Source organism: Leuresthes tenuis, unplaced genomic scaffold (assembly GCF_036924035.1).
Source record: "Leuresthes tenuis unplaced genomic scaffold, fLeuTen1.0.hap1 SCAF_23, whole genome shotgun sequence".
In the NCBI taxonomy this organism is placed as follows: domain Eukaryota; kingdom Metazoa; phylum Chordata; class Actinopteri; order Atheriniformes; family Atherinopsidae; genus Leuresthes; species Leuresthes tenuis.
The window spans coordinates 21464581-21536669 of NW_027325377.1; the positions used below are offsets into that span (position 1 = coordinate 21464581).

At 39.0% G+C, this 72089-nt stretch overlaps 1 protein-coding gene across 1 annotated transcript; it reads right to left on the reverse strand.

The window, feature by feature from the left end:
• Positions 1–14878: 14878 nt before the first annotated feature.
• Positions 14879–32818, reverse strand: gpr37b (G protein-coupled receptor 37b). The gene is made up of 2 exons (XM_072377851.1): positions 31144–32818; positions 14879–19668 (listed from the first exon to the last, which is right to left on the reverse strand). The coding sequence occupies exons 1-2, from the start codon at positions 32191–32193 to the stop codon at positions 18850–18852; spliced, it is 1869 nt and encodes a 622-aa protein (XP_072233952.1). The 5' UTR covers positions 32194–32818; the 3' UTR covers positions 14879–18849.
• Between the last annotated feature and the right edge of the window lie 39271 nt (positions 32819–72089).

The window sequence follows — 72089 nt, forward strand, 5'->3', positions numbered from 1 at the left end:
TCTGGGTTTTTATACACAGAGCCCCTCCCAATACAGACAAAGGGGTACAATGAGATTATACTCACATACCCCATGCAACTACAAATAGGAAGGTATCTCTCATGGAGTGAGAACATGAATCCATTTAGATGGTCACATTGTGGGGATTTTCCACTAATACTACATTTTACATTTGGACGGAAAACTATGTTTTAAGTGATTAGAAGAAAAGGCTGAGGGACAATCATTATAAAATGGGAAAGTTATGTCAATACAATTTTTCTAAGAGCCTAATCAGATCTCCCTTAAAAAGATATGCACCAAAAAAGTGCATATCTGTTCTGTTTAAAACTGCTGTCAGAAAACAGTGAGGGATTTGATTTTTTTATTCTTGTTTTGTTTCCTTACAATATGGAAACTAAAATGTATTTTCAGTGGATTTGTAGTATTCAAACAGCCATCATGCAAATATGTTGTTGAAGAGAATGTTTTCTGGATTTGTCTAATTTCAATGCCTTTTGAATTACAGTTAGTGCACCTGCATAAAAATAAACCATCCATGTAATGACTGGGGCCACAAGGAACTGTGGGACAGAATTATCTTCTTTCCCTTCAGTGTTTACTCTGGTTAGATGAATTCATAAGAAAACATTAAAGCTCCTGTTTGACAGGTAAAATAGGTGAACTTTGGGCTGGGACTCAGCCAATAGCTCAACAACACTTCAACAACACTTCCTCCTTTTTCTCCATTTTGTTCTTGTTCTGCATGCCAGATGTCTCCTAAACTGGTCTGGATTTGAGGTCCTAGTCCAGGTATGACTTGGGCTATGGAAATGACTTGGGCCCATGCAAACATGGGGGAAAGTCCCGCGGGACCCAACTTAAATCTCGCGGGAGCGGGCGGTATGAACTTTGCTGCGGGCGTATGATAATTATCGTATTTGTATGATAATTTTGCCCTGTGTACGATGTACGACCAATAATCCCAAAAAAGGCCACACATATGATTATTTGACCATTCTGTGAATGTGTGGTTGTAATCGGTTGTAACCAGCCTGTCGCAACTGTCTGTCGGATTTTTTTGTGAACCCTGAAGGCATTTTCATTTCCATGTGAGAAGTTTCAAGCCAATCGTGCTTTTCTATGTGAGCTACGAGTGACGTGCATGCGTTTGCCTCAGAAGTTCCTAACAGTAGGTGGGCCCCAGGCCTCATGATTTGGCACATTAGTTCCCACTCGTCATTGTTTACGGGGACATTTAGCCGAATGCAACTGCTGATGCAAAACCGTGAGTGCCTGTTAGACGCTATTCAACACTAGAGTGACTATAGCGCATCAATAGACATGTTATTTTAGTTATGACAGGTGTACGATAATTTCCCTCAAAATACGATAATTTTATGTCTTTGGTACGATAATACTACATTTCCCACCTGGCAACACTGTTGGGATGTAGCCTAGCGACAGGATGTTAATAAAAAAATAAAAAAATAAAAGATGTGGAAAGGAAGCTCAAAGAAGGTCTTTACAGCACAAAGACGAAGCAAGGCAAGTCTGACATTTTGAGAAGTTTCTCAATTGTACATGAATCTCTTTCTTAATAGCCTATAATATGGCGTGTTTTCTTCTGCGAGACAGGAGAAGACACAAAATCAATGCATTGCTATTATTGTGCGGGCATTAATTCTCTTTTTTTGTGGGTGCGGGCGGTAATGGTCAGATATTTAGCGGGAGCGGGATGAAGAAAACAGTCCCGCGCAGGGCTCTACTTCCATTTGAACCTCTAGGTTCTATATTGTACTTCCTGTTTTATTTTGGTAATTTCTTTCTTTGTGTGTCTTCTGCAGTTTTGCTTCCTCTCTGTGATTGCCTGCCTCGCCCTCATTGGATTCACCTGTGTTTTACTGCCGATGTGTATACATAGTTCTGTTTTTTTCGTTAGTTTGTCTCCTGAATTTTTGTTACCCAATTTGCTGCTTGTTAGGACTTTCCTGGTTCACCACTGGGCCTCTGTTTGATGTACTTTTTTTGGACTATTACTTCTGCATCTCCAGCCCCTTTCTGTTTGTTTTGTAAGTTGAATTTAAATGAACTCTTTGCATCGCCTGCAGTTTGGTCCTCCATCCTGTGCTAACAAGTAACACCTGTTGTTTGGCAGATATTGAGTGGACAGAGCTCTCTGAGCATTCTGAACAGCCAGTTTCAGACTACATAAACATGGTTTTATTTGACTCAGTCCATCAGTACAACGGACAATAATTCCCAGGTCATCTTGTTTTTGCATTATCCAGGTCATTTTGACCACTGTTATTACAGCTGTGTTAGAATCCATGTTTCAACAGACCTGGAACGTCAATATTTATTTGCTGGAGAGGATAATCCCATATCCCACTGTGTATGTAAGCTACAAATGCAATTAACAATGCTTAGAATCTTCTTGGGTATTAATACTGTCACACACTGAGTTCTCAGTAGTCTCTCAGTTTCTGAGGTGTGTTGAATTTTAAGAAAACAAAGCACAGATTAGCTGAAAGTATTTAGGTGAAAAACTTTAAAATACCTGCCTTAAAATCTTAGTGCATACAGTTTATCTGCTGCTTCAATGTGCCACATAAAGAGTATAAATGCATTTTCATTAATTCTCAGTACATTAATTTGTAAAAATGAGGATGAATTGTTATGACGTGACAGCACCAACACTTTATTACTGTGTTGGTTTAGCTGAAATAGAACAACAAAATGCAATGTTTGTATCTTTAGACATAAAAATATCTCTGTATGTAAACTGAAAGTCAGTTTCTTAATATAGTTGTACTGGCTGAGACAATCTGATGCCTTCCTTCTATGTATTTCAGTAATGGTTCTCTCTGAGGTTCAGGGATGCCTTAAGCAATAAATGCAGCCGTTTGACACAGTTTTAAGTTAATACTCAAGGGGTAAGATGACTGCGACGAGCGAAGTAATTTCTTTGAGCAATGAGTTCTTGTTTTCTGACAGTGTTTGTAATCCTAACACCCGGGTCTCTGATTGTGTAGGGGCCTGTGCATTGTGTTCCCAACATTTTCTCACGGGTGCTATCATGATAATATCTTTTTTTTTTTTTTTAGAGGCAGCAGATGGGAGCCAAACCTCATCCTGTTGGACAGCAGCAATCGGCACTCATTACCCAACACTGAGAAAAATGACAGTCTGCAGTTACAGAGCTGTCAGTATACCTTTTTATTAAGTTTGTAAAAAAGAGTGTTTCTGTAAACTGTAGCAGTGTGGATGTGCAGACTATTTTAACGCAGCATCTATCCCATTTTCTTTATCCAGTCCTCTATACCCTTTTTATCTGTCTTTACCATGCTTAATGCATTCTTTGATTTCCCCACAGTATTCTCTCTAATTGGGAGGCAAAGAAGAAGCCTTACAAATTCGGAGTGCAGCATTCTATGACCGTGCCAAGAGATAATGGGGACTGGATAGTGTAGAGGTAAGATTGCCACCTTTCATGAGGGTGCCCTGGGTTCAAATCCCCTGCATGAAAGGTCCTACCTCCAGTGGGGGTCCTTAGGCAAGACCCCCCTTACCCTACCAATGTAAGACACTTTGGATAAAAGTGGCTGCTAAATGCATAAACATAAAACATAATGAGGTAAACACTTATCTTTTCTAAATACACAGACGTGATTGGCTTTAGGATACATTTTGTTAAAGCTTTGTGGGCTAGGTTTGGCTTATTTAGCTGTAAACAGTCAACAAATGGCAACAACTGCATATTTTCACCTGACATTGCTTTCCAGAAAGATCTTAACAGATTAGATTAAATGGTTACCAGCTTATATGTAATTGGAATATCAAACAGTGACAGATGTTGCTTTATTAAGTGGTCATGTGGATCCAAAAGCCTATTTCACAGTATTATGAGCTGTCGTGGCAGGGAAATCGAGGGTAATTCATTAAATTAATCACGGTTCAACTCCATGTAGGTGTGTCAGTTTACAAATGCCACTGGAAAGACATGGAAGGGGAAATTAGGTGCATTATTCAATTTGTAACTCCCCTGTATGGCAGTGCCTCTCAGAAAGATCACTCAAACCACCTACCATTACCAGAACTTTGTCAGAACGGCTACAATAAATCTTCACTGTCACTTGCATCTAAGAGGATTTAATTTTTTCCCCCTTTTTTGTCTTGAGGGTTTTTATGTACAACCTTGAGAGCTTCTGACATAGGACCTGCGAATCCCGGGAGAGTTATTCCTCTGATCTCTTAATCTTGAAAAGGACAGCCTAATTGGAGTTAAACCAAGACAAAACTCTTATGATGCTTATATCCTTTCCTTTAATACGGATAGAATAAGAGTGAAAAAAAATATATTTCAAGGTAGTTTATTTCAGTCTAGCTTCAGGGGAAAAAATGCACTCAAGGTTTTACTGTCTGGAGTGAAGTGGTGGATGAAAACCTTTAAGTCTGAAGATCCATCGCTCTCTCCAGGTTTAGAATGAGTTGTTGCCACAAGTGAAGTTTTACTGAATGATATTCAAGAATGAGGGCAAGATGGAGCATGAGACTAGCAGGCATCAGCAATAATGAAGATACTGCAGCAGACGATTGAGGTGAGGAGAGATGAGTTGGAAGGCAAAGCTGTCGATTTAGCAGTCGATCTACATTCCAACTCTCACCATGGTTACATGGCCATGAGCTGCAGACACTGATGAGAATATTGATACAGTGCATAGAAGGGTCCAGAAAAGGCTATTGGTAGACTGTACTAAAACTCCTTTAGATGAGAGGGAGGGAGCTCAGATATCCAGAGCAACCTCAGAACTGCTGCTTCTTGTCAACTGGCTTTGTGTCATGTGCATCTTTGGTTTCTTCTAAAATCCTAATCTTTAGCTTTTTACTGAAAAGTTTTAATTGACATCATTAATAGTTTGACCCAACATACCCACATACTTTGAATGAATACTAAAGAAGTTAGTGAACCTTGAAATTAGGGGCGTCTGGCTCTTATGAAGAGCATTGAGCTTTCTTATGCACATTCTTGGTCCTTAAACTGCCGTTTCTCTAAAATGCAGTTTCTCAGAAGATGTGAATAAAAGTTTGTTCCATCCTGCACCAAGTGGCCTTTCAACTTATTGTACTGGTATGAGAATAGTTTTACAGTTTGACATATTGGAGTCACTTTACACTTTTCTAATCATTGGAAATTATTTGCCATAGGGTTCTTTTTTTTGTAATGTCATATCCATCATCATGAAAGAGCATTTTTTTGTTATTTAGCACATTTGTCATTTCCAACAAAGGCTTTCCTGTTGGAAACAATATCCTAAGAATCTGTCATATTTTGCCCAAGTATTTAAGTATCTCATTGTCTGGGCTGTCAGCCAAGTCATAATAGCCTGCTGAAGGGCTGCATGTTCAATTGCTTGCTGGTCTTCTGTCATTTGCAGCCAGAATTAGAAAATTGTGTTTTGTTGCAGAACTGAGGCCCATTTTAACAAGTTAAACTGGATTAGGCAAATGGTCATAATATAACGTATTGGAGGACTCTGTAAAATGATGTTCTTACTGGAGTTAATCTGCTATTGCATAAAGTATAAGACTAAAAATGACATGATAATTTGTCATCTACTCTATAGACATACATAGCTCTGATGTGCCTAACACATGGAGTCCTCAAGACTTCTCAAGGTTATCTGCGGTATTTCCCACACAGATGTTAGCAGCAGATGTTTCAGCTCTTTTCACCAACTTAGCTCACTGGGAGCAACAAGCCTTGCTGTTTTGGAAATGCTTTGACCAAATCAAAAAGTCATTGTGACTTGATCCTTATCAGAGTTTCAGTTTACATAAACAGATTTAAAAAACAAACAAAAAAAACAGTTTTGTCTGTGCTTGTTTGGATGCTTCTTATGTGGGAAGGAAAGTTGTTTGTGCATCTGGGAGAAGCTGACTGAGCTTTTCCAGAGTCAAAGTAATGCCTGAAAAAATACTCTAAAGTGTTATTTTGTTGTCCACCCTTTAGTATTAAAAGTGAGCAGAAAAAGGTTAAACGGTCTGTAAATATTGGCTAAAATGGTGTTAGCATTTAGCATACCCGCTAAATGCACGCCCAAAACGCAGCGCAGTGAGTCATTTGCAGCTACTTTTTCACTGTTTGTTCTGCACATTACAACAGGAGGGAGACTGGTTCATATCTGTTCTGCAGCCAGTTGTGACGACGACAAATGATTGTGAACACTCAGTGAATAATACTGTCACCACAGCACCACTGTGACTCCCTCAGCTCAATCCCAACATGTATTACAAGCAAGAGTTAGATTTTGACAAGATCTCATACACTTGATTAGCCTAATTTCCTTTCTACCAAGAAAGATCATGGGATTTGAATGGAATTTTCATTAATTTTGTTTGGAGTTTAGAACATCCAAAAAGAGACAGCGGAGAATACAGTATGTTGAGTGCTGTCCACATATTCAGTGATAAATGCTGGCGAGTTTACCTGGCAAGATGGACATGTATGTTTTGCCGTATTTATTCTTTGAAGAAATCCAAGTAGATTTTTATATAATGATTTTACTATCACCCTTTGGATCTTTCCTGCTGTTCAGACCTGCCCTGGAGGAGGAGAAAGGATCTTTGAAGTGAGGTAAATCCCCTTCAGCTGCTGTACTTTAACAAAGTAGCACTCAAAAAAGAGATGGAAAGAGACAGCAGGTTAGAAAATTCAGCTTTTTATTGCTCTGTTGATAGATGGTGTAAAAGTAGTATACATAGGCTGGGCTTGAGTCGTGAAGAATGTGTGTAAGAGAGCTTTTTGTATGTATGCCTTTTGGGTTTTGTGGTGACGGTCTATCACTTCGCTGCACATGCATGCACATACACTCATACACATGGGAAACAGTGACATGAACATCCTTCATTGAGCATGTCTCAAGCTCAGTCGAGCTGCAATTTCTCCCAGTGACCTAGAAATGAGTGACAAGACAGGCAAGAGCTCCTCTCCCTGAGGTTCATGGATTGTTGTCATGATGCAAAATGTATCTGTAAGAAACTGGACTCTGTTATGAGAGATAAGAATAATAAGAATATTGAGCAATGTCACATAAACACTGAAGCTTTTTTTTTTTTTTGTAAAAAGACTTGGAGCTCCAAGTGTCATGGAATCCACAACAAAGAGTTAACTCGAAAGGAATAAAAGTGTAGTTCCCTTCGATTTACCTAAGTTTAAATTATTCATAAATATGGAATAGTTTAAGATTTCTGTCTCTGGGAAAGGACTAATTTCAGAACAATATAGAAATATTAAAATGTTTTGTGCACCAGCCAACAAGTTAATGCATTTAATCTCCATCTAAGCTGGCGTACTCGCCCAGCATGTTGCGCATTTAGACTATTACAGTCCAAACAAGGTGTGTGAATTTAATTTAATTTTGTACACCTATCATCTTCCAGTACAACTCAGTCCTTTCATCGCCAGAAATACTCAGATGACACCTCGGTTTGTTTGGTGTATCAGGGATGGTTGAGTAAAGGGAACAGCAACATGCCAACACTATTTCTATCCTGGCAGAAGAGGTAGAGGTTGCAGAAAACTAAAGATACTTGGGTGTTCACCTGAACAACTGACTGAGCCAGATACGGAACACTGAAACTGCCTACAAGGAGGGACAGAGCAGGAAGCCGAGGTCTTTTCGTGTTTGCAGTAAGATGTTGGATTGTTACTATAGATATATATATAGTGACTGTGGACACAAGTGCAGTGATTCTGACCCATCTGCACAGCTCAAGCATCTGTATGTGTTATCTTTAGGTATTTCAGCTGGTGCCAATGAACCTGTTCATTGACAAAGTTCTTGTAATCAGAGTGCTTTAATAGAACAGTTACAATTGACATTCTTATAAAATCATTGAATATCTGAAATTATTTCAAAATTTGTCTCCCACATAAAAAAAACCCCCAAATAGTTAATGTATGTCTGTTGGAAGAGCATTTCACAGTTCAGGACCAGATTGAAACGTCTTTAATGGAACAATCAAGAATGAAAGCAGAAAAAGTGACCTAACATGCCGTCTCCCTCAGCCATGCCAACATGAATCCATCTGACATGTTGAATCACAGAAGCTGGAAATGGGTAGGAGATGAGGTTTCGACCCACCGAGTCCCATCTTGGCTGGTTCTGTCTTATACATAAACATGATCAACTGTGAATGTGTGTTTTTGAGTGCAATCATCTGTAAAAGAGTGTTGCTATAATTGCACACTACAGACAAATGGTTTTCAGGATATTTGAAATGTTTTGCATGAAACGTTTTCAATTTCCTCGCTTGACAATGTGAGATGTTATGTAGTCGTGGGAAAAGAGACAGTATAGAAAATCTGATGTGCAATTCTGTTCTGGCTCAAAACGTGATATAAGTTTAGAGCGATGCTGTATGTTGGAGTTTGATAGTCGGGTAGGTTGGCATGATTTCGACAGTTAAGAAAGTGTTTTATTGGGATGAGGAGAGGCCAATGAGTCTACACCAATACCAGGGCTGTACTCAGTTTGTACATGTTTGAGCTAAAGGAAAACACGCCCACAATAGCAATATAATCATACAATGTTTGGAAAGCCATGTTCACCACCTCCAGCACCTTAGCTAAACATGTTATTATGCTAATATTTGCCAGTTAGAGAAAGTACAGCTGGAAATGTTGACATTACTGCAAAGAAAAAGTCATTTTCGTCACTTCATGGTTGGCTTTTGACAAAAACATTACTTTGATATTATTGGAAAACGATCATTGTATTAGCTAAAATAAATAATTTTTACAGCGGGACCGTCACTGTAATGGATGGCATTTTAGAGGTGTGCATAGTTCTATGTAAACACAAGACGTTAGGACAAAACTTTGTCATTTCCTGGTTACCTTGAGGCTGTAACATGATTTGGTTAGGTTTGGAAAAGTATTTTTACATTACTATATGTACGTCACAGATGCCGTTTTTAGCCATCACACACGTATTGTAATGTAATTGTGGTTCATCTCTGCCTGCGTTCACCTAAGCCACAAAGACATGTTTTGAAGGGGACAGCTTCACTTTTTGCTTGATCAATGCATGCTGCCTAATTATGAAATATTACTATAGCTCATAATGGCTGGCACAGAAGACCTATGGTGTAATATTTAGGGGCAGTAGTCTCTTGAGAAATGATGCTTCCTTCAGTTGAATCTTCTGAGCTTTTGATTTTGACTTGGGATGTACACATTAAACTTTATTTCCACTAATGAGGATGTTGGTACCACAACAGGGGGTTAATATAAGAGGTTTATGTAAACATGACCCTGTATGAAGGCGCTCTTCGTCTGTAAACATCCTGGTATGGGAATGCCTCGTTAATCTTCAGGAGAAGCTGGATGAAGGATGAAAGACATCTTGGCTATCTTGCCATCAGAGTGAAGTTAACCCTCTGTACGTCTGCACACAGTTTGTTTACAGGTGTATTGGTACAGTTACTTCATCTTCCTTATGCTCCACATGGTTTAATCTTTCTAATCTTTAATGTAATTTTTGTTGCACCCGCTTGGCAAATTTGAATGCATGAGATTTAAAACGGTCATTCAACAGTATCTGTTACAATGAACCTGCAAGGACTCGTAGATTTTCAACCTTGAGTAGGCAACTTCACACAACTCGGCATCTCATGTTGGACTAAATCTCATGCTCCCCTCTGCTCAGGACGTGAAATATTCATATGGTCTTTTCCACTACGCTGAGCAGTAGTTGAGTTGTGTTGCTAAATCATGTATTTATTCAACACGAGAGGGTACATTTAATGTTTCTTTTCGACCAGTCAGATCAAACTACCGCCATTAAAATGTATGAGAGGGCAGGGTTGTGCTCAGAAGACCAGAATGCAATGGATGGGAAGGCTTGAGACATAGAAATTTAAGAGGGGGGTGAAAGGAGGATGAAAGAGATTAGAAAGAGCCATTGAGGATGGATATTTTTCAGTAGTTATATCTGTTTGGAAAATACACCCTCATTTAAAAAATGTTGAAATCTAATTGATTTAAAGTTCCAGTTCCCATTCTTTTTGTGTCCACTTGTCCAGACAGCGGACACACACATAGGTGCATGATTGACTATTCAGGGTGTAGATATTAACAGATCAGATTACCTAGGATTGCATTGAATGTCACATACACTGGTTTATGATGTATATATATAATGTGTGTGTAACATGTAATAATGAAAAGAAAGAGACCAAATTGAGCTGAGTAGTTCTTTTTGAAAATGTATCTTCCCCAACTTACATGCTATCCCATATGGATTAATTAGCATTTCAGCCCCACTTTCTTTGTGATTGGGATCTTTCCATCTGATCACCATTTGCTGCTAATAAAACTGCAAGTACTGCTGCTATTAAGTTGCTAATGTCAGCTCAAGCATTTCTACAAATTAATATAATCTATCTTCAGATTTCACCAAATGTCTTCCAAATGCGTGCAATACCTCAGAGTGCTTGTTTGTGCCATCAGTGCTGCACAATAAGTTTGTTTCTTTCTCTAAAAAGGTGTCGTAAATGTTTTGTGTAAATTTTTCTTTTCTTTTGGATAAGTGAAGCACACGGAAAAATGTAACCTTTACACATTAACACCACAATGTTCTGATGCATATCTTAGAAAATAGCAGCCTGCTTAAGCCCCCAGCAGACAAAGAGCAACATTACGCATTCATCTGAAGTAGTATCTATGATATCCCAAAGAATTTTCTTTGACTTCTCTTTGATTTTCCTCTCCTGAGGAATACAGCTTTTTTGTTATCAGCTAAATGTTCCATTATGTTTTTCTAGCTTGTACATTTTGAACTGCCAGTTTTTTGTTGCTTCATAATTGACTTGGATGTTTTATTAGAACAACGGTGTGCTGGGGGAGTTGGTGATGGTGACCCAGAATTGTGGGGCTGCGGGCCATAAAAGCAAAAATAATGCACTGTAAAACATTAAGATCCTCCACAATGAATTATTGTGCAGGTCCTCACTTCTACAATGTGTGACCATACTCATTCGTCCCACTTATATCATAAAAGTTGATGCTGGACTGAAAGAATATAAACATAGCTTTATACACTTGTTCTAAAACATCGTCTTTGAATAGCTGGTGTTTTTCAATGCAAGATACACCAATGAACTGGTGTAGGAGAAAGTTTTAAAAAGATGGTAACTTGACTCCCTGGTTACTATAACAACCATTCATGAAGCACAGCCAGAAAAACCTTAGCCTTGGAGCCAGATTGCTTGGCTGTAAGTTCCTGTTTTTAATTAATTCCAACTTACCCTTGGAAAACCAGAAAGGTGGAAGAATGTGTGAACAAACGGCAAAACCTACAGAGTTCCAAATACACAACATATTACGCAAGATGTTTCCAAGTAGGAAAATGGTACTGGTAACATTTTTCAGGTTAATAGTCTGAACTAAAAAGAATACATAGATAAACTGTTTTTATTTATTTAAACTAAACAAATGTGGTTCAAATAAAACTTTTTTTCAAATGGACACAAGAAAAAAAGAAATGATTTTCAACTTATTTGTATTTAGAAAATATAAAGAAATGTAGAGACTGTCAACAACACACTTTAAAAAAAAATGAGACAGTGGTAAAGACAGAAGTTTAGACTTTTAAAAGTTCTGGAAGAATCTACAATCGGATCAATTGAAGACAGATGTGGGTGCCAGGATTGGGTATAAAAGGAACAACACAGTCTTGCTCTGCATCCAGAAATGTAACTTGAAACTGTATCCTGTCACACAGCTAACTTCTCTGGAAACAAACCTCATCTCAGACGGACAGAAAGACGAGGGACTTGTGTTCTGTAGTCATCAGTTGACATTTTAGCTGCTTTGGGGAACACGGCCATCTGTTTCTACAAGTCAAAGATGAGACCTAAAAAAGTTGTTATCAGCGAAAGATGCAAAATCACAGCATCTGTGATCATACGGGGGTACATCAGTGCTCATGGCATAGATGATTTGCATATGTTTGAGTACCATTGATGCACGAGCGTACTGTATATTGTAATTTTTTAAAGACCTATAATATCATCAAAGCAACATTTGTTCCTGAGAGGTCTTTGGTGATTTCAGCAGAACAGTGCCAGACTTTATTCTTAACCGCTTACAACAGCACGGTTTCATAGATGGAGTGCGTGCATGTGCTTGACCGGATGGCCTGCTGTACAGATCTATGCTCCACTGAAAATTCATGGCTCTTCATGAGGAGGAGAATCGCACAACAAAGACCAGACTGTTTAGCAGCTGAAATTTTTAATTTATTTAGAAGAGACTCCAACAATTAGTTTCCTCAGAGTCAAAATTATTTGCATCACTACTGTTACATGCCCCGTTCAGTCGAACTATGGTTCAGTCAGGAGTTCAACCTGGCTGTTTAATTGGAGCACTGTCCTTGTCCTATTATATATGCATGGGAGTAGCATACTGCCTTCAGGCTGTTTGTACTTAAGAAATCTGCAGAAGCAATTCTAACTCGTACATCTTGGTATATCTTGATGAATATAGTCTTGTCAGATAATGTCTTACAAACCGAGAAGTAAACATCTGATCAAGTGACCCTTCACATTCGTAGTGTGTCCCTATCCATTTAAATTCTTTATTTCAAACCTTTAACTTCCATTAGTCATTTCAAATGTCACGTAAAGCTTTGTGGTGTTTGTTATGGCATTGTCTCTTTGTAATGGCAAAAAAAAGCAATCGTTGATGTGGAAATTTAGACCCCAAATTGGTTCTTCAGAGCTCAAAATTGACGGACACTGAAACGGACTGGAAACTAACTGTAGAGAAACTGCATTAAAGGTGCGATGTGTGTTTCATTATGAAAAGACATTATTGCGAGAGGACACAGTCTCTCCCATTATGAAACCATAACACAAACAGCCAGACACACACACACACACACACACACACGCCCTAACTTCCACACTCTCACACAGCTATGCTGCAGACACATTAGCAAGCATGTTGCTGATTGAGGCTGATTGAGCGTGAGCAAGTGCACTGGCAGGAGGCCAGCTGTTTTGCCGAAATTGCAGAGATGAGAAACACTCAGACTGTCAGCAATTCTGGGATGAAATCCCCCAGCATAGGACACAAATATATCCTCACACACACCTGAAGGCAGGGCTTCATCTATACCAAGGGAGGTGATGGATTGAAATACTGGTACAGCACAGGTTGAATTGTGTTGTGTTTGCTCATATTTCATCAAACGTGCATATTTTAAGCTTTTTAATTATTTTATTTTTTTTTTTTTGAGGGATAACTGGCAGATACATGGAGTTTGGTTCAATGTACAAAATGAGCAGCTGATTTGATATTGTGCATGAAAATTAGGACCATCTTAAAGCATTTAGAAGATTAGATTCTTAAGCTAATGTTCGAAGTGTTTGAGTCATTCTAATAATTTGTGTGTCTGTGCATCTTTCTCACTTTTCCTACATCTTTTCAGCCCTCACTTTCTGTTTTAGAATAGGATAAAATAACAGACCACCTCCTCATAACAGTGGGAGTGAGCAGTGTCCTCTAGAGAACCTAGTGAGACATCTTTGGTTGTTGTGGAAGCTTCTGGCACCTGCACAGTGTTCCGGTGTGACAGCTAATTCTGTTACAGGAGGCATAAACAGTTCTGTTCTTATCTTAACCACAGACCCAGGACGTCAGCTGCTAACGTCATCGTTGTGTAACATTTTGGATGCAAGAGACAAAAGCAAGGCAGGAGAGAGGAGCCAGAGAGGGTGTGTAGGATGTGTTAGGAGAACAGAACACAGTCATACATCACTGATGAATATTTTAAACAGTTCCCTATTATATGAAGGAGAAGAAGAATGAGGACACTTTTTGGCATACTACAGCTGTGGCAGAAGAATCTCAAGGCGCTTAGGACATGAGGACACACCGACTCACTTCCAAGGAGGGGAAAAGTTTAAAGTGTGGATTTTTCATATTTGTAGATAAGCTTGTGCAACATTTAGGAGTGTAAAACTGCATTTTTATTTCAATAAATGCATAGTCATTCTTTTCTCTCCATATTTAGCCTTACATTTTATTACATTAGAATATTTCATGGCATCACTTTCTAACTATTCATTGTTATTTAGGACAAAGTAACAAAAGAAGTCCGAACACTGGTGCAGTAAGCAGCTCTGATTCTCTGCTGTTCGCAGGTTCCGACTGCTGGAGAATATTTAGAAGGCTTTCGAGTGCAGATACATGTGACATGTAGTGACACGTATTGTCAGTCACTGGATTGTTTTGATTTCCTCCTCCTGTTTGATTTCCTCAGTTGAATGACAGTGATGATTTGACAGTATACCAGAAATGTCTAGCAACCGTATCGCCTGTCAGTCAACGTGTCTTTATGGTGGCTTTTTCAGCTTTCAGACAAGTTTACCTATTTGTCTTTGCCTGTAAGCAAGATGACACAAAAGCTAACCAAGCTACATTTTTTTTTTTTGGAACTTGGTGCAGAGGTGTTGAATGGCCAAAAGAAAAACTAGTCAAATTTAAAATGTTATTTTTCTAATGACAAGACATTGCATTGGCCTTCGTGTAGAACTGCCCTCTTTGAGTGTCATTCTAGTATTAACAGCTTAACAGTTGATGTGGCATTATAAGCGTTGTTGTGGAACAAGTGTTCCAACAGGTGTGTTCACTTGCCTTAATATAGAGCTTATAAAATAAATCATTTTCTGATGTCAGAACTAAAAGGGGAATCTGTAATACTGGAGCAAAATGAACAGCTACAGCTTTGCAAAACGTGTAAAATTAAATAAATAAAGGTCATAGGGAGATCACAAATGTTGAATTGTTTTAATCATTTTTATCTATGCTGGAAGTGTAAAACAGAAACTGTATATATCAGTGTTCCTGAGTGAAAAGGTCCTGAGTTGCTGGTACGATTCAGTGATGGGTTGAACTGTCAAGTATTAAAAGTTAGATTTTCTGTTTAGTGCTGATTAGAGTTGATTCAACAAAAACATGAAATGATGTATCTAAAAAGTATGAGCTTGGCTATAGCACACAAATGCATGTTCATCTGCATCATTAAAATATAAGAAATGTATGAATATGCAAAAAGTTCCTTTTTTAAATGTTTATCTCGCTCCTGTTTCTCTTTTCATTGAGAAAAGTCATTGTACTTGAATGTGATTGATTTTGGTTTGCATTTTCTGGAGAGTTAAATGGTCTAAGCAGGTTTTAGTCAAGTGAAAAGAATGAAGACAATGGCACAATAATTCCATAACTTTGCTGTCGTCTGGGAGATAATTTAGCAGAAATCCACTAAACACACAAGAAAATCTACAAAACAGCAACATTTAGGATTTTAATTTACAGTTTTCCAGATAAAAGTCTTTGATAATCAAAGGGACAGTTTTTTTGGCTATAAAAAGCTATTTAGAAACCAGTGACTAGACATGGAGACAATAGTGGTTGTGTGCTTACATTTTTAGGCATCAAATACAGACACATTTAGCTCAGAGTGAAGAGAATACTCACAAAGTCACTGATTAACAAGAATCACTTCATCAATAGTTTCAACCACATTACTACACACTGAGCCATTTATGAGCTATACTTCCAGAAATATGCAGAAAAGAGATTAAGTTTAGAGGCCAGTTTACAGAGAGGTTCCATCATTAAGCAGGTGGTAGACAACAAGGCTACCTCACTATAACTTACATTAGAAAATAAATAAAATATCACAGGACAGATAAACAGTGGCCAGCAATACCCTGATAGTGATGCTGATGAAGAGTTTTCCACAGGCTGCAGGGCTTTGCATCGAAGAGCTGCTCATTCCTGCCCATTAACACTATTAACTTGATGAACTGAAGGCAGCGCCAACCAGAGGCTGCATCCACCTGTGAGCTCTTAATGTGGAGTTCTTCAGAGCCAAAGGGCTGACAGCAGATTTATGTTTTCAAGGAAGGATTCTGCTTCTTTTAATGACGGCCCTAAAAGTAAACTGGCCTCTGTGCTGAGAGAGACACCCAGAGATAGTGCTACTACCACAAGAGCACAGGAGACAGACAGAGAAAAGGTGTTTGGCAGTGCAGAATCATATGTAAAAGATTCATCGTAATATACAGTATACAGGTGAACATCAGACCTGGGTCATCACGGAACTCACTGATGTCAGTTTTGAAAATTCAAATAAAATCAATTTTGAAGATTCCCAATTGAGAGCATTTAAAATATATATATATATATATATTATATATATACCAAATGTTTATCTTGAGTTTTCTGCAAAATTCCATGTGTCTGAACTTTAATAAATAATGTATCGGTTTGATCCTTGTTCTGACCCAAGTATGATTAGTAGGCTTAAGAAAACAGATTTACAGTACAATACACTTGTAGATGTATGTACTGTGAAAACACTTCATTGGTTCTCCTTAAAAGCTCAAGGAACTCATTCAACCTTTAAAACTCCTCACCATACATGCAGAACATAATGAAATCCTTAATTTTAAATGGAGACAGACAATATATGCCTCTTATTTCTAGCCAGCCACCACCAATGGCACGAGCTGACAAGCAGATTTTCACAGCTATGCTAGCAAACCAACTAGGATGCCGTCTGTGGCACATTTTATTTTACTTTTATTTTACTCATTTTAAAGGTACGACTAGCTTTTCACTAATTGTGAGATGGGTCCGGTGAGCTGGATTTGAAATTCCAAACGTGTCATTTTTTTTGTTGGAACAAGTCATCCAACTGAAACAGTCATTTAAGGCCTTTGTTCATGCCTCTAAATAGGGCTCATAATGGTGTCCCATAAAGTACAGCCCTTATATGTGACAGAAGGGAAATGAGACTCATGAGCTACACTTCCGACCGTGGGCCTTTGTGTAACAGCAGCTCGAGACCAGCATTTAATATGAGAACACTTTAGCCAGGAAGTGGCTAAAGTTTGAGTTTAGGTAATAACATGAGGATAGGGTCAGACAATGCACATGGTTGGAGCTAAAATGAATTATTTTCACAATGTGTCTGCACTCACCAAAAATACCCACTGACAATAAAGAGTTTTGTTTATGATCTGACGGCTATTTGAGTTAGGAGTAGCACTCTGTTTTATGGTTCACAAATGAATAACCTGCAAATAAATAACAAAAATAGAACAGCTGCTTTGTATTTACTATGAACTTTGCAGTTATTATTCATACAAATATACAATTCCTTGCATATTTACAATCCTACAGTTTATAAGTATTTACAGTCAAATTCTGCAATACTGACACAAAGTTAATAATATGGTTTTATTATAAATTAAAATCATTACTTTGTCAAAAAAAAGTTAAAGTTATAATGGAATTATGGATAAAATTGTATCACTGCATTTAGTAAACTGTACAATATTAGTGAACCGACATTGTTTGAACCACTGACCGAGTATATGAGTAATTACAGAGCCATAAAGTAAAGTGCTACCAAAGAACTAACTCCATATAAAGACAAACCGATCTCTCAATTGTGTGAAAGCTCAATGAAACTCTTGTTCAAACCACTGTTCATGCCTCAAGAGCTACAGATAACTATCATCTGTCTTCTCGACCTGAAACAAAGTACGCTGCTCAGTTCCTTGTGATTATAAGTTGAACCAATGGATTTGTTGTTTACAGCGCATTCATCATAAGAGCACCGAAGAAAGTGTACGGTGTGTATATATATATATATATATACAGCCCAAAGTGTAAGGCGTAACATGATACAACAGTGTGGTTTAGATACCTCTTATGTCAGTCCAGTTCATCCCGAGTCCATCCCTTTCAGTTATTTTTCTTTACTTTCCGCTCCATCCATATTCAGTTTAATTGATAGTGTTTCATTCAGCTTCATTCAACTCCAATTCATCTTCAATTAGTCCAAATAAAAACCTTCTGAATTCCACTCGTGTTCGTGTTTGTACTTCTGAGACCAGCCCAGTTATGTCTGAGTCGACTGGATATTTTTGAATATACAGTCCAGAGTGTAACTGTCTACATCTGAGTCTTCTGATGCACACTCTAGTCTGTGTTTATTTCACAAACCGTCAAAGCCGCTGAGATACCCTGCTCTGTATTAATTATCGTAAGCCTTGTTCCTGTATGTTCAATGTTATTCTCTTCTAACTGTACATTTGCAGCTTATTTAGTCTGTAAACGCAGTTAAGTACTTTAACGGGCAGTGTGAGCCTACATGTTTAGCTGGATGTTGTATCTGAGTTGTTATACAAAATGCAAACTAATTCACTATCTAAGTCCTCTAAATTTAAGGTGATGGTCTTTGATTATTTCTCCCTTGAGTTAATTGATACAAGGTTCCCTCATACATAAATATAATTCATGATGACCAAATACATTTATTCTCACAAACTGTTGACAAACTACGTTGCTGTTCCAGTACAAACATTGTACAATATAAATATTGATTCTGTTTCCCTTTCAGTATCGAGTACATTTCTGAGGAACCAGGAATGAGACAGATTAAGAGGCCAGAGATCTACCCAGAGATTGTTAGGAATACAAAGCCTGTAAATCTTAAAGGTTTCAGGCAGGATTGCTAAAAATATGTATTGTCCCTGTTTATGTAGCACCCCAGGCTGTGAGTGAAAAGATTTAGCTTTTCCTTAGCTGTCCTGGAAAATAAGTGTTATAGAGTTGTTGTCAAATTGAAAATTTAGTAAGACTTTTGGCTAAGCTTTGCTAATTTTTTATGGTGTCCGATTTCATTCATGCACCTATTATTACCTAAAAATGTGAGTGGACTAGGTAAGGCAAATCTCTCCTAGCCACAATTGAGAAATGCTAGTTCCCTGATGAGGAATGTCACTTTAGCAGTTAGAGCCAGCAGGTGTGTAGTTGCTCAGCTCCCTGCGGATAGTGCTGAAAGGTGACAGCTCCAGCTCGGTGGTGCACTCGTGTTCGTTATCGTCACTGGCCGTAGCTGAGGACGGAGCGTGGTTACAGCAGCAGCAACAGCAGCAGCAGTCCAGGAAGGCCCTGCCCAGCGGGCGACACAGGAGAAGCAGCAGCGCTGGCGTCACGGCGGCCCGACAGAACAACAGCAGCTGGGAGAGGAGATGTAGGACAGACATGGTGTGCTCAGGAACACCAGCTGCCATGTATGCAGAAACTATGTTGCAGATGTTCTCGGGCACTACACATGCACCGTAAACAATTGCCAGCGCTACAACAGTGCAGTTCATCTGGCTCTCTAGCCGGATCTGCTTCTTATTGCTGCGCACGCTAGCCTGTTCTGCATGCCGGATCTTGCGTGCCGTCACCAGTGAGCACCCAATGGTGAAGAGGGTTGGGAGACAAAAATAGCAGCCAAAGCACCACCACAGCCTGGCACCCTCGTAGGTCAGGCCCAGCACATAGAGCATGTCGGGGAGTGAGGTGGATATCCTGATAATACAACGTTCAACTGGAGGCTCATCAGGGAGTCCCGTGTCCTCTACCACAAGCTGTCGAATGAGGAGCTCTGGGAGGGCCAAGAGGAGGGCACCAATCCAGATGACTGCTAGCTTGGCAGTGGTAGATGTGCAGTTCTCTATCATCTCATAATACATCTGGACGTTGGTGGCAGCACGGAAGCGGTCGATGCACAGAGCACACAGGGTAAATGTGGTCACACCCAGGGAGGCCACCTGTGCAAACAGAAAAAGACAGGTTCTTATAACCCTATAATTACCTTAATTTCAACCACTGACTTTTCATTTACTGTTGAGCCATTGCTCCTAGTAGTTTTCATAGGCTTTATTTCACTAAATCTTGTTGCCCCACGAGCACTGTTCATTGGAGTAGTTAACAAATGATATTCTACAATAATTTGTGGTGGACTGATGTTTGGGCAGTTATAAACTGTGACACTTTTCTGAGTTATAGTCAGAGCCGTTTGGCTGTCAGGAAAAAAAAAGAGACTAAATTATCTGTGTTTCAAAACGTGTTCCATTTCTTCATAATAGATAGAGTGGCTGTCGGTAACGTAAGATTTCTCCATCATCTCACAGCAGGTCACACACTAATGGCATTGGCCTTAAGGTACACCTGGCACTGGTGCAATTACATGCAACAGAGGAGCAAAGGAGAGCTCCAAGCTCCTAATAGCACTTTAAGTGTGTGTGTGTGTGTGAGAGAAAGAAAATTAAAGGAGGAAATCACAAATGCACCAATCTAACTAAGAGGAGATGTTTATAATGTAGTAAGTAAATCTCTTTCACATTCACGTTGTGAAGAACCAAATTGTCAGAGAATACCCAAATGTCATCATCATCTGTTGGATTAACAGTCATTTTGGTGGAGTGGGTACCCTGCAACATGTTCCTGCTGGCAATGGAGTCTGTGTGCACCTCTTTTCTTATGTGATCCGTCTCTTTCTGGCACCAGATCCACTGATTCCCACTCTATCATGACTTACCTTTCTACTCTTTTCTCCCTCTGACACTTACTATCTTCTTTTTTTCATCTTTTACTCTTCTCCTCACCCTCTGTTCCCCTTTATAGACCCCTCCCTCCATCCCTTGCTTCATATAAAATTCAATTACAACAGCCAGCTCCCCAGATGGCCCCAGTGAGCCACAGTTTTAGTGCCGTAAACACATACTTCCTGGACAGATATAGATGCACACAGTGCAAGATGTTCTGTGTATGTGGGCCTCTCACACACACAAACACACACACACACACACACACACGCTAACCCTGACACACGTGAAGGTCTTAACCAGCCTAATGAAGGGCAACCATACGGCACTATGAAGGGTAATTGGGAAAGAATAATGACCCAGAGCATCCAGCATAGTTCACTGTAAATGTGATCAAAGTGACTTCTGGACAAGAAAGGTTTATTACTTGTTATCATGCCACCACATTTTAACTGATTATAGTCAATCGTTTATTTGGGGCAGCACAATAATCAAACATAATAATCGCTGCCTGTGTATCAACTGAGTGTCATTTTCTGGACTCATGCTGCACTCGAGGGGCATATGTTAGATCAGGCCAGTGAAACTGACCCATAGGAACAAAGTGGGGAGCGGGGGCAGCCTCCCTAACTTCTAGTTTTTATTGGAAACATTTTGGATGCAAAAAAATTTTGATGGCAACTTAAAGATGCTAAACTTTCCTAAAAGCATTAGAAAAGCCAACGACGTGTATATATATATATATATATATATATATATATATATATATATCTCATCAATATCATCTCTTATTGTCTTTGAGTTGTTTCACAACTAGAAAACATGCGCTGTGTGCATTTTTTTGCTAAGAGTATAGCATCCTTGTAAATTTTTTTCCCATTGTTGCAGTACCAAGATGGAGCTTATACAGTGGTGATCAAACACTTTCACATTCCACTCAGGAACCAGCTGTTAGTGGGTGTTAAAAAAAGAAAAAGGCTTTAGTTAAGCGAACCAGAAGTATCAAAGCGGAAAGCATGATAAAAGGTAGTTAAATTCTCTAAATGCATATAAAGGCTTCCTTTATCTCCTTAAACATAGGAAAAACACTGGCTCATGTTTTCTGAAAGCTGAGACAACCATCCTGTCCATGCTTCCTCCGGCCTGCAACATTGAATGTTTTTTGTACAGTTGTAACAACTGTGATAAAAGGAGATAATGATGATGGGAGAGTGAGCAACCATGGCAGCATATTTCACTGTCCTTTTTCTTCATCTCCTTCCTTTCTTTAGTTGTGATATATATTCAAATCAAGCCTCAGTGTCTACATGGAGGATGGAGTGACGCTCACTCTCAACCACACTGATTTTTCAGCATGATTCCATTATCAAACAGTTAATAATGTGCTGCAAATGTTTGGTAGTTCCTCACATGAAAGCTTTTCACTGTTTGAGACCATGTCTTTGTTGGTGTTCACTGCATATTTTGCTCCTGATAGATCTTCCAGCATTTAAAAAGACAATATGGGAAAGGGAAAAAAGAACTTGACTTTGTATGTAAGCAGGATTTAAAAAAAAAAAAAAAACACACCTGCCACTTCCTGCTGGACTAATCTTCCTGCATTCTGTGATTCACATATTAATTTACACACCATTCACTGGGTGTGTTGTGTGCTCTTTCACTACAGCACACTGCAATAAACATATTGCTGCATGAGGAGATTTTATGTGACATCTAGAGCCAATTAATCACAATAATTTAGAAAAAAAATGCTGGTTGACTGTCCCTAACTCTTTATTTATTTTCTTTGACTGACTCATAACCATCTGGTACAGATGCACAGGTGCTTGCACATGGTGAATATTTCATGACTTGAACAACAGGGCTGGAATGGCTTTAAAGGCTGACACGGAGGCCTGGGAAACCAAGCTTTGATCAGCGTGTCGAGGCGGAGAGCAAGGGCAGTATGAACAAGTATAGCTTTGTACTGGAGGGGAGATGAGGGAGCAAGATAGTCAAAGAGTCATAGCCGGTGAGTGGGTGAAGCTGTATGTTTGTGGAGGGGGCATATGCAAATAAGGGAGTGAGAAAGAGAGGAATAAGAGAGAAGAAAGTAATTGGTAAGTCAATGAAAGAAATAACTCTTGACACAGTTGGTGTCAGTGTGAAGTGACAGGAGGAGAGAAACAAGCCATGACATAACAAATGATTAAAGATGTGTCTGTGGCATTTGGTCCCAACAGCAGTCTTGACCTTGTCATGTTCACTTCACCTGCAAGCAAGAAAACAGGGCTGATAATGACTTATTCCGAACGATGCTCAAATAATCTGCAGTGGAAAGTACTCCTTTATCCAACGACCCCACATAAGTCTAATTTAGACTGAGAATTTTGAGCTGCACTTTCCCTATGTGTTTCCATTTCAATGCTTTAGAGTTAAAATCAATATTTTGCACTACAAGTAACATAAAAAGCTTTTGAAATTGCACTAATTTTAAAGTATTAACCTAAAAAAAATCCTTTATAATTCTTCCGCTATCGTTCAACTCACTACCGATCGGATGTATTCATGGACATATAACGGTACGTGCAGTAGTTCACACAAACTGCACCACCAGCACCTACGACAGTAACATGCTGCTCACACACTGATGGCTCATTGAGATTAATTAATGTCACACAACAATCTATCAGAGAAACCAAAGCAGTAACATTTTTAACTTACTTTAATTAAATGTTGCTAGTACTTGTACTTGAACTTTTGCTTGTAATGGAGTATCCAACTTGCTGTGCTGGTTCTCAAGTAGACTAATAGATCGGAATATTTCCTTAACCATTGTAAATAATACTGAAAATCCAAATGAAACAAGATGGACAAGGCAGACGAAATTGAGTAGTTCAAGATTTTGGGAAACGTTGATTTAGTTTCTTGCTGAAATTCAAATCGGAGGATTGAAAGCTGTCATGAATGTTCCATGATGAAAAGCTAAAGCCAGTAGCTGGTTAGCTAATATTAGCATAAAGAGTGGAAATGAGGGCTTCTTCAAACTATTATAAAATGCTTATACTGGAACTGCCTCCTAACTCTCAGACTTAGGTGGTAAGTCATGTTTTTTTGCTTTTAAACTTTTTATGGATAGCTTCCTAAACTGTTGAAATACAAGGAGAGCAAATCTGTTTTTGTAAAAATTTGTAAAAAGTTTCATTGTACATCTTTGCGTACCTTTATTATTATTATTATTTTTTTTTACCCTCTTTACTTACTGAATAAAACTTAAAAACCACTTCTCATGACTGCAGACTTCTCAAGTCAAGGTTTCAAGAGCCCAACAGAAAAAGAAAAGCCGTGAAAAGACCTTTCAACCGCAACATATTTCTCATGTTCCGACGGTCTATCTGCATAGCAGGTGAGAAAGACATTTTCCCCAGGAGCTGTTTTTAATAATGATCCATTAAATCCTTGATTGAAGGTTCTGATTGCTGGTGGCATAAAGACTTGCGTTATCATTAATTGCGTCTTAACAAGGACAGGCGGAGCATATGCAGCCAGTGTGTTATTACAGCCACTGTCAGGGGTAAAAGGTGTTATCATTTGATATATGGGCTAATGTCGAGGCACAACAAAGCACAACCATGACTGCATTCATACAATACAGTCTTAAAGTAATGAGGCAGAAAGGGCTATTTCACCTGCGGTACTTATTGTAGGCTGTGTGTGTGACCCAGTACAGGCTCCAGCAGACCATCCCTCTAAACAGAGGCTCTGACTCTGACAGCAACCATCCATCAACAGGGCTGCATCTCTGGGAGAGATGGAGAAGTGATGAGGGTTTGAACCCAAGCTTATTTGAGTGTGTGTCTGTTTCTGCACATGCATTTGGGAGAAAAGACATTCTGGGAAGGTTGCTAAACTATTTATGTTCCACTGACCGTCACAGAACTGTAAGAAAATTTGGGCATGCAGTACACATGCTCCCTGGATCCTTCTCTGTAATGATGGGAAAATAAAACGGTTGCTGGTTCTTTCCACATTTTATGTGTAAAGATGTGCTGATGGAAACTGAACCCTATTTAACGGTCAAGATTAAATTATTTCAGTGCACAGACCCGTGGCTAAAACATAATGTGCCATAAAGCAAGGTTTTTCTGCAGGTCTGACATGGTGCAAGATTTCCACGTCAATGCCAGAAGAAACATCGGGGTGGGTCTACAGCATAAATACGCCAGCATAGCAACAGGTGAACATAGTCTGCACTTCGCGTAAACGGTAGCTCAGCCGGCCACTGTACACCCGGCTCTGATCTAGGTGTGAAAGCAGCAGCTGTTGCTTGCGAGTCAAACACTAATACAACATGTCCTTTATAATGCACCATGAAGTGTAACATCTGGAAATCATTTTAATAAGAAGGAAGGAACATTGTACAAAAATCTGTAGACCATCATTTAAGCATGGCGGTAGCACAGCAGATCTGAGGTAGGAAGTCTAACCACAATTAGAATCATAACTTGCCGAATTTTAAACTCCTGTTCAAGGAAATTAATTTGTTACAAATGACAGAGCTGCATTCATTAGACAAGATACTTGGTTAGCGTAAACCATTATATTTTCTTCCTTTGATAAATTCAATCACTCTGTTACCCTATGAGCCACCCCAATTTCTGGAAGTAGTTTCCACTCGTGTGGATGGTGCATATATGGGCATGTGTATCTGTGGGTTTATAGTAGACAGGCAAAATCCATCATTGTGCACAAAAAGATTACTTTTTGCATAAAACGCTATAGGGCAGTTGCTTCCTGCCCCCTTCTTATAGAATCTAATGGATTTTTTTTTGTTTTTTTGCATTCTGTGCTATGGAACGGCAGAAACATTCTCAATACACATTCAATTTATGGTTGAATCCATTCACTCCATCAAGTTGACTGATTCATCTTGCAAATCTTTGCATAAGTTGGTCTCCGGTAATTGCCTGAGGAAAATCAAACCTACTCCCGCAGAAATCGATGACAATGGAAGCACTGCTGGTGTGGCATTTTTGTCTTGTATCAAGCAGTTCAACCAAATCTTGTGACCGTCCTCAGAGGGTGGGAGGTCTCAGTTGCTGTGGTAACTGCTCAGTTGTGAAACGATTTAAGTCGAGAATTTTTCCTCTGAAGACTTGTTCGAATGCTTTGAACCCTATGAGTAGGTTGACCTTGTGATGACATTTTTTAAAGTTTAAAACAATGTGAGAATGAACCTCCAAGCTTTACTTTCTATTCTGTTAGAAACTGTAAATTTAGTTTTCATAGTATTTTAGAAGAAAATCAATACTACTACTGTATGTGTACATGCACAAAGGTCAATAGAGCCGACACACAGGTATTATTAGCCCTTTTGTCTTTGTCATACAGAATTAAAAGCATCTGGGGCTGTTTCTTCAAGGCAATACATTTCTCGTCTATTAAATTATATCCTAACCCGTGGCAGAATTTCCACTGGATATAAATAAATAAAAAAAAAAGTAAATAAATTTTGCTCTCAGCTACAAAAGCTGCTGAAGGAGACCGGTTCCGAGTCATTGATTCTTGCCTGGAAGAGTCAAGTTTAGAGGCCATAAGTCTGCTCAAATCTGTGAAGGCTGGCAACATGCTGACCTGTTCCATGTTGATCTAAAACTGATGTGCTGTTTTTATTTCACCAGCAAACCCACTTCATAATGGTAACCATCCAATGAATATTTCATATTTACATGGATAATGATCAGTTTGGCTAATTGCACCCTAACAGCAACCCAAATCTTTACTGCAAGCTGTTGTGTGCTCTTCTTTCATCACATACAAACACAATATCTACACATCCACGGACAAAAAGCTGAGTGAATGGACTTCCCATCATGCATAATGTAGAGCTGCTAATTACATATCCTGAATAATTTACATAATTAAGCATTATTCACGTGCCTTGCAGATAGACTGAGAATGATGGGGCACAAACTCTATAGTAGTACTTTTGTGCATTTACCGTCTGTGCTGTAAACGGAGTACATGCATTTGATACTTAAAGAAACTTGTTTCTGAGTGTGCCCTCATTGTCTGTGAATGTGTCTTCCCCCTCAGGCTTGTTTTTAATCACAGATAGCTGATGCAGAGAGGGGGGGGGGGCAGGACAGCCGCGGGCAGTGATCAGTAGAGGCAAGGCCATCCCACCCATCTGGAAGATCAGCACACTCTACTGACTCTCTGCTTGTGTGTTAGTGTGTGCATGTCTGCATAAGAGATAGTTTGCTAGATCGTGTGACAAAAAAGATATGTAGAACTGAGGAAGATACAGATTCAATGTGAGAGAAGTGACCTATTTTCATGTACTGCCAACATAGAGTTAAATGGTGGGCATCTGTGGAAATATCCATAAAGGGTCAGTATTAATATTGTGATTGACTGAAAAGTTATTGTTCTGGAATGTAGGAGGATTTGAGAGGAACTCCATCTGGGCTCCCCTGATTCTGTGAAATAGCCAGACATTCTCAGACATTACACAGGCACACAGAGCAATCCAAGTTGTGATCCTAATTTAGTTTCTTTTAAGTGTGTGTTTGTGCATGTATGTGTGTGTGTGATGGAATAGCGAATATGTCAAGCTGATATATGTCCTGCCATTACCACCAATTTCAGCACTATACATGGGTCTCCCTCTGGCCCTCTGTGGCTCCATGTAGCCATGTCCTGTCTCTCTTCTTTCTGTCTTTCTTTCCCTCCACCAATCTATTGTTCTCTCACTTCCTTCAGCCTGCTCTCCCTCAATAGTCTGCTTCTCTCTCTGCCTGCTGAAGCCCACTGTGCCACATCGGAGACAGCCTACAGTTTCTGACTGCTGGGTATTGTACAGCTCACACAGTGGACTTCAGATATATGCGTCACAAACTAACGAAGCAAATTGGCTGTACAGATTTTTAAGAACTGGACTAAAAAGTGAGAAGTAAGCTTAAGCCACCTGTGAACGACATTGTAGCCACAATCAATACAGTTTAATAACACTTAAAAATGTGGAATTAATATTTTGGTTCCTGGAACACAATTTCAATAGCTAAATAAGTGGTAGAAAACCTGTATGGATCACACAGTATTAATGGTGTTTCAAAGATGCACAGGTTATCCCTTTCATGTGAAGTCATGCATCACAATGCCACAACAGATGCTGGCTTTTGAACCGTGTACTGAATACAACCTAGCAGGCCCACAGCATTATAATATCCATAATTACGAAGAATCAAAAATTATTATTGCATCAGATCACATGACAAATTTCTAGTTCAAGTAAAGACAAGGTGGGAGCAATCCTGGATCTTGTTTCTGTTTTTGCGTTTTCGAGCTTGTTTTCCAAGAAGTGTTCCTGAGCCCATGCAGTGGTTTACACAAGAAAATCATGTCTCAATTTCCAATGATGCCTAAAGGTTGATTTTTGCAATATCCGACTGATTAATGTGCATATTTTAAGAAATTTAGTTTAATTATTTGCCCACACATTCTTTTGCAGAGTGATGAACCCTTTTTCATCTACCCACAGAATAAAGTTCCATAAGCTGTGGAAAAAATCAGGTGCAAAATGTCTTTATGCAAGAAAAAAGGCTGAAAACCACTAGCGAATGGCTGAAACTTTATGGCCTTTATGTGCCACTTTGAAATGAGACATTTAACATTGACTTGTGTATTTTTTATTTTTTTTCACCCCATCCCAAGTATTAATAATTCAAAGTGACCATATGGCTTATTTTCAAAAAACCCGATGGTCTTTGTACCATGCAATCAAATACAGGACTTGAATTAAATGCAGTTCATTGCATTCAGTTTTTATTTACGTTTTGCCATGTCTAAACCTTTCTGGAAATTACATTTCTACAAAAACAAAATGATTTATGGAAAACACAATCAAAAATTGGATTTTGCATCATGTCATCCTAATGATGTCAAACTAATGTCTTCCTCCACTGTCATATTAGAAATACATATTGGGGCATTTGTACTATCAATCAATGCAGACCATAATGTCAAACTATACAGAACATGCTACATAGTGATAGTGTTATTGGAATTGGAATAATACTAATTGGAATGCATCAGCATGGAGTTTGCAGCTTTCTGTCCCAGGATGATAACTGCCCATTAGCTGTAGATCAGGTTGAAAAAAAGAGATGTGTGAACACAGCTCTGCATGCAGGATTGGTCATTACACTCTTTCATAGATGTAATTATAATATTATGGATGACAAACCTCATGAGCAGCCGAAAGAACTGTGAATGCATGTTATAAAATGTATAAGGTTTAGATTTAGATATTTTGTAAGCAATAAGGGTTGCAACTAACACTATATCGCTGTTGGTAGCATAGTCATTGTAATTTAGCAAACAAATGCATTTTATGCTTCGAAATAATGCTCTACTGTAAGAGATGCATACATTTGCTACTTCTGTTCAATCTTTGGAAAAGCATTCTGTCAAACAATGATTCGTAAGCCTCTTTTTGTCTTTTTTGGAGGTAATGAGACAAAAACCTTTCAAAATAACTCTGTTACAGCATACTGTAGTTTAAAAAAAAATGTTTTAAGAACTTTGACAAACGAGTCACTTTCGTCTGTAGAATATAGTGTTTAACAAACACTTGTTTTTCAGTTTAGCCTAGTTTTATCCTTATAAACTGTCAGGTGCAAGGCTCTGTACTAACAGCAGTATGAGGGGAAGCGTATCTGAAATGTTGTCGACTTCCCCCACAATTTTATATTGTGCATTTATTTTCTGCGTTTGCTCACATCTCCACACTAGAAAATTGTTTTCTCTTCGAGGTTTGGACAATTCTACACTCCATTGAATGCCAAATAAGGATTACTGGAGGCAGCACCACAGGAGGCTCTTCTCTCAGTGGACACTCGTACATTATCTATACACCCTTCTGATTTTACCTGCACATCTGAAGTGTTTGTGCTGCATATGCATGCATGTGCAACTGAGTGTGTGTTTTTATTCCAAATGTTAATATCCCCTTTGACTCTGTTTGGGTTAAATGAAGAATGAAGTCACCCCAGTGTGTATGTGTGAGTGTTTTTGACTGAATGTTCCACAGGGAAAGTGTTAGCCTCAGGCTGCATTACTCATGGCCTGTTTTGACACATGCATGCACACACACTCTGATAAACAGAGACGGGATCCTGCGCACATGCCCTGAAATATTTGTCTTCACGTGAAAAAAATAAACGCATGGAGACAAATGAGCACCACTTCATCACAAACACCTACTCTGTGTCAAAAATAGCCATTTGGTCCATGCACTGCAAGTGTGCTACTTATGTTATTGAATAATATCCTGTGGTCCTTGGGTAGCTCATATGCAGTAACACAGGGAGGGTGTCTGTTTCTCTCTGATCCTACAATAATTAAAGCATGTGCACTCTCAAGTGTTTGCAGCATATCCTACTGTGCAACAGAGCAGCATGTTATTAATATTGTATACAGTGTATGTGCTCAATGACAAGGATGCATTTCCAAATATAATCTTTGCTTACTGGTGTGTAATGATGGGCTGCTGCAAATAAATATATATAGGACGATGTCTGAAGACCTATGCCTTTACGCATTTCACATTAAGAAAGAAAATATCCACACAAGCTATATTTTATATATAGCTGACCGGTAGGTTTTGACAGAAAACACAAAAATTAGGTTCACCTGTTCATCAAGGATGCCAGACTTATTGTGGACTTTGGGATTCCAAAAATGAATCATGTCACACTTTACATGAAAAAAAACAGTTGACAACAGTAGCAACTGAGAGAAGTATGCTCTGCCAAAAATGATTGTCAGAGTTTGTACTTGAGTTTCAATTAAAAAAGAGATGTCCTGAAAGTTGGTGTGTGTGTGAGGTTTAAAGTGCTGGTCTCATCACCTGTTTTGGCTTGCTGCTTGGTTATACAAACCTGAGAGAGCTCTGCCTGTCTTCTCTTGCTTTTTTCTTTCATAACATATTCCTCCCTCATATTTCATTTTGTAACTCAGTCCTTCATTGAAACTGCTGTAACAATAGCTTTTCAAAACAAGATTAAGATGGAAACTTTTGTTTCACACAAAAGCGTGTCAGTAGGTTCATTTGACACCGGTGTAACTGCAGTAGCTAAGCGCACAAAGGAAAGACATAAGCATGTTGTAGCATCTCTTATATTCTGGAGAAGGAGACAGCCTGCTTGCAAACAGAGGCTATCTGCACACAGTTTTTTTGTCAGGTGTGTATACTAAAAGCAACAGGAGGAACTACATATATTGGAATGTGACATAGCAAGCTGTTGAATTTCCTGGTTCTTGCTTGTGTATCTTAATACCTTGAGGGCAAGGTGAAACTGATTTGCAGCAGGTTTTACAAGTGACCAACTGTGTTATTGGCAAAGTGATGTCTTATAGTTGAGCCAGAGTACTCTCAGGCCTATCAGCACTCAACTCAGACTTGACTCAAATGTTCTTGTATGCATGCAACACTGGTGTGTAACCTAGATGTCTTATATGGCTGAAAATCCAACAGATATTGTGTCTCAACAATTTAGAGGTGTAATCGCAATCAAACAAGGTGGATAGCAGATGCTTACTGAGCCTGGGTACAAGGCACTGCTTCAGTACATCCCCACAACAATACAAAGTAACTGTTTCTGAGACCTTGGGAGAAGAGTGAAAAAAATAGGAGAAAGGATGGGGCAGAATTACCTCCACATAGGGCACCACTTTGCAGGTGAATTCTCCCAGCAGCCAGGATTTTGTCAGTTCATGGAAAACCACCATAGGCAGGCAGAAGAAGATGAGCACAAAATCCCAGACAGCTAAATTGGCAAGCAGGGAGTTAGAGATACTCTTCATGTAGTAGTTTTGGCACACGATGCACAGGATAGCAATGTTGCCCGCTATCCCCACCAGGAAAATTATGCCGGAGACGCACGTGATCGCGTAAGCGCCAAAAGTCTCACTTGTCACTGGGTAAAAGGGGTTCTTGATTTCGCCCCCAAAATCCTGCGAGCTGGGAGGGGTGATCGGCGTGGCGTCCCACGGGTTCTCCTCTTTGAAAGTGAAAAACTCGGTCCTCCTGGTAAAAAGGTCAAAGGGCAGGTCGGTGGAGGTGAGTGCCACCGGTTTGGGGATGGGTTCCCATGGCGACGCGTGAGGTTGAGCCATAACTGGGCTTTTGTTCTGCAAGTTTCTCCCCCTCTTCCAGGCTTTTCTCTGCTCGTCTTTTGTGCCTCTTATGTGCTTGTCGCCCTCCTCTGGTCCCCCTCCTCCGTCTATTGAAGAGGGCTTAGCCACATTGTAGTGTCCACCTGCTGGCGTCCCCGTACTACTAAGACCGCCATTCAACTTTATCCTCTTATTATGGTGGCGCGTCGCGTCCCAGTGTGAGACGCCACTGGGATCCTCCACGGGTGTCACAGTCCTATTGAAGTCGCGTTTGTTGTGTCCGACGCGCCTCATTTCTCCAGCAATTACCCTCTTCCAAGGGTGAGTGGAGTTAAGGGTCCCTTCGATAATCGGTCGCTGAGCCTGAAGCTCCGCCGGAGACGCACCTGTGGCATAACCCAGCGAGAGCGCGCGGTCTCGGGCTTTGTTTTGATGACTTTCCCGGAGCGACCCGTGGAAAGTCCTGGCGGAGTACGCGCTGCTGTTGCTGTCCTCTTTATTGCGAACTTCAACATAATTTTTTAGGGATAACAATACATGTGTGTGGGCTAGTAACACAAATAACGTCCTAAGCGGCAAAATCTGCATGATCCAGGAATTGCTGAGCGCAGTTTTAGTCCTCACGAGTGCATCCTCATACCTCTATGGCAGCTGGGAGAGCCATTCAGTCAACATCCATGATGAAAACAACACAGAGGATAGATTCGGGTTTCAAGAAACAAGCTACATTTGTGACGTGTCCGCTGCAAACTTGCAAGTATTATCCCAGTGCGCCGTTAAGCACTATGCCGCTAAAATGTTCTCCAAGACGTCGCTTCTTCTCAGTCACTCCCGTTTGCAAAGTCTTAACATTACCATGCAGGACAGAGGATCAGTGTCCGGATTCACAGAGAAAGAAGCAAAATGATAGAGAGGTATTTCTAAGCAGGCAATCTGCGCTGCATCCAGTTTCCAGCAGATCCTCGGTAGTTCTGGGTTGGGTCGACAGCAGCGCCAATGCGGTGCTCCGGAGTAGAAAGCAGGGAGAGTGACAGAGAGGTAGTGGAAAGCGGGTACTTCTCTCTCTGTATCTTGTTTCTTCCTCTTCTGCTGCCGACGCCTCTCCTCCTTCGCTTTCTGCTTGGTTAGGACCGTGTACTGGAAGAAAATGGACTCCCCTGGCGGCTAACCCCGATCTGTCATTCCTCATCCATCATGGAGCATCCAGCAGCCCCGGAGCAGACTATGGCTGTAGCCCCCCCGGCATGCAAACCTGCCACGCCCGACAGGACGTGCTGATAAATACATTTCCCAGTTTTCTGTAAATTTTACGCACAGGCGGCGCTGGGATATCTATTGACTAATATTGAAGCTGATGCCGTCAAATACAATTTGTTTAAAAGCATTAAAAAAAAATAAAAAAATAAAAAGGCGTGTAGAAGAGAGATATAAACTTGTTTGAACAGAAAGCCAACTCCACAAGAAAGCACTTCACCTAAGATATGTAATGTAATTGACTGAAAAGCGACACTGCGAGATGCACTTATTTCTAAGTCACAGGGATTTTTTATTTATTTATTTTATATGCAGTTTTACATTTTTACAAATATAATCTGAGATTATTTTTGAAAACGGCATAGTTTTTAAGTCATCGCACTTTAGTTCAAGTTTAGTCTTCGCATCCTCAATATGCCTGGCTGCAAGCACAACCCTTTCCAAAGGTGCCTTTCATTTGTGTCTCAGCTGACTTTTGATATGATAAACATTCTCAGTATTGCAGCCTTATACATAATAAGCCACAAGAATAAAGCTACAGTAGGTTGATTATCCAATTGTAGTGACATCTGTCAATATGTGGAGGAGGCAACAAATGGATGGATTTGTTTGGAGCAGAAAAAAAGGGAAAACGTTAGGAAATTTGACAAGAATAGAATGAGATGTCAGATTCAGAGAACATTGGGACATCTGTGGCTCAGGTGGTTGTTGGCTTATCCAAAGGCTGACAGTTTGATTCCTGGTTGGACTCCCAGTGGCAGGTGAGCACCTTTGATGGCAGCTCCACTGCCAATGTTTTTATTACCACTATGGTAGATTGAGGCTATGTAAGTGCTTATAATTTACCGTCCTCAAGTCAGCAGTTTTAATGTAAGGCGTTTCTGGTATGCATTGGTTACCATCTACCAAAAGTGGTCCAAGGAAGGGTGACGAGTGACTGTCTGTTATGTGTGTCTCAAACTGATGGATGTGCATGACAAGCATAGACTGGCCTGTGTGGTCTAATCTAACAGAAGAGGCAACTTTAATGTTATGGCTGATTGGTGAAGACTAAGCTTTCCCCCTGAGTGGTAAAACTATCCCAGATGATTCTTCAGTAATTAAATTTGTTTTAAAAAGATTAGGTTACAGTGAGTATGAGTGAAGAGTGGCAAGCAAGCATCCAGATAAAATCTTTGGGTAAACCAACAGGTAAAAGTAATGGTTAGAGTATTGAGGGATATGTGGCTACTGCGATTAAACACATTCAAACCCTCAACCTATGCCCAGAGTTTGGTCAATAATTCAACAGACTCTTAGGACTAAATTAAGTGAGCTTATTACGTCTCAAGTACTTTAAGTACTTTAAATGGACTCACATTGCTGGAGGCTCAGGCTGCACACAGCCCTGTGGGGAAAAGGGAACACACTTTTTCAACACATGGATTTTCATGCATGATATGAATGTGCACGGACTCATCTGAGGATCCAACTATAGGGGACATGGGAGTGGAGTTTTATTTGTCCACCACTTACAAACTGGTGGTTGTAAAAACGTATGTATACATATCCTTTTTGCTTCTGTGTATTTGTGTTTCCCAGAATCATATGTCAACAGTGAGAAACAGAGCAGGAGGAGAGTGTATTGGCAGAAAGGAAGGACATCTAGCTAGTGACCTTCTATATCAAATAGGTGAATGGAGCCAATTCTAGCCAGGGGAGCACACACACACATGCACACTGGGCCAAGATTCACTATGGGGGAGAATACCGATGATAACTTGAGCTGCTCGTGCCAATATCTGTGTTTGACTTTGATTTGACTGTAAAAAGTTTCACTTGTATGTAGCAACAATTACATTCACAGTGCACTGGTTATTTTGGATGCAAGGGTAGGTCAAGTATCTTAGAGGATAGGACCAACTGGGAGTCAGTTTGCTCACTGGCATGCTGTAGTTTTTGCATTTTAACTTTTCCTTGCAAAACATCCAACAAGTCATTCAAGGTTATCTAAGTGAATAGAAGAGTTGGAATTGTATCTTTGTCTCTTAAATGTGTGCCAATCTTTGCAAAGGTAATTCCATTGTAAAGTGCTCAGCATCTGCAAGGCTTCACAAGTTAAGCACTTCACTCTGGGTAATGCACGTGACCTTGAATACAACCACTTCAACTCACAGAACCATTTTAATAAGCTGGAAGGCATGAGGCAACACTTCACATGTAATTATCATGTCTATTGTGTATGTGGTCCACAGAGACACTCGAGCTGGCGTGTGTGGGTGGAGATAAAGAGAAGAGCGTCTCTCATAGACGTACTCATGCATGGAAAAGCTCAATGGTTGAAACGCAGAGGGACATTAAAGGGCACACGCCATGCGTGTAAGCACATGACACAAAATAAAGGAGTAGGTGCGCAACGGGATACCCACACACGCACGTTAAAGAGCCATGAGTTTAGTAGGGCATGAAGTTGGCCAGTCAGGGTCATGAAGATTTCATGGATTTTTACTGTGTGCAGAATAAATTATACACATGCACTCTCATCCATACACATGGTTTGTATGGTTGTCTGTGCGGTCATTCCCTGACAAAATGTCATTTTCCCTAACCATCACAACTGTCTAATGCTAACCCGATCCCTACTTCTAATTCTAACAAAAAGGTTCTTGCTCTCCAAAATTTTACTCACTCTAGCTGCCACTGGGTTACTTCTGAGTCATTTCACCCAGTTAGGCAAAACGAAACAAACAAACATCCCAAATCTGACTTGAAATTAGTAACACAGACACCCCTATTCACTGCTTGATTTAGTGTTATCACTTGATCTTCCATGATCTGAGACACTTGCATTTTTCAGTTTCTCGCCACTGTCACTGCCACATACTTGTTATTTTTAGTATGATTTTCACAGTATTGTCTCTTTAAGCAAATAAATCACTTGTCCCACTTCTTTCTGTTCATCCTCTGAAGTATTTTCCACAACGACTCTGCTTCCTGTTAACACATGAATAATCACTGTACACAAAAGGTCCCATGATATGCATACTCGGGCTCGTTTGGGTGAATTGTCTCTCAGATGGAGCTCAAAATCTCTGCTGGGTAAGGGTAGTTTTTGTCTTAAAATGCCAAATTGCACTGAAACCGTATCAGATTGGATGTACTCTAAAACTCAAAATTCTGTTAGAGTTGGACTAGTACACAAACTTACAGACATACATACAAAAAAAACAACAAGAGATAAGTTATAGTTAGTGCCACAGAGGCATTCAGGCATTTTTACTGCACAAAGACGCAATGTGAAGCCAGAAGAACTCTGAGACTTCAGGTAATTGTAGACGTATTAACTTAACATTGATTGCAGTGCTGAAAGTTCCAGAAGGTAAAACACATAGTTGTCTGAATTATGCACACTCTACCTCCCTGTGATTTTGTCTGTAATTTTTCCCAAATTAATTATTAGTACAGGATGTATAGTATAGGATGGAATTTTGAACTCTATGACGGTATGAAATTGTCTTCATAAACTACTGTACGGCTCCTGGAGACTCTTTTTGGAAACTGCAGCCAGGAAAGAGTCACAGTCGCCGTTATTTTAGTATTTGACATACCAGATGTATAACTGAGGACTATAGATCTAGGCTTCTGCACTAGTTACAAATGTTGCGTTCAGTTTGCAGTTGGGCTTGTAAGGCTTTTGTCTCGCTGCATCCAGTCCAACGCAGTGGGCTGTTGTTCTGAGAGCTTTTCACTGTAATCATTGTAATACCTTAAGCTTTATTCCGTTATGGTGAATAACATTAAATAACCACTGTGTCAGCACAACCTCAAGAGACTCTTAAGTGATGATGTCTTCAAGGTTATACTCTTCATATACTCAGTGTTTCACCACATACCAATTAGTAGTCCAATGGTGCCATCTGGTGGTGGTTATCGAAACAACAGAAATACAGATGTTTAACAAATACTACATTTTGAACATCCATCCATTTTCTATACCCGCTTAATCCATTGGTTGGGTCGCGGGGGGGCTGGAGCCTATCCCAGCAGTCATGGGGCGAGAGGCGGGGTACACCGTGGACAGGGCCACACAGAGACAAACAACCATGCACGCTCACACTCACTCCTAAGGGCAGTTTTTAGAGTCACCAATCAACCTAACATGCATGTTTTTGGATGGTGGGAGGAAGTCAGCGTACCTGGAGAGAACCCACGCATACACGGGGAGAACATGCAAACTCCAGAAAGGCCCCAGGTGGGGATCGAACCTGGAACCCCAACCACCACATCCACCACCTATTTTGCAAAGATGTATTTTTCAATTAACTAAATTTAAACAAGCTTATGGAGCATTTTCTCTGTCTTTGTCCTTCTTCTTGGGTTTCTTTTTTCCCCACTTACTTTCTGTCTTTACTCTTTCATATTTCATTTAATTTGCTGTTCATTTGTCTCTTTTATCTCATCTGCACTTCTTTCTTGGCTAACTCATTGCGTATTTTCTCATATCTTCTCCTTCTCTTTATCTCCCAGACATGGACGGTCTCAAAGCCAGGAGCCGACAAATTACTGTAGTACATTATCAGTTTAATAAATGAATCCTAATGTCTTTTTTTTCCTGTTTTTAACTTTCCTTCTATCTTGCATCACACCTTTGTGATTAGTCTCGAGTTCTTCCTCCATCTCCTCTGGCTCTGGACATTATTATTCATACGCTTGGTGGGGAGTTGATCTTATTAAATATTCATATTATTCTTGAAAAATGCGATGGAAAGGAGAGGGAAAAAAAAGTGGCTTTGAATGATCCTACATTAAACTCAAGAACCACAAACGTTATTCACATCAACCCATTCAGATGCAAATAGTTAAACACACAGTGACACAACCGCACAGCAGTAAAAGCAAAATTATCCTCGCAGCAGGGAGCGGCAGGATATTGATTGTTTACAGAGATTTCAACATAAGTTAAAGACCCCTGTTATATAATTGCAGTAAATGATCCTTACAAAGATATAACTGCAGTTAATCATCTCTTCTCACTGCTACAGATCTTGATTTGCTGTGTGGATGAATGAGTCTCATAGAGACAACATTTGACTTTTTGAACCTCACTTCTAAAAAAGACCTAGTATGCCCAATTACTAAGAAGTTGGCAAACGTGTCCTGTGATTTTAAAATGTGTGAGATGTGCTCTGGTCAAAATGTCACTTGGCTTGAGCACAATAGATGTCTTCTCACCCATATTGAAACAACACATCTCAGATCAGGCTGTTTTAGGGGTAAAGAGGGGAACTTTACAGCCCTTCACTCCATTTCTCACTCCAACTCCCTCTTCCTGGGATTGCGACTGATAACTTCTCCCTACTGTGGCAACTGCTGAGCAAAGCCAGGGAAATGGAAAGCTTGCTGAACAGAATGTGACTGTCTCCGACAGATCCATGCAACTGCATCGGTTTGAAATGGAGTCGGACCATGACAAGAGGGAGCCTCATCCATCAAGGCCAGAACAGGATGTTGGTGAACAATTCATTTTGTAAGTTCTTGTGTTGGCTACAAACATACTGTTATGCCAGCTGTCGGACGACACATTGCAAGTGACGCGAGTTTCCATCATATAGCATGTTTCTGTTATCAAAACCTGGGCCTCTTTGACTGAACAAGCACAAACATAATGAAGCTATTCCTCTCGTCACACTAATCAAATTCAAGCTCCATACATACAGTTGTAGTTACTTTATTGATCTTGTGAGGGAAACTGTTTGACACTTAAAGCTGTAAGTTATTGGTACCAGGAAGCAATGCTTTCTCATCAATGAATGTCCCAAACAGATGTATATAAGTCATAATAATGCTACTTTACAACTTAAACTTATTAAAAACATGCCAATAAACTACACAAGCAACTTCAACATGTGTGTTTGATGTAGTGCCACTACAGGAAAAAAGATTCTTGAATTGCAGAAATATTTGCCAACAGTATTTGACTAAGTGGGGAACCTATCACTAAAAGACTGCTGTTGGGATATTCTTTTTCCATTCTGTTTCAGTAATTAGACATAGGATGTTCCACCACGTGTTTTTCTTCTGAATGTCTCCTGCCCAGTTTTTGTTGCCCCTGTCCCAACCTTTGTTAAACATGTTGCCAACACCATCCTCAAAATGAGCAGATTTTTGGTAGATATGAAAGGCAGAGAAAAAAACATTTACTCTGTCAACACTGAAACATTTGTGGCTAAGTATGGCAGACCTGGCTCAATGAGGCAGGGGGCGAGACAAACCGCTGTAACAGAATTACAACCTTTAATGAATTTAAGTATAGACTGTTGGAAGGTGTTTGGAGGGTGTGGGGCATAATGGATGGTGGCTTTAGAGTCTGTTGTACATTCATAAAAAGAAAATGGCAAGTCTTGGGTAATGACTGTGCCTTACAGTTATCAACATTTACGTCCTGAGGTGCATGAAAGCCAACTGCTGAGCTCTTTAAATTTGTTTAAGAAGCTAAATCGTCTGACAGGGCAGAAATCAATCATAAGTGGTTGATTATATAGAGTGTTTAAGTGTTGGAGAAGTGAATACATGTGACAGGCCACGTATGCATCTTTTGTTCTCTGGAATGTGTCCTGAAAGGTTCAGTGAGAGATTGTCAAATGATCTATTGTTAACTTAAAGAACTTATAATTGACCATTATATGTTATTTCCCAACTGTTCATAATAAGTCCAGGGATGTATAAGATTCTCAAAAATGTTTCTTGAAGTGTTTTGTGACACAAATAAAGATTTCCAAGGACCTCAGACCAAGTGTTGTTGATGCTCGTCAAGCTGGAAAAAGTTATTAAACCGTCTCCAAAGGATATAAACCCCACAAATCTTCAGTCAGACAGATTCTCAGCGAATAGAGGAAATTCAGCGGCAAAGCTGTCATGTATCATTGACTAAATAAAGCCGTATTCAGCACTGGTTGGGTCTAATATCGGCATTGCAAGCTGCGGCCTTCTCTTGCCATCAACCCGAATTACTCAACAGTGGAATATTGTTTGCAACAGACTTACTATGTGGTCCACTGACTGAGCAGCCAATGTATTCTGTATCCTTTGCTTTTCTTTTCCTCTTCACTCTGCCGTCACCTGATGAAATTCCCATGTGGATTCCAATATTTTTCTCAGGGCTGAAGTTTCCCCTCAGGTCGCCATGGCACAATGCTGTGCACCTGGTGCTCTTCCCTTGTCTCTACATCTTTTCTGCTGCGTCACCTGCAAACTGAGGGAGCGCTGCACAATACATGTAATTATTTAATCTCAGTCTTTTAAAGAAAGAATTGAGTTTCTATGCTGCAATGTGTAACCATACAGTTCTTGCTGGAATCTTACAGAGATTCATAATGGACATAAATGCTATAATTGCAAAACTGGGCTTTCAGTAATTTCTCTGACAGTGCTTTTTTATTTTTCTGGGGCAGACTGATTGCAGAACAGACAGTAAATATGTGACACAGATGGCTATATTACAGATTCCAAGATAAATAGTTCATAATACTGTGAAATAAAGCCACTTTGCTAAGGTCTGTGAGAAGGCCCAAATGATCATCCTCAGATCAGGAGAAAATGATTCTGAGGTTCAGAAACTAACCAGAAAACCACCAACGTTTTGAAGCAAAAGCTGCTGGAACACCAGTGTAGCCTTCGTCGTCAAAGCAAGTTTTATATCACTATGGACTGAGAGGCCATCTGAGAACAGGAATCTGCTCTAAAATCAACACCCCCACGTTCAATTGTCATGTGTAACTGACTGCACAGACTAAAAAAAAAAAAAGATCAAAGCATTTCATCATATGAGATAGTGAATTCTTTGTTTGGCCACAATAACAAGTATAAATAGTAGAGTGGATATAATATTAAAGAAGGAGAAAAATCTTAGAATTTTTCAGCATAACCTCGAAACATCAGTTGAAACTTGGACACAATTTATTGCTGTACACTGTATTGCTTGATTGTGGATCAGGTCAGGAAAAAGTCTTTAAACTCTACAGAGAATATTTAGACTGTGCTTAGAAATCAGACCTGTGGAAAGGAAAGGAACAAGTATAACACAATAACTGAATTAAAAAACTGTAAAGCATCTGATTAAGGTGCAGCTTGCTAATGGACATCAAACCACACATTTAGTGTTGCATATTTATGGCATTTTTGAGATTTTATTTCTAATCTTCACTTTGTGTTGACCTCAGAAAACCCACAATATATAACCCCCTAATAAAGCTTGTGCACAACGTTCTTTTTTCCATATAAGAGATGTTATACAATCATTCTGCTCCAAAGAAATCACCAAAAGCCCATCATGACCATAACATCCGTTGATGATGAGTGTATGCAATATTCCAACAAGAACAGCATGTGCATGAAAATAGTGGAAGGTGGATTATTCCCTGAACCACCTGTATGTAGTTGACCTTCTTGGACAGCAGATGTCACTATGCCCCAGACAGAAGGAGAAAGAAGCAGATGGACAATATAAACTTCTATTAGACCTGTGGACTCTGTGCAGTCATGACTGCAGAGGAACTCCACCCGTGCGTACAGTGGGATATGATTAAAAGAGCTATATGTGGAATGGTGAAGTCCACCATGTTGGCACTGCTTTTACAATCTGTTGAGATTCCCAAGTATGATTGTCCTTTAGTAAGCTATATGCATTTTCCTCTGTCTTCTGTCAGTGTGTTCACCTTAATCCTTTCACTTTGATGACTATGTGCTCACTCTAGATTAATCAATACTGGGGGAGTTGAAAGAAACCTTACATAGCTTGTCCACGGGGGAATCTCCTAATAAGTGCCACACTCATCCTTAGATATACTGTAGTATTCATGTGTATTAAAGAAAGACTGAAAGAGGAGGCTCATCCCTTGTACGGCTTTATCTGCCTTGTCTCGCTACAATTTGTGATTTATTCAAAATAAGAGCAGATTTTGTAAAACAATTGAAATACATTAGGGAGCCCAATTTTGAGATACAAAATATTGAATGTTGAATATAGACACAAGATATGAAAAGGTTCCTCAATCCCTTTTCCTGAGCCATCGTGATAGCCATCGTGCGAGAACAGCGGGTGAAGCTGGATGTATTATAAAAGGTATTTCAGACCAACAGAAAAGCAGGAAAGCGAATCAGTTTGCGAGTATCTGGGTGAGGCGGAAGAGCTGGAGGCGACTGCAGCTCAGTGTGGCCTTGTTTGCAGCTTCATTAATCCCGCCTCCAAAGGAGTGCGCTTCATCACAATCATGTGCACAAACGTGTGCACAGTCGGCCAGCATGCTGTTTCTTTGGTAAAACCATCTATGTATGTATGAGTTTCTCCATATTGTTTGCTTATACAGTGTTTAAATATAGGCGCATGCCAGCGTGCGTTCACAGTTGTGTTGGTGTCTGTGTGTGCAGCGGGTGCTGACTCCACAGCTCATTACAGACCACCGGGGAATCCTATAGCCTCCATATAGAGAAGAGAAGGGAGGGGGGGGGGGGTCCTGACCCAGACATGGAGGAAGACTCTGGAATAGAGAAGCTGACTCCGTCCAGGTTCTGTGGGCACAGTGTCTGCTGCCTCGTACAGCTGTCCCTGCATATCGCACTGGCTTTAAGAGCATGTTCTGTATAACAGTCTCACAATATCCATACTGATCAAAAGCTAGTAGAGGAAGTGGGCTACAGTGTGTGACCATAGCTATTTGTAAGATGGATGAAGAAACTATCAAATTGCATTTCCTTAAACTTGATGAAGGCTGGTACACGGCTGAAGAAAGAACACATAAAATTTCAGATCGTGATCGCTTTCATTAAACTTGCAAAATACTGCATTGGCCTTGGTGGACAAATGCACTCCCTGAGAGCTCGTTTGAAACCTAACAGGAACAGTTGCAACAGTAATATAAATAAGCTCCAAATGACTCAGTGCAGGGGAATTAACCTCATAGCTGCCTTGATGTGAACATAAAGAACTATATATCTATACATATCTTCTATATATTGTTTGTGAAACTAGAATAACAAACTAAACATCTGAAGATCAACGTGTTCCGATAAGAATATTGTTGCGTCAGAGAGAAATGACAAAAAATGAAAAGGAGAAAAACAACGTTTTACGCATCTTTGGTTTGACAAAGATCTAAATCTTTTAAGTGAGGCTGCTTATCAGAAAAAGACCTGAAAGACCCGTTTCTGAAAGTGGATTATTTCAGCACGATTCAACTGTGTACGGTGAGGCAGGATCCTGGATTTCTGTTGGGATGATTGTCACAGCCACACATTTGTAATGTCAAACCTGCTTGGAAGCAGGTATATTCAACACAAAAAAGATTAGAGGAGAGATTTTGTATGACAGAGTTGATCCTGAATCAGATACTCAATCTTGGACCTTTAAGCAACTTTGATGAATTAAAGTCCAACAATATACAAGATGTACAAGCACACACAAAATGGAAGGGACATGTTGAAATACATCAATCAATGTGATTCTTGACAACTTTAACTTATGTGAATTTGTGTTGGAGTGGACAGCTGGCGAGTGAACAGCTGGCAACTGACAAGGAGAAGGATGGGACTATAAATACACCAGGGCTAATATACTGATACAATCTAAGAGGAAACAGTTAAACACAAGGGCAACGTCTTTAACGTCTGTGATGTCTACAGTGGTTACTTTCACCTGCGGCTACATTTCATTTCAAGGTAGAGATAATCATACAAAAATGTTCAAGGTGGAAACTGATGGGCTCAGAGAAGAAGAGATGATCTTTGATGCCTTACTTACAGAGTTTGTGAGAATTGAAACACAAGTTGGATGTGAAAACATAGTTAATTATTTATTTTCTGAAGCTGGTTTTCGAGTCTGTGAGTCCAAATGGCTCATTTACTGTGTATCTGTTGCGGGGAGAAGAAGGTGGATTTATGTGGAGTTTAAACAACAGAAGTTCTAATGTATCCTTTAAGAAAATTTTAAATCATTTCTTATATCTTCAGTGTCAAGGTGCACCTGTTGTGCGTTCCTCTCATGCATCAGATCTTTCCTTTCAATCTGGTATCTGCACATTTATTGCCTGAAGCGAAGACTTAAAGCATATGCTTACAAGTTTTTGTGCCCTTAACGTTATCAAGCAAAACACACATTTTGATCAAATTTTTTGAGCTTCAGCTTGGCCTGAGGGGGGTGATGATGATGATCAAGCAGGCAGGTTGAAGAAGGTCTTTTTAGCCATTGGGCATCTTGGAAAATTAGGTGAAATTTATACAAACAGAGGAGTTCGAAGAGAATTTTTATGCTTTGAGGAGATTGGGATATGGATAGCAAAGGCAGATAAGGTGATAATGGAAAGCGGACTCTAATGCCAGACCCAAAACAGATTTTTTTCTCAGTCCAGATTTACTGACATGAGTAGAACTTGCACAGAAAAAGACTGCAACAAGAGGAGCACTGGGACATCGATCCAAACACTGGGAGTGGGGTAAGATACAACTTTTAGCAGAGATTCCAAAAACATGTTCCAAAGTTTGTTTAATAATGCAGGAGAGATTGTTTACTTGTAGATGCCAAGGAGAATACTCAGTTTGGGGGCACTGGTTTGTTCTTTGGTGATAGCTGCAGTTTTAGGATGGCGGGCAGGCAGGTGAGTTGGAGAGGTGGGTGTTCAAAGGAAGGACTGCAGAGGGAACGGACAGAAACAAGTGAGTGACTCTTTCAGTGAACTGCTCTTAGGCCGCACAGGAAACTGGAAAACGTGAGAACAAAGAACTGAGGATCTACAGGAATGCAGGAGAGCCAGGAAAGAGCCTGATTACCACTCAAGAGAGGCAGACAATCTGGCTAAGACTGTTTGCTGGACCTGGTCCTTAAGTACTGGCTGTTGGTGAGACTGATGAACAGCAGGTGAGCCGGCCAAACAGCGGGCCCACGGCCTACACAACCTAACCTGTAAGACTTGGAGAATGTTAAAGTTCCAAAACAAAAAACAAGCCAGTGTATGACTATGACAGTGGAGTGATTTTGGGCATTCTGTGAAGGGGTTAGTCAGAGGTACTGCAGGTGTTCAAAAAGTGTTGCAGGTGTCAGAGTTCACCGAGGTGCACCAGTCTGGGGTAAAAAAACAAGCTCACGAGGGTGTCCTTGCAATCATGTAAATGACCTTATTAGAAAACGTTAGTTTGCAGCCCCCAATGCTGCTCACTAAAAAAACATTAAAGTCTGAGTGTGTTTCTGAATATAGAGGAAACCGACAGTGTGTGAGAAACTTGTTTGCTTTTGGAATGCCTGTAGATGACAGGAAATAGCAACTTAATGTACAGCTATTCCGTTTCAGACTTCATCACACTGCTGAAATATATGTCAGTGTGGAGAAACCACAATGCCCAAATTAAAGAAAGCTGACAGATGATATGCCAGAGAGGAATAGAGTAGAGTGATGACTACAATAGACAAGGTTAATTTTGGGACCACTGCGTCAAACCTATCCCTGACCCTAGCACTACAGCCTGCTAGCTTTGTGAGCTACAATCGTAGCAGACGCAGCAGAGTCTTAAGATTTCGTTCGCAGTGAGCGGAGAGCTCATCATCACTCCAACCGGAGAGCACAAGAGAGAGAAACAACATAATGGCACTCTAAAATCCTCCATTATTCGGACGGAGACATCTGTTTCTGTAATGAAAGCAACAAACAAACATGCATAATTCAACCAGCCAGCCGCTCTGAATTGACTGGGAATAAGCAGAAAAGCAGGACTCCAATAATTATTGCAGCAGAAAAATGATGAAGTACTGCACTTACACCTAAACGGCCTTATCAACGCTCATTTGTTAGAGGCAATTCAGAAAGTGAAACATCTCGAGTTGTGTTACCTGTGTGTATGTAATACTTGTGTACTGTAGAGCTACTGCCTCTACAAATGAAAAAGAGTCTGAGTCATGTTTTTTATGACAGAACCAAACATTGGGGTTGCAGTAAACAGTGTAGCTCAAAATTAGGATACTAACTGTGGCTGAGAGTTATGAGGCTGTTGCAACTCTGCAGGCAGCACAAAACAGTTTATAGCCACGCTGGCAGCTCTGTTGAGCAACAAGTCCTCCATCCTAAACAACCACTTTGGGAGTTTGTTCCTAAAGACAGCTTTAATTAATGTAAGCATTTTTTTAAACTGCCTTACTTTGAGGAGCGTTCCAGTTGTCATAAAGAGCCACAAAGTTCTTGCCTCTGAGGGAAAATTGAATAAAATGCAAATAAAATGGTAAAATCTTTCTTAGTTTCCCCAATCCAAGATTTGAAATGTTATGTTTCTAGTTGCCAATACTCATTATTCTAGTTTAAATACATCTTTAATCTTCTCTCCGGTAATTTTAGATTCTGAACCAACATCTTTTTTTTGTTCAAATGTCTAAAGACTCTCAAAAGCCCCTTAGGGTCCTTTCGTTGGTCATGCAGTTGATATGCAGTCAGTCTAACAATAATTTGATATTGCACATTTTTAAAATAGTTTTAAACCTTATCTGCCAGCATGTATGACCCATGGCTGACCCATAATTTGCCATGATGAACAAGAACATTGGCTCTCTCACATGCACTTTTTACCGTGGCCAACAAAGGACAGCCAACTCCTTGCAAATGAGTATTAACATGCATTTGTTAGGAACCACAAAGACAGCTAAGGCTGAACATTATACATTTCAATTAAAATAAGATATCCTTTTGACATCAAAATCTGAACTAGGACAAGGAAACAGGATTAGCAAAGATATGAGAGGCTCATAGGGCTGCTAGTGTAAAAACTCCAAACAATCAAAAAGTAAGATGCAGAGATAAACAGAGCAGGAAAAAAGTGAAAATGGTGAAATAATGTAACCAGAATCAATGGTTGGGTGGCCTGGTACGTCAACTGGCAGAGCAAGCACCCTATGTACAGAGACTGAGGCTGTTTGAAGGACACGGTCCAGTCCCGGCCTCTGGCCTTCGCTTCTTATAATCCCCTGCCCACTGTCCTGTCCAGTGTCCAGTGACTTCCATATAAAAGACCACTAGTCCCCAAAATAGCGTTTTTTGTTTGTTTGTTTTAAGTAAACGGTTAAAGGCACAGGAAGAGATGAATTATGCATCTGTGTGAATGGAGGGGACAATATGCCAGACCAATACAAGCTGCACTGCTCTCGACTTTTCAAGACTTTCTCCACCTTTCCTACTTAATGAGTTTGCTGAGGAGAATAAGAACTTGATTGGAAAAGGCGAAGGATGTCTAATGAAAAGATAAGAATAGAGGGGGATAGGGTAAAATAGTATTGTGAAAAATAAATAAACCATATGAAATTATGTTTAAACAGTGAAGAGAATAAGAAGAATGAGGCAAGTATGAAGGAATGGAACTAAAAGAGGCATCTTGACTTTTTCTGTGGAGGCCAGAGGAGACATTGAATTTATCTTGATTTGGCTCAAGTGAAAGCATTTCTCTTTCTGCTTAGACCTCACAGCACACACAGCACAAACTACAGATGCAATTTGAATACCCTGAAATACTTTTATCCTCTCAGACAGCTTCTTTTTGGGAGTAATAAAATTCATGAAGAATTTCTCTTACTTGCCATTTAAATATCATAAAAAGGAAAAAAAGAAATTCTAACTGAAAGCAAATGTTTAGGCAACCTGCATGCTCTCTCTTTAGTAACACTGCTTCTGGCAAGTACCATAGTTGTGTTACAGGTCTTGTTTGATTATTTTTACACAATTTGCCAGCTAAAGGATCTCTTACACCTGAAGTGATTGTCCCATAATTATAAGTGAGGTCTATGGATATTTCTAAATATACAAATATTTGTATGATCTTTGTGATGAGGGCCATGGCAAAATCTCTTGAATTTGTCCTACATGGATTTTGAGGTTGTTTATGACTGTAATTTCTTGTCAAGAACTCATAATCTTGATGTTCACTTTCACATCGTTGGAAGTCTAAACTCTGTTGGTTTTGTTCCTTTGCTTTGCAAATTCTCATTAACAGTTTCATAGTTCACTTTGCTTAAGAAATTAATGAGCTACTTTTGCTTTAACAGTAATAATAGACTTTGATAATGTCTTATATCTCAACTAATTTGACTTCTTGTTGCCAATTTCTTGTTGAGTTTTTTCTTCTTCTGCAGCAACATGCAACATTAGCGCCTCAACAACGTTACACCATTGCAAGAAACACAGTGAAATGGGGCCCATGTAAGCAGGTGTTTTAGCTTAGATGAAGGAAAATCTGGATACTTGATTACTTTGATATCCATGTGCATTTTTTTAACAAGCTGGGCTTGTTTGATGCATAGCTTCCTACAAGAAACCTACAGGAAATGTAGGTATTTAAGAATAAAATTGCAAGTCATGTATATTGCTTTCAGTTTGGTGTGTGATAGTCTGAGCTCGGTTTGTTATTGTGCTTCATTCCTCGGCATAAAATATGGAACCACCACTGTTGGAGGATGTCTAACATGGCTGTTTTATGTTGGAGAACAAAGAAAAAAAGAAACTCAGATATGACACAAGCTGCCTTATTTATATGAGAGCTATTGCACCTAGCTGTTGACTAAAAATGTGGGGCCCCAGTAAGGGAAGTCACAGCGTCACAGCGTCAGGACAGAGAACTCCAATGTCTGCCAGCAAACAGTCTGGATCTTAATGTCATTGAAAATTCTTGCTGAAAATTGGAAAAAAAAAAAAAGTCTATAGATGCTCTATCCTGCAGAGCTGATCTGTCAACTGCTTTATGAGAAAGTTGGAATCTATTGAAGAATATTGCTTTTTCACTTGTGAAGTCCATGTCCCAAAGACATGCCAACATGCCAAACTCTGGATTCAAGAGATCACTCAGAAAAACAAATTTACAAGTCTCTTTGTCTTCATTTTCCCCAGATTCAGCAAAGCAATTCTGCAGCTGCTAAAATTGCCACAAAAGTCCAAGTCCAAACAAACAATTTGGGTCATAGGACCTCTGGCCTGCCCAAACAACTCTGCAATAAGTCATGATGTCCGGTAGTCAATGACATAGTCCCATCAAATCAATCACTCTGTCAACAAAGAGACTCAATCAGTCTCACTGGTATGAAAACTAGCCAGTAATTCAGCTGTCATCCGAACAAATGACAGTCAAATAGTCAGCAAAGCACTCACACGTTCAGTCAGCCTGTCAGAAATGCCGTAAGAGGACGTCTCTCAGCAAAACAGAAAGACAGCCATTTTTGCAGAGGCCAGACACTTCTACACACGGCGCTCAAGAATGGGTTTGAATATGTCATCATGTTTGAAAGTAATGGGGGATAAATAAGAATAGCCATGTAAAAATACAAAACACAGTATCTGTTGGACTTGAAACAGACAAAGAAGAAAACAATCGGCCATGATGTAGTTGTCAAGTCTTCCAGCCATTCATCAGAACTGGGTAAAGAAGTTATTGAAAAATGTCTAGATGAAAACAACACAAAAGTGTTGCAAAATTCTTTTTACAAAGGAGAACACAAACTTATGAAATGGCACTTGAACAAGGCCACACATTGTCATAATGCACCCAAAGAAACATGCGCGCACACACTTGTCAGTTAAAGAATAAGATGTGATGCGTGAGTAAAAAGTGTCCGAAGCAAAGGAGTCATCGCACTCAAGAGGGAAGTTTTATATACACTACAAGTGCTTCTTAGGATGATGGTGAACCTTCACTTTTAGTAAAAAGCCCAGATGCACACACACACAGCAAATGACTATGATAGAGAATTCAAAGGATGTAATGACATTCAAAATCCCACGTTGAAGGCCCAATTATTTACCACATTCCAAAATGCTTTCCGCAGGCTGTTAACACAGAAAAACAAATTAAACTTGTCAGTGTCAACAGGGTGATTTTCTGCTCTTTTGGTATATTGCATAGATGGAGAAATGAAGGAGGAGTTACCTCATGAGATATGCAGACAAAACTGTGTATATTTTCAATCCTATACAAACAGATCCAGCATTTCTGTGATCTTTTCACATTTCACATGGTTCCTGCCAGCAAGTGGCTGCGATCTATCCGTCTGTAGCGTCTTGTGTTGCCTCTGTAACCCCTTACTGCCTGAATTCATTTACAATTATGCCTTCAAGCAGATGCTAAGTTAAGTGAAAATTGAATCACTTAATAGCAATTAAACTATTGTGTAGATTGTTTTCCTGATGCTGCTATTGCTGAAACAGGGCTTTGAAATTGAATAACAACGTATGTTTTTGTACAATCATTGCTGTTCCATCATCACAGTTTTTCAAATACAGCAAAAATGAAAAAGAAATGTGCTCAGACGTCTGTTTGTCTGGTTTTACAACCCCATTATTAATAAATCACATAGACCCTATGGTTAATTGAAAATAGACCAAATATAATTGTAAATGAATCACTTTCTAAAATTACCTGCTAATTTAGCACTGAAGAACATTTAAGACAGCAGTGTGTCTGTAACAGTGTTGCAGACCTCTAAGAACATTTGAGGAGCTGAGGAGTCCAGTTGGGGTAGTTTTAAAAGTGAAATGTTTTCCTGCACCTGCGAGATATAAGTTTGCAACTTCTCAACATCTTCAGGTTGTCTTTGTTATATATTTCTTCAGTCACACACAAAATGTTAATGCTTATGTCAGACAGATCTGGATTGCAGATCAATAAGCAAGGCCTTCACAGGAAAAAAAAATCTTGACTAGATGGCAGCAGATGTTCGTTTAAACCCTGAATACATCATTCAGTATTGAATGTAGCAAGTTATTCATGTGGCATGTGTGTATCCCACTCCATCACTTTGTACCGTAGATGGTAAAAAGTAATCAAATTCTTTTAAATTTTGCAATGTGAACCATCAATTTTGTTGATGTTCAATTGTTAATTTGTTTGACAATTTTTTTATCTCTAAAATTCTCAAATAAAAATACAGGGTCTAAACGATTTGCAAATTGTTGCTTTTAATAGTAACATCCCAACTTTTACACATATGGATTTGCTTACTTTTGTGTCTGACGTTACCACTAGAAGCTAAAGGGCCCATATTAACGCCATATTAAATCACTGGGGGTCAGATGCAGAAAAATGTGTGTATGCACAAAATCACAGATGTGTCGATGTATTCTGTCTGTCAGGGCTGTGTGTACACGTGGTTCTCTTTTCCAAATGTCAGCTATTGTGAAACTATACGCAGTGGACAAACCTGATATCTGGATGCAGACACTCCTCTAATTGTTTACAACACAACTAAATAGGCATAACAATGAAAGCAGCGGAGGTAAAGAACATGCTCTCACCAGGGGAGCAGACAATAAGGAAATCCATTTTGTTTGGCGATCCCAGTTCTATAATCACAAACAGAAGTAAAACTGCTGAATTGAATGTAACAAGCGATCAGCTCTGTAAGTTCAGAGAAAAGAACCTTGCAGGGGTGAAAAGAGAAGTGGTCGGATTATAAACCAGCAGCCAAAACAAGCATCAGCTCACATATCACATCAAGGCTAAAGAGCCTTTTTTATCTGCAGGATGAACACACAGCCTGCGCAGTAACCAGTCTTGCTTGGAGATAATCAGGAAGGAGACACAGATGTACAGATGGATCCTTGTATATTGATTAATTCCTTAAACAGCCCTTTGGAGGCCGACAAGACAATCTTGTGCCAGAAAATCAGAAGTCAGCAGTTATTTATAGCACCCACAATTGCTTAACAGTATATTGCAAAAAATCACATTGAGAAACCAAATCAGAAAGAAAAATCACTAAGATACTGAGCAAATAAATGACTAAAACTCACTTGACAGAAACTTTTCATGTCATGTGTAAACTGATTATTGATAAAGGGTTTAACTCAGTTTGCAACTGGGGTTTTGGCTATTTACACTTGTTTTGTAAGATTAATGCCACAATTTCAGATTAAACAGAGTAGATTGAGTGTAAAGTATAAAAATATTCATGCCTTGGAGCAGTTCTCCCCATCTGATTTCCCCTTTTATCTCCTGCTGCATTTGTGTTTTGTGTCGCCTTTGTGTTGTTATCTATGCTCCCCCCTCCTGTTTTTGTATGATCTTTTTCTCCCAGTATCTACAGACTTTCTCTAACTTCTCTTATTATCTCCCTCTATCTTTCTCAATCTAGTCCTTTGCTTTAGCTGTAACCCCGTTTGGCCTTCTCCCTCTCAGATCACTGATCTCGCTGCATTGAAGCCTGAGGAAATCAGCATATGGTGAATCTGCTTCCTCCCAGAGCCTGACACTGATTTCAAAAACATGTCAGTCCACACCAACCACAACATTAAATCGTTTTTTTGTTGAGCTTAAATCTCTGCTAAGGGGCTGGGGAGCATCAACTGTTTAGAATTCTTTAGTGATAAGTTTAAAACAGCAAAACAGTCCTTTAAAGCTACTGGATATTTTGGAAACTGGGGCCTGAATAAGAGTAAAATGTGGGGAGATGGAGAACACACAGTCGTGGAGAACAAATATTTCCATCTGTGCAGTCCAATATAACGTGCAGCGGTTATTTACCATGCTAGTGACATGGGTAAGAATGCTTACAAAAACGTATTTCACCCTCTGATCTTTTCTCTTTGTTTTAATCAACAGATTAAAGTTTCACTTATCCAGTGAGATATCTCAACATACACCAGATGAACTGTCATAAACTTTTTGTTGATTCTTCGATATTTTCGTACAATGTCTCACAATGCCTGAATTTTCCTCAAACATTTTAGCATTGATGGTTATGTGTGAAATGTTTCAGCAGCTTTGCTACATGCAATCATATAAACCCTCTGGATGAATTACAAAGACAGTGGGGACTCCTTTGTCTTCTGCTCCTTCCATCAGGTCAAATAATCAAACTTTTTATTTTTCAATGTGCACGGTAGTCCAGTGTGTGAGGTGTGTTTGAAGTTTTAAAAAAGATGAGGTTTATCCAAAAAACTGTAACTTCCATAACTTTTTTCCTAAACTCACTCTGTAGTGTTGTTCCAGTAGGGAATGGGGGGTAATTCGATCCAACTAATCTGATTATGTCATGGCGTGAGAAGAACAGATGAGATAGAGTAAAAAAAAAAAGACATGGCAACACACACACCTCTTTTTATATTACATTGTATTTTATTTATATTACTGCGTTTTGCACATGCAGCTCTTCATCCTTTCCATCTGCAGCTCTTAGCAATAAAGCTCCTTCATCTTTGAGTTATGTCTCCGTTGCTCTGAATCTTTCTCGCCGTTTTCAGGAATAGCTTGTAAGTACTTAGTCCATTATTGTGTTACAATTGTCACCCTGAAACCTGATTAACCTTAATTTTCTCCTAAAGATAATAAACTTTACACACTTATTGATCATTAAGATAAACTATGTTTGCAGCCTTGTTTAAACTGAATCTTTCTCACTGATGTTGGACAAATGTTTTAATTTGTCACGGACCTGCAGGACACAGGACAAAGTCAGAATGTTTATTCAGAATAAACAACTTGTGTTTCTCCAGGACAGAGCAAAACAAGAGGCTGTGCAATCCTAGTACACTATCCTCAATAAGTATACTAGAGGATAGTGCAGCTATAAAAATGATCAAAACAAAACCCACTCCACTCCAGGAGGAAAACAGAAAAGGCTGTGAACCATTAGAAATAAACTTAACAAGCTCTCCGAGTGAGGCGGAATGAAACTTTACAAGAAACAAAAATCTCTCCAAAAAGGGAGGCACTATGAAACTAAGCTCTTCTTTAACGGAGGCACTATAAAAAGTTATCCAAAACAAAACTCGCTCCTCTATCGGAGGTACTATGAAACATTAATGAAAAGAAGAATCACTCCTTTACGGAGGAACAAAACAGGCTATGAAAACGTATGTGGTCTAAACTATGACTATGGAGAAATGACAAAACAAGGATCGCTCTGTAGGAGGATCGCTTGACTACAGGCTCGTGGATTCAAGACTATGGTTTTTCAAGGCGCTAGAGTGAAGAACACGGAAAGGTTGCGACGCACTGGCACAAGACAAGGGAGATGCAGACTATTTGAATACATGAGGAGCCATGGGGAACAGGTGGAAACACTTTGGGAATCAGGGAAGACAATCAGACACAAGAGGAAGGGAAAGATACCTGAAACGAGAGGGAAGTTAATATTTCAAATAAAACAGGAAATGAGGAGACAAGACATGAATCAAAACATAAAACGTGACATAATTGGTACTCAGATTTAAATAGGGAGCCAGTGCAACCCCTACGGTTTGATTGGCCATCTCATATGACACCCCTGTTTTGGGCTTTATAATGTAGTTAAAAAGTTAATTGGTTGGAAATACAAAAGCAGAAAAGTGGATATGGATTTTTTTTTTTACCACATTCATAAAGCTGGGAGCACATAAGGTTGTCTTTTAGGAATCTCAGTGGAAGCCAGATTTCCGCTTCCATCTTTCGCCAGGAATAGGTGTAAACACCTCTATAATTAATTATTTACATGATATAAAGCTGCTAGATAGATAGATGTGTCAGTGAAAACATTAACAGCAGTGGAATCACGTCCAGGAAAAAAACAGCTGCAGTTACTTATAGGATCTGAAAAAAACACTGGCCTATAGTAAAGAAATTTTAGAAGTTAAGTAAGAAGCTCCGTGAAATTGTCTGTTTTGTTGGAAGTTAAATTCTATATATTTTTCTGTTTCCCTCTCACCGTAAATTGAATAAATTATAAACTTGGTTGCTTTGAAAACACGTGTTGTTTGGTGAATGCCTGAGGGGCACATATTCCCACCACACACCCTTTCTTTATACATACAAGTCTGTGTGCAGGAACAGATGTATGCATATTCGATGCACACCCGTGTAACTAAAACCAACTTAACTAAAAAATTGATAACTCATACAATAAATGTGTCTAGTAATGATGACTTGTCTACTAAAAATTTACAATGTTGGTCAAAAGTAAAGCTGTTAAAGTTAATCACAGGTGATTTGGGTGAGCATTCGGAGCACATGGAGGTTGAGTGAGCTGAGTTTTTAGAAAATATCAAAGAGCCGAGGGTAATTTGTTGCATTCAAACAGTGTTATGTTCGATGTTCAGCTTGATTAGCAAATAAACCTCCCCTTACTGTCACTTGAACTTAAACGTACTGAGTTCTTGACAGCCAAACGTTTGTGTCAGCCATGATGGGATCAAGTAAATATCACAGGTTAATTCATTATCAATCCTAGTTTTATTACAGTTTTTAACTTGGTGCTCTCAAAATGAAATGAAGCGTGGATTTTTGCCAAATACCTTCATCTCTCAGTGCCAGAGTTAGCTGACTCGTCTGCAGTGCAAACTGAGGTTGAATTGAAAGAGGGAAGAAGAACTCAAAGAAGAGAAGAATCAAAAAGAGGCCAGAAACGGGGCGCAAGGTATGAGACAGATGAAGATGAAGCAGGACCTCATTCTTTATTCACAATTAATCTTAATTTCTGCGCAGAAACTCACCATGCCACTCAATAAGATGAATGCCTCTAAGGTATAACCTACTTATCTGATATATAAAAACTAGTTGTTACCACTTCATGTTAAAAATAGACTCTCTTTAAGTGTAGCTGTGCACCTAAAGGTGAAATTACTGCATGACTGCTACAATTGGAATACTAGCAAGATGTTTTTATGGTTAGTTGCATGATATAACTGTTCTCGTTGTTGATGTAGATATGTCTGTGAACGATTGGCTGCACAACATAACCTTCATCTATAAACTTGGAAAAAATGTGCTCAAATGTGACAGCATCTTGAGCCTACTAAATGTCTCAGAAGCAAAAAAAAACTGCACGTTATCATGTAGTTTAAGCTGATTAGAATAAGATAAAACTTTATTCATGCAGACAGGAACTCTTGCACCAAAGCCACATGTATTTACAACATAAAAAGTGTTAAGAGATTTGTCAGACCTTGTCCTCCACACCCCTTTTCTCTCATGATATAAAGACATACACACAATAGTCTGAATACCTGAATGTGCTTTAGCTGTAGATAACCTTCACTCCTTTGTCAGGCATCTGTTACAGCACCGCGTAGGCTGTTGAAGGGCAGGAATAATAAATATATATATATTTGTTTTCAGAATGACACAAAACAGAGTTATTTAGTTTAGAAAAAAAGTGTTGAAACAGGCGAATCGGAATCCTTGACAGATATACCTTAATCGCATTCTGAAGCCCCGAACTGAGTACAGTACTTAGAAAAAAAGATTGGATAAGAACAAATATTCATTTAGCATTGTAATGAGAAAATTAAACCATATTAGAGGTTTGAAACTTTGCTGGTCTGACAATTTGATTTAATTATTTTCTATCTATTTATGATAAAATCCATATTGGTATCTGTTAACTGCAAAATTTGGTTTCCTTGTTGTCCAAGAAGTAGATTTTTTTTCTGTCCTATGTGACAAATATACCATCTTCCACATATTCGGGGAATCTTCCAGAGGCCTGTTCAAAAAGTTTGGATGTGCTGTTCCTTTTTTTTTTGTCCTTGATCCATTTTATTTAAGTCCAGCTTTGTGTAGTTTTGAGGTATCTTTGGCTTTATTGATACCTTTCTAATTATTGCCCTTCTTTCCTGATCTATGGTTTTTGGTGGGCACAGATAGTCGTATTTGTCATTTTCTTTCCATTTTCTAATAATATATTTGGTATTCTGAGTTGTTTTTTTTTTTCTTCGTTTTTTATGACCCAACCCCAATCTGTCCTTCTACAGAGTGTTGTGCATGTTCTGTTTGGGAAGATCCTTGGTCTTACTTGTGCTGCTTGCAGGAGTGGTACTTTGATTCTGTAGACTCTGGGGCCTTTCACAAGTCTATCTGTACTGAGATCATGTGAAACTAAAACCCCACAGGTAAACTTAACTCAATTAATTATGTTATCTTCAAGGTAATTGGCAGCAAAAGATCTTAATTCTTAAAAGTGAGGAGAACTCAAACGCATGGCTAAACAGCAAGGAGCCAGGCAAAATTTTCTTTATTATGAATTAACTAGAAACTTGGTCATCTATGCTGCCATCCAAGGAAACATCAGTGAGAAATGCATGACTGGCTTACATGGGGATCCACACTGAAAACGATATCAAGAATGTGGCTCTCTACAAAGGGAAACTTTGAGTGTTTTTACTGTGAGAGGAGCAAGTGTGGCAATCAATATCAGAACTGGTGTGAGACAATAACAGGAAGTAATGAAGACAGAATACATGAGAGATTAAGACTCTACAAAATAAACAGGAAGCAAGGTGACTAAGGTGCAAGAAGTAAATGGATGACAAAATGTAAGAAAGAACAAGAACTAAGAAAATAAATTAAAAAATATTTTTAAAAAAGTAACAGAAAGTCCCAACCTGAACACAAAAACCATAAATCAAACAAGTTAGACCATGACAAGGTTACGACTTAAAAATTTTCAAGTTGCTTTTTTCCTTTTTCTTTTTTATTTCTTAGAGTCAATGATTTGTGTGGGTGTATTACAGAAAATCACTGAACATCCATTCGAGTTAAAGGTTGCAAATGCAACAACAGGGAGAGACACTTTTTTAAAGGCATTGCAATTAGATAAACAGACAGAGTAAAGAAACTTGTGGCAGGGTCCAGAGCAAAACACACACTTCAGTGAAAGACATTTGACCTCAGTAGAGCTGGATATCAGTGAAAATCGAGATCAAACGTTGTAAAAGGTTGAATACAGATTCTCTGTCATCTCTGGTGAAACTGAATTTAAAATAATACAGATTTGTGTTTGATTGACAGGTTGATGCTTAGATGTACCCTAACAAATGGCAGTAAATTACAGACTGCACACGGACACACAAAGAGACATGGAACAGGAGAAGAAAAGATGCAACTGAAACCAAGGAAGAAGAGATAGTAAACAATCTCAACCTCACACCAGTATAAGGTCAAATTATACGACAGTCTGTGGTAAATGAAGTGAACAGCAGAAAGAAAGTGCTAAAGAATATAAGCATGAAGAACAAAAGTTAGTGAGAAAAATCCAAACAAATTGGACTTAAGGTAGTGATAAAAACATGAAAGAGGGGATCACAGTGATGAAGGGGATCGTGGCCCGCATCATTTGTTACTGGTTGTGCAGTGGTTTTCCAATAGGTCACATTTGTGGGAGGGCATATAGGGATAATAGTGGAGTGCTGGTTCAGTTATTTACTGCCTGTTTAAAGGTGTTTGTCTTTCGGCATGTCGTCCTTCCTGCCACAGAGATTGTAACGTCACTAAAAGCACATATGGCTTTCAGAAAACATCACCATTTGTCATTTTTAGTAAAGGCTCTACAGTTGATGTAATCAGCCAAAGGTTGCCATCAGTGTGACTCACACAAACACCTCAGAGACTATGACCCACTAAGTGTGATGTATGTAAATTGGGTTGCACTAGTCATTTTGCTTAATGCTTACTGTCTTTCTGTCTCTGCTTCTCACTTGAAAAAGGAGGGGGTCATTATTGTCTTTGTGAGTGGCATTTGCGTCCTTCCTGGTAATGGCTCATCAAGAATATATCATGAGTGTTGATGGTGATGTCGCTGAAATGAAATCAGACACATTCACATTTTGGTTGTATGTGTACAGAAGCTGTGGGATAATTATGTAGCTGCCTCCCCGTACTTCTGCTGTTGTTAGAGATGTCTCACACATTGTGCTCAAAAAAGAACTTCTAAAACTTCCAAGTGTCAGTGATATTATTAGTTCTCTCAAACCATCATCCACACCGTTAAAAACAACCTTCTGGTGACATTCTTGATTACAAGCTGTTTATGATCTTTCCAGAAATTCCAACAGTACAAATGGTTTTATTACAGAAACGGTGCAATCAAAGGTGTTAGTGACAGTGGAGTGGTGTTAAGTTAAATGTGATTGGCTGTATTAACCTCATTCACTGCATGGTTGTGTCAGGGGCTGTTATGTGGTAATTATGCAGTGTTTAACAGATGTACAATTTTTTACATATCATTGTATGTACCGTACAGCACATATTAGTAGGCTATGGATAATGAATATTAAAGGCTAGTTATTCCATTTTACATTACACTTGTTAATTTAATAGAGCTAGAGGACAAATCCTAATCACAATGAGTGATAGGCAAAATATCACCAACTGATGGTTACTGCTCATGGCTGTAATTGGTCCCCGTTGTGAGACTGGACTTTGACCACACATTCTATCAGCACGTCGCCTGGATGCTGACGCCGACTGTGAATTTGTATTAATCATTTTCATTTTGCTCGGCTGAGATTGATTTAATGTAAATTTTTTTGGATAAATCTGCCAGCTTGTGTTTTCCTCTGGCTGCTTGTGTGCTATTCAGAAGTTATTGAATGACGTGCAATGTTGCAAAATACTGATACTAATGTTTTTAGTATTCTGTTAGGGGTTTCATGTTTATTTGTTGCAGATGAATTATGTTGAAATTATGAGAAATGTGTTTGGATGCTGTTAGACCCAAGTAGATTCAGATCAAAACAGTTTAGTTTAGCTTACACCAAAGGCTGTAGGCAAAGGAGCAGTGCTGCTTGTATCTACTTTGTGCTCATTCAGAAGCATGTTTATCAATCTTATTTACATAATTAATGATTATTTGCTACATATCCTACAGCTATTAGTTATAAAACAGGAGCCATAACCAAAATTAAAACGTATGATGTGTCCGTTTCACCCTTCTCTGACGTTGACTTCATTCAGAGTTCTGATGTAAATACTCAGTTATTTATGTAATAACAGGCACTTTACCTGGCACATGCATAAAGAGAATGTATGAATATGAGCAACAATAATGACTAAGTAAAGGCAACATCTGTTTGACTGGGGGGAGTAAATACTTCAAAGGCAATTCAAATTGGACTTAATAGCCATTTTGTTTGATTAATCTTTTTCTTTTATCTTTCAGTATTTTAATGGGAGATGAAACCATTAACATATCAGCTACAACAGCAGGATGTGTTCAGAAACATGCAACCCACCTCATGGAGGACACAATTCAAGGTAATTCAAAACTTGTCTTAAACTGTAGACCAGAGATTTTTGAGAAACCACTCTGAGGAGCTGTATGCCAAAATCGTCAGATCTCACATTGTGTGTCGTCCATCTACCAGCTGCAAAATGTCAGTATGCGATAATGTAATTTCCATATTCAATAAGGTAAAGGTTTGACATTATTAATAGGTTATAGAGCTGATCTCATTCTGCTCTCCCCCTCTACTCTCTGATAAAATTTTTTTTTACCTTGTTAAAATGTCCACAATTTGTTTCTTTGTGTTACATTATCAATTACATTGTGTTACATTATCAATTAGGCACATTATCAATTACCAAAAGATAAGGTCAGATGTCTCGTATGTTCGATGTATCGATGTATAATATTGGAAGAACCAATCTGACAAACTTGGTGGGTGGAGCTTTTTGCTTGCTCCATGAGGATCTGATGAAAAAAGAAACTAGCACAAGCTAGGTGGAAAAGACAGTAAAAGTGAGGCAGAGCCTAGGAAGAGTAGCAGGCCATCACTGCCTATGAGTGAGAGCTATGAGTGCCAACTGGTGAGCAGTGCATTTCTAATTTTGTAAAAAGCAATAGCAAATTAAAACATTATCTTTCTAAATACTTCCATTTGCATGTGACCTTGTATATTTTGCCCTCACCTTCTTGTGAATCCCTCTCTGGGTCAAACATTTTTGGCCAAATTACCTCAACGTTACAAGCGTTTAAAATCTTCTGTGGAGAGAGGGCAAGCAGTGTCATTTTCTGGTGGGCGGAGACATGTGTGAAGCCAGATTATCATTATCATAAATACCCACTCACTAATTGAGGAAAGAGGTATAGACCCTATTCCAGACCATTTCAAGGTAATTAGAGCCTTCTTTTCATGGCAAATGCATGATATTGATGTATGTTGGCATGTTAACATGAAATAACCATATTTTTGACAAAAAATTCTTTAGTGATTTTGGTTAAAAAGCTAACAATTTGATTGTCTTTTAAAGTAATCTTCTGACAGTGATGACTTTTTTTGGTAAGGTTGTGCTGCTGACACCAACACCAAGCTCTTTTCCAAAAACCCAAAACCTAATCAACAAGTTTTGGCCAGACAAAATGGAAAGATGAAAGCAATACCAGCCAGAAAGAAGCATGAATAAATGATAAGTCTACTACAAATTCAAATAATGGTCTATGAGGGAATATGGACCTCAGTCTCCTGAGAGAAAGTCCTGTGTTTAAGCTACACTGCCATCTCCCTGTCTAACTTTCGAATGCAGAATTTTTATGCCTTTTGTTTTACTTCATCTGAATTCAGGAATTCATGTGTCCTCTTGTGTCATCAGAGTTATTGTGTCATCTTGCCCACAATAAATGTGAAGACTCTATAACTCTGAATACATATATCCTGTGTCTCTGGCCACCATGACCCTGTGATATTATTTAAAGCAGTTGAGTTGTGCATGCTCTTTATTTCCGTTACATTTATTTTCATGCATCCACAACAAAACTGCTAGCTGACTTTCCACTTGCATTGTTACTATGGTGATGATATGTCATTTAAAAACATTCCCTCACCTCGTGCCATAACAAAATGTTTAAAACAACATGAACATTTTATTGAATTGATCAGATAAAAGTGGTATAAACTGGAAATTTCTATCTTTGTCATCCACATTGTAATCATATTTGTGCTTTTTTTCCTCATTCCTATCCTTTCCTTCCTCCCTCCGGCATAGCCAACACAGGTCCTGGCAATTATAGGAGGACTGGCTTTTGACTGTTTCTGGTTTTTAATAGAGAAAATACAGTAATTCCCATTTTCCCTTTCAGACATCTGTATATCATCAGAATGATTCAGAATTTGTTAAAGATAAAACCTCCTATATACCATTCCTTTTGAACAGATTGTGGTTGTTATTCCAATTTTTGTTATTCATATATTCAGATTCTAATAACTCTATTTCTCCCATCCTCATCTCAACCTTGGTCCTCAGACTTCTTGTCTCTCTCTTCTCAAGGAGAGAAATCCTTTAAACAGAAAGGGGCGAGGAAAGCTTCTAGTAATTGGCAGAGACAATAAGAGCATCTGTTTCAGCCTCGATATATGAGCTGTTTTCAATTCCCTATCTTAACAGGGAAAAGACAGAAATTCGATGCACCCATAGATAGAATAAGTCCACCGATACTTGTTGCCAATTATCAGGTTGCATCCATGTCTTAAGTGTGTTTGTGTGTGTGCTAACTCACTCTAACAGAATAGTTGATGTTAGCATGTCTTCACATTATAATCAATGCAAGTTTTTACACAAAGTCACTTCTAATAGTGTCTCAAAATGTGTACATATTTTTCAAACATATCCTTGAGCATTGAGTTTGTATGGCCACATATTATAAATATTGTGCACATATTTAATTTTTTTTGCTATGCAGTGGCAACTTTATGATTTTGAGAAAAGATCTTTGGCAGAAAAACTTAAAGTCAAAAAGAATTATGGGAAGAAAGTCAGATAACACTCTCATTGTGAAACCAAATGCAAAGATGGAAGCTCAGATGATGGTAAAGGAAAAAAATAGCAAATTGAGTTGATTGCTATCCTCAAGAAGCGATTAACTTCTTATTCGTGTTCACAGGAGTGGGAAGACCAAATGTGAACAGGGCACTTTGATTTTGATAGAACTTCAGGAAACAGTTGTATTAATCTGGAGAAGAGAAAACAAACTTTCGTAAGATTAGTGCCACGGAAGGAGGAAATGGAGTAAGAGTGAGATGAGAGAGTGTGATGAGGCAGAAAATGCGAAGCAGAGGGAACTTTTATGGGTTAAATGACCCCAAAGAGGATTTTGTGATTGACGACTGATGGCCTTTTTCTTATTTTTTTTACATTTCTGAAGCAAGACATAAATGTAAAGATCTTATTTTTTATACGGAGCAGAATACCTGTCATCATAAATGCAAATGAGTGCGAATCGCACCAGGTGGGAAAGGTTCTGTATTATTAAAAATGTGGGTATTTCTATGAATGCTTCTGTGTGTGGTCCAGTGGGTAAAATAACCATTGATTTTTTTCCCTTCTGTTTCAGACCAGCAATGGTTGTCAGGTTCTTTTGTCTGATCAATAATTCTAGCACATTACCGTGCTCACACTGTAACTGAGCAGCAAGGGAATGAGTCACTCCCTCTGCAATCAGCCTGTCTGACTGAGTCCTTGTGTGTCTGCTTCAAGAGCGTCATCTTCAAATACACCTTTATTTCACCCACCAAAACAAGCAGTAGAAAAATGTCATGACTCTTTAAGTAATCAATGCTGTAAGTCAAAATGTCAAAAATGCCTCTGGAAACCCTCTGGAAACTATGCAAGTGTGCTTGTATTTCTTTCCTGACTTTAACGTGGAGGAAAAATCACTGATAACTAAGGAGAATATATTAAAGGACCTGTGTAGGTTTGCTTTAATATGCAGGCAGTCTTACAATCCAGATGAATTTTCTAAACATCCAGCAGCTAGCTTATCCTGAATGGATGCACACAGCTCTCCAGAGGTCTTGATTTCAAGTATGTTTTTTCACAGTATCATAACTGTATCCTGGAAATACTCTTTCGAGTTTAAGCAATGTAAGCTGTAAATGTAGGTTTTGTATATTTTCTTGGGAGATTGAGGGATTTGTCTGTCTGTCTGTCCGTTTGTCCAGACATCTATTAAGAGAGGGAGAAATGGAGAGAAAGCGAACATTTCAACATTTTCCTTGCCAATCTTACCTTGACTTAAGGAGGATTAAATGAAAAAGCAAGTGTTGTGAGACTGATTACTGAAATAAAATGCCTTTTCTTCATGACCAGAATACAGTGCATTAAATCAAGGGATAAAGATTTTTAGTATGTGTGATTTTCAGCAGTGCGTGTGTGTGTGCACTTGTACAAGAGTGCACAAGGCAGACTTGGAGCCTGCTTTACAGTTGTTATCCTGAGCAGTGTATCTGTGGAAACAAAAAAATAACTGTTGACTCTGATGTTTTGTCATGAGCAAATTTAACTTGCTCTCATTATCATAGCACATATTTTTGACAAGTTAGAGGCTAATTTAATCTTACTGGCTTACACAAACATACTTAAGTTGTGGATATAATTTTGAAGTAAGGCTAAGTACACATAAACATAGGTATTTTTAAATCTGGGTTTTGACCTCCTTCAACAGGCGATCACCAGGGAATGCAAATGTAATTATTTCAACTCAACTTTATTTATATAGCAGCCAAAGTGGTTTACAAAGTAAAAACAAAATTAAAAACGAATTGGTGAATAAGTAGTTGTAGGTGTACAAAAGAAAAATGGTATAGAAAGGTATATAAAAACAAGTAGATAACAGGCATATCAAAACATATCAGTAGACTAAGAACATGCTCTTTCAAAGAGGTCAGTTTTGAGCTTCAAATTAAAAGAAGAGAGTTTGTCAATGTTCCGCACTCAAGCAGGTAACTGGTTCCACAGGAGGGGAGCCTGGAAACAAAGGCCTCCGCCTCCCATTCTTGTTCAGTAATTCAAGTAGATTAGAACACTGACAGTGTAGCAATCTTGTGAGACAATAGAGAATAATGAGATCTTTCAGATAATTAGGAGCTAAGCAATTAAGGGCTTTGTATGTTGTAAGTAGGATTTTAAAATCTATCCAAGACTTTACAGTGAGCCAGTGTAAAGAGGCCAAGACTGGAGAGATGTGATCTCTTTTGGCAGTACCAATCAGAACTGCTGCATTTTGGATCAATTGAAATTGAAATTCATAGAATAGCAGTAGTCCAGCAACATGTTACAAATGGATGGACTGGTTTTTCTCCTTATACTACTGCTTATTTCTGTAATATTACACAGATAAAAGAAGGCAGCTTTGGAGACCTCTTTGAAATGAGGACAAAGGACAAATCCTGGTCAAAAATTACTCCATGGTTCCTCACAGTAGAACTACAAGATAAGTCAATACTTTATTGTAGCTTTATTGTTGGACAATGTCTCTCTCAGGTTTTTAGGACAAAAAAACTTTGAAAAGTTGACTCTCCTCCGATGAACTTCTTTAGTAGAAATTGTTTGCATGGCTGTGTTTTCATGCACTGAATATTTTGTTTATTAAAGGGACTACATTGGGTTTGTTTAAGTCAAATTTATCTTATAGATTCCAATTTGTTAATTTAAATGAAGAATCTTCCTCACACAACAGAGTTAATCATGGAGTTCTGCAGGGTTCTGTGCTTGGACCAATTCTTTCCACTTTAAACATACTTTCTTTAGGTCATTTTATTAGACAGCATGGCATAAATTTCCACTGATATGCAGATGATTCTGAGCTATACTTGTCCATGAAGCCAGACCGCAGCACTTCAGGAGGACACAGTCTAGATATATGCAGTAGTTACTCTGGATGGCACTGCTGTAAAGAACCTTATTTGACAAGCATCTGTCCTTTGGCACACAAATTGAAAAGGTTTCTGTGACTGCTTTCTTTCACCTACCTGACATTGCAAAAATTGGGAACTTCCTGTCTCAGATTGATGCATAGAAACTATTGCATGCATTTGTTACTTCAAGATTGTGCTACTTTAATTCTCTATTATTGAGTTGTCCCAAAAATCCTCAGAAGAGCCTCCTTCTGATCCAAAATGCTGCAGCCGGAGTTCTGATGTAAACCAGCAGGAGAGATCATATTTCTCCAGTTTCAGCTTCTTTTCATAGGCTGTCTGTTAAACCAAGAATGGAATTTAAAATTCTTCCCCTTAGATTCTCTCCTCACTACATTACTTGTGGTTCCTAGAGTTTCGAAAATGTATAATAAGAGGTAGAACCTTCAGTTATCAAACCTCTCTCTTGTGGAGCCATGGGTTTCTGGAAGCAGACACCGCTCTACCTTCAGTATTTTTGATAAATAATATAGTTAGGACTGGCATGTGAACCTGAATCATCCCTTAGTTATACGGTTATAGGTCTAGACTGTGGAGGGACCTCTTAGCAGGTTTCTCTAGCTTTGTGTTATGGTGCTTGTTGGGGTAGATGCCCCCCTTCCTGAGTTTGGTACTACCAGAGGTTTCTTCCTGTTAAAAGGGAATGGAATGGGAAAGGATTGGGAAACTGGATTGAAGAGAAGTTTCAGTGTGATCGGTTGCTTTTCTTAGTCATGCGACTTTTTGGGTTAAGATTGGAGTACAACATTCTGGATTCTAATTCGATTTGGACCGTATCTCTTAAGGAGCTTGGGACGGCAGTCGTGATTTGACGCTATAAATAAAACTGAATTGAACTTAATAGAATTGCCAGGTAAATGTGCACAGTAATATATAACCCTATGAGTGGTGTTAAAAGCGCAGGATATGAGATCAAAACTTGCTGACATAGAAAGGGATAATAAAAAAATATATGTAAATGTATTTTTCTAATAGGGATGTTAATTTCCCTCTTACAAGTAATAACTGTAAGATATCTATTGACCCACTATGAGTCCTGTGAATAAGATTCATGAAAATGTTTCTGGTTGAGTATGCTTGTCCTCACAGATCGTCTGTCCTGTCCCCTGATAAATGTTTCATCCTGTTAGAGCCTGCAGGGAGCTGAGGATGAGACGGAGAGATAAATGATGGAAAAATGAAGATTAGAAGGATAGACTGGGGGAGCAAGACACAGGAAATGATACAGTGTTGAAAGATTTTGGGTTTAGAGGCAGGAGTTGGAAGAGAGCTTGATGTATTTCACTGTGTTGAATTTTAAATGAGTTACTTAAGGGTTAGTGCCATCTTTAAGCTTTAAGTTGAGGGTTTAGTGTCCAAGATGAAGCTGTAGAATATTCGTTTGTTCAGGATATAGCTCACATAGACTGATGATAAATATAAACCTATTTATCCAATCTAAAGGGACTTCTCAAATGACTGAGTGGAAACTGGACAAGAAGGGGTTTATCATCACTCAGCAAGGGGGAGTCTTCGATATTGCTGGTTTGGTGCACAGCCGGAATATGCCGCTGCCGCTGTTGCCTGTCACAAGCAACAGAGGGTGCTGTGGTTCTTTAGGTGCCCCTCAGCATTACAAATCAGATGTTAAGGGTGAGTCGGAGAACAATTCACCTGATTGAGTTCACAGACAAAAGCACACTTGCATGTAAAAGCAGTGTGCAACTAAGGCAGTGAATTACACTAAGATATTCCCTACTCACCTTAAGCTGTCATAACAATAAAGGAGTTTTCGTGTTGCTTTAAAAAGGGATTTTTTTGGATCCTGTTCCACATTTAGTTTCTCTGTCAGCATATTTTCCCTGTTTTTTCTCCTTTTATTTAATTATTTCTCCCTTCAAGATAGACATGTTCACAAACCCAACATTTCCCACCTTTTATCATTTCCATATTCAAATTGCCTGATTCTCTTTCACTCTCCAGTGCTTTCTCCACCTCCCCGATTCTCAACATTTTCCAAAATAAACATTTTTCCTCAGAAATTTCTACTGTATACTGATGCTACTCTAATACATTTCCTTTCTTAGCTAAAAGGACACCTGACACTATGATTTGTGTACTAAAATACATTTTTAGACACCACTCAAACATATAAAGTGTTTTTTTTCTATGTTTCAATTTTGATATGGTTCAAAAGAATGAGGATGTTATGATATCCAGCGATATCTGATAATAAAGTCTCCAGGTTTTACTTATCTTTACTCCTCTTTGCTGTGCGTAAATAAGCTGTTGTTAAATTACTGGTGTTATCTTTAAAACCATTCAGAAAGTAATATGACACTTAAGGTTATTGATCTCTGTGTATAATTAGAGGTATGTGTACTGATTTTGTGTGTGTGACCTTCAAGAGAAAAGTCAGTTTACTCCTCAAGTCAGCCTATTAATAATGGATTGTAAATGTCATATAGTCGTGTAGAAAGTATCAAATGACTTGAATCAGAGGATATAACACCCACTCTTGGATACCATTCATACATCTTCCCCCTTATAGTTTTCTTTTCGGCTTTTTCAACCATCTAGATTGTCCATTTTGGATTCTGTTTTCTGCTTTCTGTCAGCTTTAAGTAAAACTCAGCATGGAGGCATTTCACAACTGAAAATGCTGTCTTCTGCACAATATTAAGTGCTTTGGCACTTGTTTTGAGTGACAAAGACCTTTACTGGACTTTGATAAATGTGCCCCCAATGAAAAAGTCACACAAAGCTAGATGAAACATACCTCAATTAATATTCATGTAGAATCCCCCCAACAACTCAGTGCTGAGACAGAAAGTATCAGCCACAGCACCGGTGTTTCCCATGCATATAATTCGTCTTGGCAGCGTGGGGAGAAAGCTGGTGACAGAAAGAGAAACAGAGGGATCTCTCTCTGTCACTATGCAGGTGTCACAGGTGCTCCATGATAAAGGCATTTTGCTGTATGGCTGATATGCACACATACGTAGGTACACTCTGTAACTCTGTACACTATGTTACTAGATTTAACTAAATTTTTAGTCTACTCAGGCAACAAAATGTGCTTCCTTAAATATTTGTTTGGAACTTCTGGAAAAGTTACTCAAAAACTACACTCTAGATAAGTGGCATTAGCAATAAAAATGTAACAGTTTTTCGACCAAGCAGCGTGAGGTTCCAGCGTTGGCTGGCTTCAGCAGGAGCGTTGTGTGTTCAAACACACAAACTTAATTTAAAATACTTAACTTAAAATACTGCAATTCAGAGTACAGTTGTTTGCTTTGAAAGTCATGATCTGCATCTCTAAAGTTTATTATTTAGGACAATCTATTTGCAGAGATATGTCTTGTCTGTGTAAAATGTAAAATCCTGGCTTATTGAGCTGCTTAGGGTAGCAGGCCTCCATTAGAATCCATCCATCCATCCATCCATCCATCCATCCATCCATCCATCCATCCATCCATCCATCCATCCATCCATCCATCCATCCATCCATCCATCCATCCATCCATCCATCCATCCATCCATCCATCCATCCATCCATCCATCCATCCATCCATCCATCCATCCATCCATCCATCCATCCATCCATCCATCCATCCATCCATCCATCCATCCATCCATCCATCCATCCATCCATCCATCCATCCATCCATCCATCCATCCATCCATCCATCCATCCATCCATCCATCCATCCATCCATCCATCCATCCATCCATCCATCCATCCATCCATCCATCCATCCATCCATCCATCCATCCATCCATCCATCCATCCATCCATCCATCCATCCATCCATCCATCCATCCAGTTCTATGCCTTCCCCAGGCCACCTCACATGAACATGCTCAAAAAACCTCCAATGGGAAGCGATGAGGAGGCATATTGATAAGATGGCTTACTCCTTTTGATGCAGAGAAGCAGCTGCTCTACTCTGAACTCAACCCAGATGGTCGAGCTTTTCCCCCTATCTCTATGGCTGAGTCCAGCTACCCTCCAAAAGAAACTTATTACAACTGCTTGTATCCACATTTTTTGGTCACCAGCCAGATCTCGTGGTGATAGGTGAAGGTTGTAATGAAGATGGACCAGTAACAACAGACTGGTGCAGCACTGTTATTAATGCCGATGAATGTGCAACCTGCATGAGCAAATGCCACATAAGGAGATTTTGGGGAGGAATGATGTCTCCCATGGTTGTGTTTTTGGATGCAAGTCAGGTAGAAGTCCTTCTGTTCCTCTGGGAATCTCTTTAATCTCAGATGGATATGTGAGACTCCACCATCTGTCTTTTTACCCTAAAGATTTTGCCTCAGCTGTGTTGAATACTTTCTCTTTTGCACTGGATCTAAGGGACATACTCCACTCGATAAAGGAAATAGCAATCAAGCCAACAAATGACTAGTTTTGATTTTTACTACTAAATTGTTTATATTATAAACAAATGTATGCTTACAATAGCAAAAAGCAGATGTGACAGAACCAAAATCAAAATTCAGAATGAATTAATCAAAAATAATATGTCACTGACAAATGGTTGATCCAGTGAAACAAAATATTAAAAACAGTTTGATTATTTTAGTATTTGATACACTTATTGGGTAATAAGTAGTAAGTGGTAAATTATCCATTTACGTGTTTATTTTTGTCTTTGGCATGCACATTATATTGATCATATAACTTAAAACAGCTCAGGTCTTCTTCCACAGAATCCAGCAAGGTGGAAAAAGTCCTGAGCTTGCAGAATTTTTACAACGACAACAAGCAAAGAAACAAACCAAATACTGGTTCAGGAAAGGGCTTCCGCGTTTATCAGATTCAGCATTTTTCTTTCGAGTCTCAGAGGGAAGGGTGGGATGAGGGTTATTCATTTGGTTGTAGTCTGTAATTTAGCTGCGAGAAGTAATTAAATCCAGGACATCGATAAGATTGATTTAAAATCGTTCTGCCATTGAAAATGTAAAAAATTAATCAAGTTTTTTTTAATAAATAGTAATAGTTAATATTTGATATTAAACGATCCAAACTATTCTAACATTAACTAATCTGATTTGAATTTTTTTCCAAGATGACCCATTAGTTTGAGAACCCTTATTGTATATTTTACATTATGATTTAGTTAAACATCATTACATTTTGTCATCATGCAAAGACATGATAAGATTTGGCAACTTTTAGCCATATCTTGATATGACTGTAGCTGCTGCTTAGCTGCTATAAGCCACAGCACAAATGCTTTATTATCTTTGGAAATGTTAGTGGGATCTTAGATCTACAGATTTTTTCGTGTTACCCATTCTTCAACCTGCCTTTCATCCAGTATCTTTGAAGCTCCATCTGTTAATTGTTATCTGAGGTGTCTCTCTGCTTCTGCATGACTTTTGCTTACTCGTCCGTACGTTGTTTACTTGTTCTCACCCTTGTTCTCTTGCAGTGTACTCTTTTCCAATTCCCTTCTCTTGTGTTTTTTTCCTTTTCGCAAGCCCACATCATTCCCTGCCATCATCTTCTTTTATGTCTGCCACTCCCTTTTTCTCTCTTGCACAAACTTCAAACACCTGCTCCAGAGAAAATGGAGGAAACAATTCAGCTTAGATTACAATATCCAGCAATTCAGGTCTGCCTCCCTTTATTTAGATCACAGTTCACCAGTTTTCAAGTGACCTCCTCCTTTCCTACAAAACAACCATTATTTCATCATAATGAATAATGAGTCAGATATGATAGACAGCTTTGTAAACAACAACAAATAAGAAATCAAAGCAACCTTTTCTTAGTTTATGACATTTGAGGGAATATTTAAGCTATAGGTCTTAAACAAACACTGCCTTTACATACAAGAAATTCATCGATATTCATACAACAACTACAAATTGCTACTAAACAGGCAAACACTGGCAAAGAACAGAGAAATGCATGCAGAAGTCAGCAAAACATGTTCAGTGATACACTACAGAGACAAGAAATAGCTACAGAGTCCTCCGTGTGGTTACAAGGGAAAGCACATTGCATTAAAACATAGATTGTGACATGCTGGAACAAAACTGGAGTCTTTCATGAAGCAGAGAGCTGGGGCTCAGTGAACATGATGATACGTGATCCGAACTGTCTGGGGACTACATGTGCCCTTGTGTGCTAAATAAAGAGAAAGCAGTGGATGAACAGAGGAATGTTTTGTGTGACAGACCGTGTATGCTTGTCAGTGGCAGCTCTGTAGATAAATAAAGTAAGAGGTGTAGATTTTCTGATGGCTTTTTATTTATTTTGTATTTTTGCCTGGAAGACAGTGGTATCATGTGTAGTTGCTTGTGCACTTCATATTTTGCAATTTTTACAATATTAGTAGAAAATGAAACTTATAGGAATTTATATTATTGCAACAAATGAAAATCAACCCAACTCGACTGCTCTTCAATCAACAGGGCTAAAAGATTATAAATCAGACACAAATCTGGCCCTCCACTGCTAATGATACAATGAACCAGTAAGTTTATAATAGCTATATTTCATATGTGAGAAAAGTGTGAAAAAAAAGACGCTATCCTTCTGCAGATTGTTTTTTTTTTAATGTCTTGTACCGCTAACACATTTTGAAACTCAAACAGTATTCCCATTAAGATGACAGTTTTTGTATGTTTATGCCAAGCAAATGAAAAGGGCCAGTAGAGCCAACGTGTACCAGATGGTGATGTTGTGCATCTAGTGCCAGAGCATTTTTCCGTTTTTAACTCATAGAGCAGTTCCTCTCAAGCACAGAAAATCATGATTTTGATTAGTGTATTTTCACGTTAACATAATCTTCAATC

Bases quoted from the DNA above. Each gene is read 5' to 3' on its own strand.
- gpr37b (XM_072377851.1), bottom strand. From the start codon at position 32,193: ATGCAGATTTTGCCGCTTAGGACGTTATTTGTGTTACTAGCCCACACA. The intron at 19,669-31,143 runs GTAATTCTGCCC...CTGTTTGCACAG, and splicing joins AAGTGGTGCCCTATGTGGAG to GTGGCCTCCCTGGGTGTGAC.